At 44.5% G+C, this 64815-nt stretch overlaps 1 protein-coding gene across 1 annotated transcript; it reads right to left on the bottom strand.

Annotated features, from left to right (window-relative positions):
* Positions 1–45839: 45839 nt before the first annotated feature.
* DMRT3 (doublesex and mab-3 related transcription factor 3) lies at positions 45840–59713 on the bottom strand. Its single transcript, XM_020894755.2, has 2 exons — positions 59263–59713; positions 45840–47502 (listed from the first exon to the last, which is right to left on the bottom strand). Exons 1-2 carry the CDS (start codon positions 59711–59713, stop codon positions 46535–46537), a joined length of 1419 nt encoding a protein of 472 aa, XP_020750414.2. The 3' UTR covers positions 45840–46534.
* Positions 59714–64815: the final 5102 nt, after the last annotated feature.

Below are 64815 nucleotides of genomic sequence, written 5' to 3'. Positions count from 1 at the left end.
CTGAAGTCTCAAATATATATTATACTTGACTACACATGCATGCATGCTAAGTCACTGCAATCATGTCCAACTCTTTGCGACCCTATGCACTGTTGCCAAGACTCCTCTGATCGAGGGGATTCCCTAGGCAAGAATACTGGAGTGGGTTGCCTTACCCTCCTCCAGGGGATATTCCCAACCCAGGGATTCAACCCACATCTCTTATGCCTCCTGCCTTGGCAGGCCAGTTTTTACCACTGACCCACCTGGGAAGTTCTCAACTTCTGTAACAGACAGAAACCATCTGTGAAATGTGGGCTCTCCCTCACCCCCAAAACAGTGCCCAGACAAACACCCCTGCAGGTGCCAAATCAGGAACCAGGAATGAGGGCCATCAAAATGAAGAATCACTGATTCAGAGTCAGTGAGTCAGGGGGCTCAGACAGTCTGTTAGATCCACGATATCCAGGGACTCTTTCCACCTCTTAGTGACTGAAAGCCTTACCTGGCAAATATCTAGCCAACAAATTCTCTTTTATTTCATGTCAGAATCATAAAACACATGCATCAGTCAAATACAAGTTTTGACTCTGGATTTGGATCCACATATGTGAAAGGAGTTATGGAGGGGTACACTAACAAGCAAAAACTGTTGTCACTGCAGAGAGAGAGATCCACTTGCCCAGCGGATCCTTGAGTCAGGAAGCAGTGCTGGGCAGAGGCAAGATGGCAAATGGCTTTCAGTTCCAGAATCAACTCAGATTGCCAATGTGTGGTTGCCAAGAGCATCACACCAAGTAAAGGAGCCCAAGGCCGGGCAGCAAAGAGCAGATCTGGATTAGATGACTTCCCTGGACATGCAGACAGAACAGCACAATTTATATGACAGTTAAGTCGGACAATATCATGTTAGAGGAATATATCCTACCTTATCCCAAAAAACCAAACTCAGTATTTAGCAAGGAACCAAACTCAGTATTTAGCAAGTAAAAATCCATCGAGTCTGTACTTAAACACTGGCATATTCAGAATGAGACCTTAGACATAAAAAGCCCCATCTTTATAATGTTACTTATTAATTTACATAATGATGCTAATATTTAAAAGGAAAGATAGATTTGATAGATTTCATTTACCAGGTGGTTTATCAAGCACCTCATGGATAATGAAGTTGTATTTTAGGGTAATCCTGCAGTTGGAGCAAAGCCATCAACAATTAGCTAATTATCAAATTATCAATGTGCTGGCACTATGGTTCCTAATTGATGGTTTATTTAACTGCTGTCTGTCTCTGTTACAAGCTTTTAGCTTCTTCCTCTGATTTTTCTTGAGCCTGACAATGTGACATTGCTTTTGTCTTTTTTCCCAACGATTATGTTGACTTGTTTTATTATTCTCTTGATATGCTTACTTGTTCAACACTTAAATAAGCAAGTCCCTAAACCCCTATGCTAAGAATATGTGAAAAAGAAGCCACTATCTACCAACAACCTGATCTTTAAAAATATTTAGGCAGAGAAGGCACAATAAAAACATTGTTAAGTCATCTTTCTGCATGCAATACTCTTAAAGTTACTTTTACTTTTCCTCCTGTTGTTATGGAACAATTTCTGATATATAATTTTTTAAATATTAAAATATTCTAGGTTATGCACAGTTATTTTCTATTTCATGAAACTATTAAGTATATGTATATACCACATATATAAGTATATGTGATTTCATGATAAGTACGTATAATATCTTACATTATGCATAACTATTACTTTTGCACAATATATGTCAGGCATACTTCAATATGAAAAGATTTGTTGACTCTGGAAAGATAACAATGAAAATCTCCCATGATAATGTGTGCTCATGCAAATATCTCCTAGTTATGCTACAGAATGATAAATATATTGAGAGCTGGGATCATTTGCTCATTTTTCCAACACATTTTACCTTAAGAACTTTTCTACAAAAGAAAGCATCCTGCAAGGCCTCAACGTGAAAGTTAAATTCTGAGCCACCCTCACTGAAACAGGAGTGGGGACCCTGTGTATCTCTGCTTCTCCACTTGCCTCAGCCCAGGCCCACGTGGCAGTCTCTAAATCATGGAAACTGAGGAAAGGGAGACTTAACCAGATGCTATATTACACAAGATTTGTTTGCTGAGCATTTCAACACCAGACTACAAACCGCTTTATCATGTTTCCCTTGGATCAATCACCCCTTTATGAGAGGCCTCTAAAGCAGGAATTTTTAATATTTTATGAGGCTCCATCAGGATGGGCTTTGAACATGCTCTTCCCTTTATTTTTTTTCATAATTTATTTTCTAAGTTTACATCCAAAGTCACTTGAATGAATGAGAATAATGTCATTAGAGAATAATGACCACAAGATCTGACAAGGTGATGGATTCCTAGTATAGTAACTTCAGCATCTGTTTCTATAACTTGTTTTGACTATAAGACGCTCAGAAAGTCCTGATTCATTCAGATGCGTAGCTGTAAAGAGTAATTTTTGGAACTTTTTAATTGAGGGAGAATCTATATTTAGTGAAATGCACAGACATTAAGCATATAATCCAATGACTTCTGACAGAGGTGTACATCTATGTAACCAACACCCCAATCAAGACAGAGATGCCTCTCGGTCTGGCTGACTTTGGGGTGAGGGGATAAATGGGGATAAATGGTTTTGGCAGTGTGCAGGTAAGCCAGTTTTCAGTCAGCCAGAAAATCTCCCTTCAAGGCCTGCTTAAGAGCTGTGAACCAGGCAGGGCCCCAGATCCCAGTCTGAATGGTGGCCCAGGGTGTTAGAGAAGCAGTGTGTCCCCCGCGCCCACCCCTACCCCCCGGTCAGGCACGGTGGGACAGCCCCACGGCCTCCGGCTCTGCGAACTCAGGCGCCAAACACCAAGGGGATGGTGGGCACCGAATTTACAATGACGCACAGTAACGATGGCAGTTTTGACATGGTGGGGCAGGCCTAGCCCAGGGAGAAGGGGCCAGAGCTCCTTTTCCCAATGTGAGCTCTCCGTGGGTCAACAGCAGGATTGTTATGAGAGAGTAACCCGAGCCGGGTAATGTGTGTAGGATCTGTGGCTTTATTGTGTCCCTGCTATGTTAATTAGTATTAGGAGCATGATGGATTGGCAACACGTGTGCACTCGGAGTCTTAAACCAGCCCTGAGAGTTTAGCACTCCATTAGTTACACATCACAGAAACCCAGGGGATGTTTACTCAAAAAGAGGATCACTTACAAGAGGGAAACATGCTAATTCATTCCTGATACTGTCTGGAGAGAGGGACACCCCATCAGCCAGGGAGTGGTGTAACCCGTTTTCCAAGAGGGATGGAATGAGGGACTGGCAGGAAACTACAGAAAGCCCTGCCCTCCCCTCCACTCCTGCCTGGAAACCCTGAAATCTCAAATCCTCAGTTGTTCCTACACGAATCCCTCTGAGACAGAAGCTCACAGAAGGCTCTGTGTTGACATTTCAATTCATTACCCTGTTCCAGGGGCAGGGAGCTCTCGACCCCATCTCTCCCACACCCTCGCCAGGCCGCAGAGAGGGGAACTCCCACCCCACCCTCCTCATCAGGTTTGCCACCAGCTGGACCAGCTCTGTCTTCCCCCACCAGAGCCCAAGAGTTACCAAAAGGGCCCAGAAAGCATGTCTCAAGTCTTGGGGCTCCTCCCAAGCAGGTGATATTTTTGTTGTTTCTGCTGTTCCGTTGCTCAGTCACGTCCAGCTCTTTATGACCCCATGGACTGCAGCATGCCAGGTTTCCCTGTCCTTCACCAGTTCCTGGAGCTTGCTCAAACTCATGTCCATTGAGTCGCTGATGCCATCCAACCATCTCATCCTCTGTAATCCCCTTCTCCTCCTGCCTTCAATCTTTCCCAGCATCAGGGCCTTTTCTAATGAGTCGGCTCTTTGCACCAGGTGGCCAGAGTATTGGAGCTTCAACTTCAGCATCAGTCCTTCCAAAGAATATTCAGGGTTGTATTTCCTTTAGGATTGACTGGTGATACTACTGTACTTTTTTTTCTTTTTTCCTTTTTTTTCTTAAACACAGAGAATTTTGAGAAGATAAATGCTAATTTCCCATCTCACTCTAAGGTTCTGACATCTTAATGCCATCAAAGCAATTTTCTAGACATGAGAAAATACAGCTGTGGCTAAAATAATAGTGAATCCATGAATGGTGCTGGCTTTAAATTAGCCTTCATAATCGGTATGTAATATCTAGTAAGAATATAGACTATACATGAACACACACACACAAATACATTTGGGCAATGGTGTGATGGTAAATGTTTAACAACTGGCTGAGGGTGGGGGAAGCCCTGATTTGCACTACCTGATAGTTTCTGGGGTGTAAATATTCCCAGAATAATAAATTTTTAGCAACCCATCTGATATTACTGAAATCAGAGTTGGGAAGAGATGTTTACAACTGGTTCTTACCCAGTAGGAACAGGACCCAGCACACTGTTAGAAGCTGGGTAAATACACCTAAATAAAACTCACCCTTGTTTCTCGTTACCTGCAAAGTTTGTCCTCCTCCTCTCCATCTGTTATTATCCCCGTATTTCAGTGTGGTTGCAAAGATCTTGGGCTATTAGCATATCTGGTTCAAACCCCAGTTCTGCTGGTGTGAAATCCTCAGTGAATTCCTTTGTCTTTCCTTGTCTACAAAATTGAGACTTTTATTTTTTATTTACTAGTTATTTATTTTTGGCCATGCCTGTGGGCCTGTATAGCCAATGGGACCTTAGAGCCCTGCCAAGAATCAAACCCATGCCCCCTGCCGTGGACATGCAGAGTCTAAACCACTGGACTGTCAGAGAAGTCCAAGACTTTTTAAAATAGGTTGTACTCCAACGGGTTGTCATGTGGATTATATAACTTACTCAGCACTCCCCAAAACACTGACATTCAAACTTCAGGGTACATCAAGATCCCCTATAGGGCTCGCTATGACATAGAGAGCTAGGCTTCATCTCCAAAGCTTCCAATTCAGCTGAGGCCTCTGTCTGCATTTCTAGAAAATTCCCAGGAAGTGATGATACATGTGGTTGGTTCAGAGCTCTCACTTGGAGTACTCTAAGGGTTTCAGTACAGTGCCTAAAATCCATTAAATACTGGCTGTTGTACTGTCAATTCCAAGAGGTCAGAGCCACTGCCTCTAAAGACCATACCAGGAAGATCCTAGGCCCTTCGCACCTGAACATACTATATCAGAGGGGCTTCTTAGGATCTATGAGCAACCTTGGCTACCCTCAAGTAAGAAAGAGCAGGAGAGAATCAATTCTTCCCTTGCTGCTCCCTCCATCAGCCAGCAAGGCAACCCAACTACCTTGCGTGTCCACTGCAGGCCAGCTCAGACAGAAGATCAAGTAGGGCTAAAAGACACACGCAAGAAAGAGGCAGGAAGCAGAAACAACTGCCTCCTGAAGTCACCAGCCAAAAGCAGAAGCCCCTGAGGGCAACTGTCCTTCCATCAGGCATTCAAGCCTGCCTACTGGCTTGTTCTTCAGTAGTTGATCGTAGTGTGCCTGGACAACATAAATATTTACTGCTAAAAAACAGGGGCTGATAGAGGCCTTTCTCAGCTTCAGACAGGACTGAATCTTAAGTGAAGCCCAGAATTTCTCTTCTGTGTCACTAATCCTTCATAAAGCTCCCATTTTGGGTTTCACGCTGTACTGAGATCAACATTATGTAACTTTTTACGCTCACCTCTCATTACAATTACCATGTTCACTACATAACTAAGAGAGGAAGTACAAATGGTTTAAATCTCCATGACTTTTTAGGTCAGTTATGCCAGTTTATCAAGTTCTTTGCTAAAATACATCCCACAAGCCACATGCTGCAGTCAGGCCACGGGGCAATGATAACCTAATGCTTAAAATAACAGAAGGGAAAGCAGGAGTCGCCCCTGAGAAAGAGAATTTTACAGCCCGCCCCTTCCCATGTGAACTGCCTGGAAACCAGTTCCCCGAACCGGCACGCTGGGACAAGTGCTGTGTTTGGTTATGTAACAACTAGCACCACTTTTGCCCCGAGCCCAGCCGCTGTGGGAAACGCCAAAGTTATTGAAAACCCAGATGGGAAACCCCAGAGAGGAAGGCCCTTCAGATCTTCCATGGAACTAGTCTTCAGAAGTCTCAGTATTCTGATTTTCAGACACACCCGGAGGAGGCCTGGCCTAACATTTCTGTCTCATTGGAGGGCTGGTTTTCTTCCCTTTTGTGTAATGCATCTGCACACCAGTGCCTGCACCAACATTCCCGCTGTGCACGGGAACTCAGCCTTAAAAGCCAGCTTTGCAGGACCCAAGAAACACTGACTCCAGCCTTCCTCTTTCCCACATTCTTCACGTAGGGGGCAGTGAAGCACATTTCACTGTCATGAACTCTTCCTTCCTCCAACGCTCGAGTCAGCTGCTTTTCTCCCCACCTCTCATCTTCACAGTCTTCCCAGAGGGAGCGTTGCGGGAGGAAGAGACAGAGAGAGCCTCTGTCTGCTTACTGCTCAATCCATAGAACAAAGGCACTATGGCAAAGTGTTGGAACTATAACCGACCCTTCACGCTATGAACTAATCACACAGTGGAAAATCCCCTAAGTAAACATGGAGTGGATTTCTTTGGTGGCTCAGTGGTAAAGAACCTACCTGCAATGCAGGAGACCCGGGTTCCATCCCTGGGTCAGGAAGATCCCCTGAAGAAGAAAATGGCAACCCACTCCAGTATTCTTGCCTGGGAAATCCCATTGACAGAGGAACCTGGTGGGCTACAGTCCACGGAGTGAAAAACAGTCAGACATGACTTAGTGACTAAACAACGACAAAATATGAAGAGAGATGTAAACTAGCCAGCAATACAAGACTAGAGAAATTCTCCCACCTCATGTATAGGGTGCCTCTCTTTCCCCTCTGTTTCTAGCATTCACATTCTAATGGCTTATAAACAAAAAAAATCAAAGGAAAAGATCAACAGATTTGACTAACTGGACATTAAAACAATAGAAGGAAAAAAGGAACATGTACAGGAAGGAGAAAGAAAAGGGAAGTTTAAAAAAATGACTAGGGAAAACATTTACAGCACACAGTATAAAGGGCTAATAACTTTGTAAGATATGTGTCATTTCATTGATAATAGAACACAGTGGTGAACAGAATTCACAAAACAGTCAATTCAACCAGCAATCAAAAACAGAAGAATTAAAAAAAAGAAGAAGAAGAATAGTCACTGGAAGTCAAAAAAATGCAAAATTAAATATCAAGAAACTATATTTATCTGGTAAAATACCAAATGAAATTTTATGTTAACAACCAAAGCCAGTAAGGGTGGTGTGAAAATGGCACTCAAACATTACTGGGGGCATCAGAAATTGGCACAAATCTTGGGCAAAGAAGTTTAGAAATACATATAAAATGCCATAAAATCATTCATACCCATTGGCTCAGAAATCCCACTTCTAAAATAAGAAATAACCTAAAAGAAAGAACAAGCTATGCACACACAAATGTAATCAAGGTAACATTATTCATAATTTTTTAAAAAGGAAGCATCCTAAAAGTCCAACAACAGGGAACAGCTAAGTAAACCATGGTATGTTCATCAATTCATTTATTCAACAAGCATTTATTAATCACCCTTGATATGCTACTGAATCCTTTCCCAGTGTCAAATTCTAAGATAATCAAATAACAGGTAAGAAAGATGGAATACACATTTAGATTTTTCCTTTTAAATCAAGAATGTCAATCTTTGGTGGACCATGTATAGATGGACCATGCATAGGCATATATGTCACTCCAAAATCATCAGGGAATTAAGTGTACAGCTAGAAAGGCTATCATCAAAAAGAATACAAGTTGGCCAGAATATAAAGAAAACCAGTGTGCACTGTTACTGGGAATGTAAACTGGTGCAGCCACTATGGAAACAGTATCAAGGTTCCTCAAAAAATTAAAAGTAAAAATACTATGTGATCCAACAATTCCACTTCTGGATATTAATCTGAAGAATATGAAAACACTAAGTTGAAATGATATCTTTCTTTGAACACCCCTGTGTTCAATGCAGCATTATTCAGAATAGCCAAGGTATGGGAACAACCTAAGTGTCTGTCAACAGATGAATGGATAAAGCGCATGTGGTATATGCACACAAATGGAATATCATTCATCCATGAGAAAGGAAATTTTGCTGTTTGTGACAACATGGACGTTCATGTAACTATGCTAAGTGAAATAAGACAGAGAAAGAAAAATACTGTATGACCTCACTTAGATGCAGAACCTAACAAAGCTGAACTCATTGAAATAGAGTAGAATAGTGGTTACCATGGTGGGAAGTGAGGGGAGATGCTGATGAAAGGGTGCCAACTTTCAGTTATAAGATGAACATGTTCTGAGGACCTGATGTGCAGCATAGTGATAATACTATTATTACTCAAAAATTGCTAATACTATTATACTTGAAAGTTGCTAAAAGAGTAGATCTTAAATGTTTCCACCACAAAAAAAACATACATCTGACATGATGGAGGTATGAGCTAATGCTATGATGGTGATCATTTTGCAATATGTAAGTGTTTCAAATCAACACATTGTACTCTTTAGACTTACACAATGTTATATGTGAAGTATATCTCAATAAGGCTGGAAATAAATAAAATGAAATTTAAAACCTTTTAAATAAAATGCCTAGTGCGACTATCAAGGAAATTGATGGCAACCGTCCTTAAGGTCTACTTACCTATTTAGGGCATCTGGATGTGAGCCTTAGGAAAATCATGGGAGACAGTCATGCCAAGGGCTCCCAGTAACCCAAAATTCACAGTCCACTGCTTTAAGAACTTGAACCTAAGTGTATGGCGCCTCTGGACCTGAGCGACCACTTGCCTTCAAGAGCCCTATAAATGTTTACGTGACACCTGGGTCTTGGGGGCCGCAGAAGTGACAGGCAGAAGCAGGTGATGAAACAGCTTTGCTCCCCATTGGGACTTCTCTCCTCAAACGCGTTCCCTCCGCCCTTATTATGTGTCCGTCACGGCACTGCCAGGGCTCGGGCGGCCCCATGACTGTCCAGGAAGAAAGTCAGGGGACAGTGAGCATGGTGGGAGGGGAGCAAGCCTGTGGGCAAGGAGGCTGATCTGTCTCAGGACGCTGGGCTGCTGGGTTCCCTGGTTTGCCCAAAGAGGGCTCTTCTGCCTGCACCATTTGCCACTAGCCTCTGAGAACTGCACCCATCTCCCTGGCAGAGAGGGTTTCCCCTGGCTGTGAATCAAGGAATCAGCTAAAATGCCCTCCTCTAAAGAAGTCACTTCCCACCACTCCCTAAAAGCTAAGCTATTTTTTCAATAGAGGATAACCCTTCATTTCACAACTAGAGATAAGGCATAAAATTGTGAACTGTGGCAGAGATAACAATAAATTAAGCATTAAGTATAAGGCTTGCTATGTGCCAGATATCACTGTTTACATATGGTAACATTTAATTCCCACAACAAACCTCATGATCAATCTTGCTTTACTCACAAGGAAACTTAAGCATGGAGATAGAGAGTAACTTGTCAAGTTCACACACTAATAAGGTGCCTTTTGACCCAGTGATTCCACTTCTAGGAATAAAAATCAACCCACAGGAATGAAAAATTCTATATACAACTGTATCTGTGGTGTCATTATGTAACACGGGAAAAAGTTGGAAGCAAACTAAAACGAGTGACAAGGCGAGAAGAGCTAAGTAAGCGCATCCGTTTATTACAGGACTTGGGCACAGGCAGGCTGGCTCTGGTGCATTAACCACCACACCGCTCTGCCTCCTTAGACAGAGATTAGCCACCAAAATCTCTATATGAGGAAATGGCTGGTATACAGAGCCCTTCGTGATGGCAGTCAGTATAGAAGTAAGGGAGAAACTAATGCCTGAAGGATGGGGGATGCTGTGGTGTGGTTAGGATCAGGGCTCAGGCAACACATGGTGCTGACCTCGTGTGTCGCTCTACTGGGTGTGGGTGTCTCGTTCCTTCCCAGAACCAAACTTCACACCTCTTCCTCCTCCTCTTCTTCTTCAAAATAAAAAATAAACAGGAACTAATCTAGGTACTGACCTAATTTTTTAAGGAAATAATTGTGCCTTTATTCTCCTCCAAAACCTCAGAACCACTAAGCTAATCAAAACCAAAACAAATCTTCTATCCATTGGTTAGGGCTGGCAAAGGAACCTGTTAACAGCTTTTGGTGTGACCGTTGGTCAGAAACCTCAACACACGAAGTAAAGTAAGCCAGACAGAGAAAGGCAAATATGATGCCGCCTATTACCTATACATGGAATCTAAAAAAAAAAAAAAACACAAGTGAACTTAGCTACAAACCAGAAACAAATTCACAGACATAGAAAACTGACTTGTGCTTACCAAACAGGACAGAGGAGAGGGATAAATTAGGAGTTTGGGGCTTCCCGGTGGCTCAGATGGTAAAGAATCTGCCTGCAGTGCAGGAGACCTGGGTTTGATCCCTGGGTTGGAAAGATCCCCTGCAGAAGGGAATAGTAACCCACTCCAATATTCTTGCCTGGAGAATTCCATGGACAGAGGAGCCTGGTGGGCTACATTCCATGGAGTCCCAAAGAGTCAGACACGACTGAGCAACTAACATTTCCACTTTTGGAATTAACAGATTCTCACTACTATATATCAAATAGATATCCAACAAGGTCCTACCTTATAGCACAAGGGAACTGCACTCAATGTTCTATAATAATCTATAAGGGAAAAGAATCTGAAAAAGATGTATACACACACATATATAAAAAATATATATATATAACTGCATCACTTTGCTATTCAGCTGAAACTAACACAACATTGAAAATTGACTATACTTCAGTTTTTAAAAAAGCATCAAGCAGAGCTACTCCAGAGCCCAGCAGAGTCCCATGATTCCGGCCACTGAGCAGTGCTGGGTCTCCTCACACTCCATAGCCCCTTCAGTCCTGCCAGGGTTCAGCTGGGACACACAGCACTCGGAGGACTGACCCGCCACATGCAGTGGTCTCGGCCACATGCCCACCTAGCGCCTGCCAGGCTCACGGGAGCATGAACCTGCGTGCATGCACACACCTGCCTTCTCTGGTTGGTATCTGTCCTGCCTCCTCCACAGTTTCAGAGCTGGAAAGCCCAGCCTCCCCTGAGACTCTGCTGAGAGCTGAACAGAGACGTGTGTGAGGGCTTCCTGAGCTTCGGGTTCCATATGAATTTGGGTGTTCCCCTCATTTCAGTTCTGAAAAGATCCTCCTGGATTCCTAGATTTCACATCCGAGGATGTGGGCACAATTATCTGGCACAGAAATCAAGGGCTAGCTCAGACTAAGTACAGACGTCTCCCGGCATTCCTAGGTTTGACATTCACAGTTCCAGCTCTCTGTGAGCAGTCTTGAAGATCTGAACACATGGACATCTGTGATTCAGGCGGGGGTGGGGGGAGGTAGGGGCACAAGCTTGAATCAGCCCGATGCAAGGGGCCCAGGTTTGATCCCTAGTCAGAGAACTAGATCCTGCATGCTGCAACTAAGTTAAAGTGCCCTCAGTTATGGCATTTAAAGCCCCTGCATGCCACCGCTGAGACCCAGCACAGCCAAATAAATTAAAACAAACAAAAGAAACTCACAATTTAAACAAAATCTCTCTAAGCCTGTTTCCTTATCTGAAAGGAGGATAACGAAAGTGCCTTCCTCTTTGGGGTTCTTAGGAAGATTCAAGAAGACCTGTGTGAACTGCCTGGCAGCTAGTCAACACCTGATTAATGTTAGACAGTAGTTTTATTATTTTACTATCTGTTAGAGAATGATGGAAATTAGAAGTTTCCTGAATGCCTAAACCACTACTTTCTCCTTCACCTGCCATTGGCTTAGAGGTTATTCTCCTGGTCTAGACACATGCCTCCTGGGTCCTTCTCCTGTGGGGTCAGAGAGGGTTCCACTGGCCACCTCTCAGCCTAAGGACATAATTGGCCATCTTGGGTAACTACACTCTCTGTCGGAAGAGAAGCAAAGAGGCCCAGGGATGGCACATCTGGTCAGACTGCTCACTAATAAAAGCCAGGATGCTGAAGAAGAAAGAGACAACTTTTCAGAAATGTGATAGACCTCCTCCTGTGATGGACAAAACATCTGTTTGTTCCATCTCGTAGATTTGAGAATGCTGGTCTGAAGCTGTTTATTCTGACAGCATTAGATGGAAAGCTGCTTCCAGGCTCACACAGAGTGTCTTTTCAACCCCGAATGTAAACATTTAGCTACAAGGATGGAAGAAATACCAGGTTGCAGGGCCAAGCAATTACTTGGGGTTTCTTTAAGAGACTCCCTGGTTTGGGACTATTTGATCATACCTGATGTAGCTTGGAAAGAGTGAAAATTTTAAAATGATCTCAGAAAAAAATAATCATAACACAAATATTTGACAACAGGCTTGTAACTAAAATATATATATATAAAGAACTCTAGCAATTAAGTAATATAAAGACAAGTTAACCAATTTATAGACAAATGGGTAAAAGATTTTAACAAGACACTTCACCAAAGAAGTGTCACCAAAGAAGATATACAAATTCCTAATGAGCAAATGAAATGATGCTTAACCTGATTAGTCATGAGTGAAACACAAACAAAAACTTCAATGAAATAGCATCATACAGCTATTTAAGTAGCTAATTTTTTTTTTAATTTGACAAATACTAAGTGTTGGTGATGTGGAGTAACTGGAACTCTCATACACTGCTGGTGAGGATGAAAAATGATAACATTTTAGAAAATATTTTGGCTTTTCACAGAGTAAAACATCCACTGGTCAAGGAACCAGCAATTCTATTCCTGGGTATTTATTCAAGGGAATGAAAACATGCATGTCCACAAGATGTCTGTGTGAATGCCCGTAACAGCCTTATTCATAACAGCCAAATTGGAAATAAGCAAATGCCCGTCCACAGGCAAATGGATAGACAAAGTGTGACATCGATAAGTCCCCAACATGGAATACTGCTTAGCAGTACAAAAAAAATGAACTAATACATAGGACAGTATAGCTGGCCCTGAACACATTACACTGTGCAAACTAAGTCAGACATGAAAGATTCTATACTGTACACTTTTATTTATATGACACTCTAGAAAGAAATGGAATGTTCAGAAACAGAAGGCAGGACAGTTGGTGCATGGCGCTGGGGTTGGAGGTGATTGACCGTGAAAGGACAGAAGAAAGTCAGTGATTCTCAATCTATGTTATCTCTGTGGCTGTAGAAACATGTATGAATATTCCTTTTCAAACATTTCTTACGAATTAAAGAGAAAAAAATGTTGCTAATAAGAATTTAGTTTAAGAATTGATTGTCTTTCTATTATCCAAGGTGACATAATAATAGAGGAAAATTACATGATGCTTTGGAGAAGGAAATGGCAACCCACTCTAGTATTCTTGCCGGGAAATCCCACGGACAGAAGACAGAAGAGCCTGGCAGGCTGTTGCCCGTGGGATCACAAGAGTCAGACACAACTCAGACACAACCCACCACCACCACCATACAATGCTTATTCTTTACCAAGGCCCTTTCTGGACACCTCAGATATGCAATCTTCAGGTACACACTAGTATTTTCCTTACAGTGGAGGAAACGGAGGTGCAGAGAGGATGCCTGACTAGCGTCTCAGCTGTAAGAGGCAGAATGAGGAATCTGGATGCCAGCCGTGTGGCTCCAGGCATCTGCTTCCTTAACCACCTTGCTTTACTGCCTCGTGGAGCGGATCATGTTTCGATCCCAGAGATTTTAAGTTCCCAGAATGAAAGAGATCTCCAAGGAACAGAAGCACCCCTGATGGCAGAGAAGGGCCACCACCCAACAGGAACAAATAGGTGTTTCTGCTCCAAAGAGTTTCTGAAAGAAAATAAAAAAGAACAAAACAGGTAACTTTGCTCACTGGAAATTTTTTTTTTCCTGGGGGCAAGAGAATAGATGCAAATAACCTTTGAAAGCCCCTCCCCAGCCCTGGCCCCTGCAGGAAGTTATAAGAAAGTGTATCTGTGTGCCTGGTAAAGATGACATGTACCTGGGCCAATATATTGAGTTGCAAGCTAGCTCATCCAAGAAGGGGATTGAAAAAAAACACTCCAGAACAAACAGTAAGAAAGCAAGGGCCCACCAAGTCCCCAGGATGCAGAAAAACAGCCCACGTGAGAGAGGGGGGACTTTGCAGGTAGTCCAGCGGTAAAGATACCACTTGACAATGCAAGGGTCAGGGGTTCAATCCCGGGTCCGGGAAGATCCCACATGCTGGGGGCAACTAAGCTGAGTGCCATAACTACTGAGCCCACATGCCGAGAGCCCAGGCTCTGCAACAAGAGAAGACACTGCAATGAAAAGCCCTTGCACCACAAGCAGAAAGGAGCTCCTGCTGCCCACAGCTAGAGAAAGCCTGAGAAAAGCAATGAAGACCCAGCACAGCCAAAATAAAAATTAAAAAAAAAAAAAAAAAACACGGGGGGGTGGTGCGGTATCTGATAACTTCTTTGTATGCAGAGGGGACTGGGCAGGAAAATGAGAAAAGAAACTTGGTGCCCACTTTGCAGGAGCATACAGAGTTGCTCTTTGGCTAATCCCTAAGGGTGGAATCAAAGGAGGTTGATCTTGGTGTCAGGCATCAGTACTGATATCTAAGAAATTCACTTGACCACAGAAATCTTCCTAAAGAAGCCATGCATAAAGATGAATCAGCCCCTTCCCGAAGCAAACTAATAAGCAGGGGGACTGCCTAGGAACCTCTGTTTCCCATAAACCTTGAGTCACTCACAACTACCTGATCACCCTTAACAGTCTCCTTCCCTCCAACCTGTTTACAATCTTAGGATACTTTTTAGACATGGTCTTGCCCACATTGTGTATTTATTTCCCTTAGAATGAAAACTCCACAAAGGTGGGGATCATGCTTAAACCTCTGTGTAGTCACCTTAGCATCTACCATACATTAGTAACAGAACATATTTGATGGATTAAAAAAAGGGGGGGGGAAGAAGGAAGAAATGGAGGAGGAAGACAGGAGGGAAGAGGGAAAGGAGAGAGTGAGAAAATGAGTAAATGAACGAATGGATCCATATTTTCTTAAAATACTAATGACAGAAGTGATGTTAAGGAGCAAACTTCCCCAGCCTGCTAAGACCTCACGCTTCACTATGTTAAAATGTCCTTGATAGCTTTATGTCCTCTCAGAGGCCCTGATGCTTCAGCACCAAATGATGACTTCTGCTCCTGCATTGTTACTCTGCCATCATAACACTGGCTAATAGATAACTCCTTGGATTGTCATCAATGAATAATATTTTCCAGGTGCTGAATGTTGGATAAATACATCTGTCTTACCAGAAAGTTCAAGAGGGTTTTGTGTGTGTGTGTGTGTGTGTTTTTAATGGGAAACTATAAAACTCCAAATGGATTTGCTTCTGCTGGGTCCATCCTCCTCTACCATCCTTCTTCTGGTTTGAGTAACAAGGTCCAGATGAACTGTAACGTTAGTTCATTTCTCTCTGGGCCCTGATTTCCTATGAGAAAGGAAGGTGAATGACATTTCAAAAGAGTTTTCTGAGATTTATGTTTTTGTATCCATGGAGGTCTTTCAAGAGCCTGGCATTTTCTCATAACCTATGGAAGCTCCTTTTGTCTGCCTTTGAACCTATTTATTAGCTGGACTATATCTTCAGGCAAACTGAAAAAAGGAACAGTCTTCAACTAGAAATAGAGAGGAATTAGGAAAAGTAATAAATCATTCATGGATTTCCAAGTTAAGAAATGGTTTCACTAGAAAAAACTTTTATATATACACATGTATGTAAATGTATATGTGTGTGTGTATATATATATATATATATATATATATATACACATACACATAAAATGCATATATGACTATATATATAGGTATATATACATATGAAAAGAAAGGCCTCTATCCTTTTAGCACACTAAAATAAACCTAGTTTCCCTAGACTGTGTTACAGGGACACGAATATCCTATTTTTATGTAGTACAACCAAACTTTCAAACTTCAAGTTAAATGAAATCCTACATGAATAACCAGTACAATTCACCTGCTGGGCCCCTGTGATGCCCACAGCCCAGTGCTGGTTCTGAAGCAGATAAACATAAGGTTCTAGCCCTGCTTTGAAGAGCTTACTGTCTTCATGGAGACACTCAAGGTATGCATATAAATCTGACTGTATCAGTCCCCTGCTGAGAGCCCTAGAATGGTTTCCCATTGCACTTAGGACAGACAGTCAACACATGTAGCACATTCTGCTAAGCCTGTGGTCTTGTCTCATCTCTCTCTGCATCTTCAGCCAAGCATACTGGCTTCTTCAATTCCTCAAATGCACCAAATTCATCCTGACCCCAGGCCCTTAGCACCTGCTGTTCCCTCTTCTTAGAATCTCCTTCCTCTCACTAGGCCCCCTTCAAGTTTGTCATATAGTCAGTGTATTAGTCAAGAGTTCTCCAGACAAACAGAACCAGTAGGATGCACTTATACATAAAAGGGGGGCTTTCTTGAGCTTCCCTGGTAGCTCAGTTGGTAAAGAATCCACCTGCAATGCAGGAGACCCTGGTTCGATCCCTGGGTTGGGAAGATCTGCTGAAGAAGGGTTAGGCTACCCACTCTAGTACTCTGGCCAGGAGAATTCCATGGACTGTATAACCCATGGGGTCACAAAGAGTTGGACACGACAGAGCAACTTTCACTTTCCTGGTGGCTCAGACGGTAAGGAATCTGCCTGCAATGCAGGAGATCCAGGTTCAGTCCCTGGGCCAGGAAGATCCCCTGGAGAAGTGAATGGCAATCAACTCCAGTATTATTGCCTGGAAAATTCCATGGACAGAGGAGCCTGGCGGGCCACAGTCCATAGGGTCGCAAAGAGTCAGACACGACTGAGCAACTATTACTCTCATTTTTCATACATAAAAGGAGATTATTACTGGAATTGGCTCACATAGTTACGGAGGCCAAAGAGTCCCATGATCTGCTGTCTGTGGGCTACAGGAGCCAGAAAACCGATGGCGTAATTCAGTCTGAGTCCTCGAGTCTGAAAGCCAAGGACAGATGGCATAAGACTGAGTCCAAAAGAGAACCACCATCACCCCTGCCTAAAAGCAGGAGAAACTGGACGCCTGGGGTCAAACAGAGAGGGTGAATTCACGCTGCCTCTGCCTTTTGTTCTACTCAGGCCCTCAAGAAACTGGGTGATGCCTATCCATCTCCACAATTAACCATTTCAAATGCTAATCTCTTCCAGAAACCCTTCACAGACACACCCAGAAATTTGTTTTACCAACTCCCTGGGCATCCCTTAGCCCAGTTAAGTTGACTCTAAAATATTAACCAGAAAAGCTTTGCCCCAATTAATTCAGCTAGCCAATTAATCCCCCAATTAATGCTTTGCTATCCTATCATACCCTTTAATTTTTTCTTCATAATAGTTATCAGCTTGTAGTTTATCTGTATTTATATTTATTTTCAGATTTCCCCTGCTGGAATAAATTCCACAGTAGCTCAACTCTTTTGCTCCTTGCTAGCCCCAGCACCAGGCCTAGCACACAGTAGGTACACAATAAATATCTATTAATTAAACCAGTAACTGAATAAATATGAACCTTCACCAGGCAGTTCAAGACCAGGTAAGATGCCAAATACAGAATAATTCAGCAAAAAGTTCAGCCACATTTTCTCAACTTGTTACACATGATTTATCTGAATTTCTTATTTTTCCTTTTGGATTCTTCAGAGACATAGCAAGATGTGGTAATAGGCCCCACCATGCAGCTGACGCTTCCGGCGCAGCTCGAGGCGTCAGCACGTCAGAGAACCTGGCCGGGAAGTCTTCCCTCTGCTGGCTAAACACTCCCTCCTAGTGCTGGTTTTGCTTTCTGCTTTTTTAACGCAAGGAAAGTGTGGTGAGAAGGCGGATGAAGTCCTTCCTGACCATAAAGAGTTTTTATAAACCTTCCAGAGGAAAAGCCATTTACAGTTATAAGTGCTTGTTAAACACACAGGGCCAAGACAAAAAAAAAAAAGCAGGACCGTAGTTCTGCATATTCACTAGGTTAGCACTCATATATCTTGATACACTTCATGAACAGCCTCCAGATTCAAGGATTCAGCCCAGATTTCAGGAAGGTAGTAGCACTTTTGTCTTTATGCTTAAAGACAGAGATTAAAAACCCCCACTTTGCAGAAGGAGAAATAGAAGTGGCATGCTCATCTCTGGCTCTACCACCCTGAATGCACCTGATCTTGCCTAATCTCAGAAGCTAAGCAGTGTCGGGCCTGGTTGGTGTCTGGATGGGAGGAGTGGCATGCTCAAAGTGACACAAGAAGTACGCAAGAGTATTAAAAAGCAGGCCTCCTGGTGGATGAGCCCTGGACACCAAGGAAATCAGGCGTTCAGTTGCATTTATGATGTTCCTTTCGGGGAAAGAAGCCGTTCTGCTTTAATGACCACAGTGGCAAGAATCAGCACCCCGTCCGAACCCTCAGTGAGGGCCCAGACCTGGATGGCAAGGCTTCAAGAGAAAGGGGAACGCTGCAGGTGCTGGAGCAGAGGAGTCTCTGATTGCCAGACTGTGTGGTTCCTTAACTGGGGTGGATCTCTCTGCAGTGTCATAGCCTGACCACTGCCCACCCAGTCTTCCATGAAATTATATGTAATTCCACACCAAACTCTTCCACTCCTTCTTCTGCAGTACAGCATGAAGACAGCAAAGCCCAACATTCATGAGTGAAGTTATCTCTAATCTAATCCAGGTCCTGGGGAACAAAGAGGTAAGAACTACAAGCAACACAGGGAAATGTCCCAGAAATCAGCCGTCCATGGGTAAGCATGAGGCCGTGAAGAACTGTGGGTCCTGGGGTCACTGAAAAGAATGTGATGAAGGGACTGTTTACAAGAGTAAACAGTACTGGTGCAACTAGATATCCACAGGCAGAAGAATAAAGGTGGGCCCCTTCCTTACACCACAGGCAAACATTAACTCAGAATGGACCCGAGACCTAAATGTAGAGCACAATGTAAGAGCTAAAACTGTAAGTCTTAGGAGAAAACCTCTGTGACCTTGTATTAGGCCAGGCCTTCTTAGGTACAACACCAAAAGCACAAGCAATAAAAAGGAAGATCGATAAATTAGACTTCATCAAAATTAAAAGCTTTCATGTGGCAAACAACACCGTCAAGAACGTGGAAAGACAGTTCGCAGAATGGGAGAAGATATTTGCAAACTGTGTATCTGACAAGAGAAGGTACCCAGAATACATAAAGAGTTCTTACAACTCAATTAAGAGATGATACATTTTTTAAATAGACAAAGGCTCTGAGTAGATATCTCTTGACAAAAGATATACAAAGGACAAAACATGACATGAAAAGATGCTCAACATCATTAGTCATTAAATAAGTGAAAAGTTAGAATAATAACATTTCACATTCACTGAGATGGTTATAATTTAAAAAGGAATAACGGAAAGGAAGTGGAGATTCCTGGAGCCAAGGTCCCTGAAGGAAGAGAGGCAGGGAGAGGGGAACACGACATTCAGCTCCACATTTCCCCTCAGGCATTTTCAATACATACTTGGTGACCAAGAGGATGAGAAGTTAAACAGGGTTTCTCAAACTGGGGAGAGAATATGGGGTTTAGGAGGAAAGGCCCTGTGAGATGTCTTGGCTTTTGTTAGGACCCCTGAAAGCATCTACTCTAGAATTAAGGACAATGGAAATAAGCCAGCTCTCACAAATACAGAAATGGAGCTTCTAGTCAGCTCAGACCCAGACTGGACAAAGTAATCCACCCACAGCCCATCTGTCTGCCAGAATTAGATCACATGACTGTGGAAGTTAAAAAACAAATGAACAAACAAAAACCAGAAGAATCAACAGATAAGCTATTATTAATAGAAAAAATAAGTGAATTTAGTTAGCAGGTATCTGGATAAAAGGTTCAAGTACAAAAACCAATTGCATTTCTACGTATCACTTATAAAATATTTTTAAATGAAATATTTATTACTTGACCATTTGCAATAGCATCAAAATATCAAATGTCTGGGAATAAATCCATCAAAAGATATGTAAGACCTTTATATATAGAAAATGATAAAATATTACTGAATGTAATTAGAAAAGACTTAAATAAATGGAGGGAGACATCCTGAGCTGGAAGACTCAAGACTGTAAAGATATCAGTCCTTTCCAACATGATCTACAGATTCAATTTATTCCCAATCAAAATCCCAACATGCTTCTTTTTCCCCTGAAGAAGCTGACAAGCTAAAGCTACAATTTATATGGAAATACACATGACCATGAAAAGGCAATAAAATCTTAAAGTATAAAACTAAAGGAATTCTATGGCAAGATATCAAGACTGTAGAGCTATAGTAATTAAAACAATGTAATACTGACAGAAGGATAAACAGGATGACCAAAGGACCTAATACAGTCCGGCAACAAACCTCATATAGCAATTTGTGACGGAAGTGCAATGCAGTAAAGAAAAGATAGTCTTCCCAATAAATGGTGCTGGGTCAATCAGAAACCTGTATGAAGAAAAAACAATAATCTTGACCCTTACCTCATCCTATACACAAAAATCAATTCCAGATGAATTGCAAATCTAACTGTGGAATGTAAAACAATAAAGCTCCTGATGAATATGTAAGAGAATACCTTCATAACCTTGGAGTTCACTAAAATTAAGAACTTCAGTTATTTACACACCCAATAATAGACTTGAATTCACAACATATAAAACCTTGTACACATCAGTAAGAAAAAGACAGATAATTGTAATGAAAAAAGACTACAAACAGACACTACATAAAGGAGGATATCCAAATGGTTAATAAACATGAGAAAAAGTGCTCAGCATCATCAGTTGTCAGGAAAATACACACAAAATTACAGTGAGACAATCACCGAACACCCTCCAGAATGGTTAAAATTAGAAAGACTGACAGTACCAACTGTTAGCAAGAACATGGAACATCATGCACTGCTGGTGGAAGTGTAAATTGCTACAACGCCTCTGGAAAACTGTTTGGCAATATTAACTTAAACTGAACATATATATACTCTGCTCCAGCAACTCCTCTTCTAGGAACACATGTAACAGATAAATGCACATATGTTCACCAAAAGACATAGGTAAGAATGTTTACAGAAGCACAGTTCTAGGAGCCAACATCCAAAAATAGCTCAAAAATCCATTATCCATAGAATGGATAAACTATGGTATATTTATACAATAGAATACCAAATAGAATACAAAACAAAATAAACTGCAACAACATGGATGAACATCACCAATGTAACACTGAGGGTTACACGGGTGTAATACTGAGTGAAAGGAACCAGTCACAAAAGTTATGATTCCATTTTCATAAAGTACAAAAAAGCCAAAATGAAGCTAGTGTTAGAAGTAAGATTTGGAGCTACCTATTCTGGGGAAGCCGATGATGAGAAGGACAAAGTTTCAAGTTTCAAACCAGGTGCTGATGAGTGTGTTCATCTTGTGAAAATTCATTTTGTTATACAGTCATCTGTGCTCTTTCCTGTAGGGAAAAATCTATTTCTAAATTGTCATTGCTAGTTTTACTACATTTTCTACATTTTTTAACTACATTTTCTACATTTTACTAGTTTTGTTTGTATTTACTTTGTATAAAACTATAAGGATAGGAATATCTAGTCATGTTAGTACATATTTAATTTATATTGTAATAAAAAGTAATTTTTAAAGACAGTGGGAGGAAGATTAATATATTAGAATTATTTTTAACACTTTGGTTGAATTTTAGATATTGCTAAATGACGCAGGGTTAAACGTTCAGAAAATCTAATGTCTTAAATTTCCCTCCATCTCCCTCCCCTAACCTTCTGTTTTTGTTGTTAGTTTTATTTTGTCATCTTATAACATTTACATCCTGTTCAATAATCACAGCCTCATGGTTGTTCTATTCTTTGCTCTGGTTTGTATCAGTCACTCCACACCACCGATTTATTTTCCTTCAACTTTTTTGCTCCTGAATTCATCAAAGCATAAGACCATTCTTTAATACCTGAAATAAAAGAGACAAACCTGAAACGATTGCTGTATTAAGGTCCCTCCAGCAGACCAGACTACCGACCTCACTCACCTAGGGGTGGGGGGAAGGTAGATGACATCACTGAAGAGAGCTGTTGATTGGTTGGCACTCAGAGACTTGTTTACAGGAGCGAGTCCTTCTCTGATTGGCCATCTTTCCCAAGAGAGACCATAGCACTCACCCAATGGTGGGCATATAAAAGTCTGTTCACTGAACTGCAGTGTTATTGGTCCATTGATGGGTTTAAAACCAGGAATGTATCTCAATCTCTTCACAGTATAATGGCTCCATTTTCATGGCATTTTATCATCTCATTTTTGAGTTCTCTTTTCCCTTGGGTATTTTTTTCCTTCTAGACTGAGCTATTCATCTATCTTTATATGCTCTGTTTGGCTCATTCCTTTTCTTTCCTGTAGTATTTTATACATTTACCATGTCATTTCATCTTTTTCATGCTTAACATGGGCAACTTCATCCAGATGTTCTACATCAAACAAATGCACCTTGCAAAACAATCATGTGTTTTGTTCAGCCCACTTGGTATTTTCTACAAAATGCAAATCTATTACTAGAATTTAAAAACTAGGAGATTCCACATAAAATTTCAAAATTTAAGCTTCTTTTTTAAAAAAATCATAAAATATGACAACACAGGACTTAACATTCTCAGGAACAATCAGAGAATTTTTACTCTGGCAGTTCTTAACCTTTAGTGAACATAAGGACTATCTGGGAAGCTTATTAAAACAGTTTTTCCTGGACTCCATCCACAGAGTTTGTTTATAAGAGACTTGTATTTCTAACCAGTCCCTGGGTGATGCTAATATTGGCTGGGCCCACACTTTAAGAACCATCGCTTGAGGTGAAGCTTTTACTCCTTAGTTCCCATGGACCACACCACTCCCTATGGTCTTACACCTAAACAGCATCACTTACTTATGGCACGTATCTGGCCCCTACAGGCAATTAGATTTATAATACCGGTAGTCAATTTAATCTGAACTTTTCTTGAAAACCTGAGACCTGGTCATCCATAGTCCAACTGCTGTTGTTGACTCACAAAGTAGTGTCTGACTCTGTGACCCCAAGAACTGCAGCATGCCAAGCTTCCCTGTCTTTCTCTATCTCTTGGAGTTTGCTTGAACTCATGTCCATTGAGTCAGTGATGCCATCCAACCATCTTACCCTCTGTTGCCCCCTTCTCCCCTTGCCTTCAATCTTTCCCAGCATCAGGGTCTTTTCCAATGAGTCAACTCTTCCCAATCAGGTGGCCAAAGTATTGGAGTTTCAGCTTCAGCATCAGTTCTTCCAATGAATATTCAGGGTTTGTTTCATTTAGGTTTGACTGGTTTGATCCCCTTGCAGTCCAAGGGATTCTCAAGAGTCTTCTCCAACACCACAGTTCAAAAGCATAGATTCTTTGGCACTCAGCATTCTTTATGGTCCAACTCTTACATCTGTACATAACTACTGGAAAAACCATAGCTTTGACTAAACGGACTTTGGTTGGTAAAGTGATGTCTCTGCTTTATAATATGCTGTCTAGGTTTGTCATAGCTTTAAAGCTGCATAATGTGCATTATCCAATTTTCACAGCCTAAAGGCACACCCAGATCTTAATAAAACAGAATCTTATTTCCAAGGATGGGTACCTGTAGGGAACACTCACCAAGCTATGACAGGGTCACTGGGGAACAGCCTCTCTGTTGATTTTCTTGCCTCTGCTGAGGTCACAAGAACTCGTAATACTCTTTTAAACTTTTACTTTGGGCTGCCTATTCACTCTCCAGGGCTCTTTTCCCCTTTATATTGGTAGATAGTAGTGAGAATTCTCAGGATTTTGTCACCAGCCTCCTTTCCTTGAAGCACCATCCGCTGGAAGTTTGGGTAGGTTGGCCTTCTCTGTTCTACACCAGAATCTTCTATTTATTTTCTTGTCCACCACATTTTAAAGTTTTAAAGCCTGTCACTAGAATTTGTATCTCTTCCTTAGCTTGCTTGCTGCTACTAGAGCATTTTCACTGGGTTTTGACACTTTTTTGTGAGGTCTTCAGGAAAGAAGATTCTGTGACCCAGCTTCCTGAAACATCTTTATAGGGAAGTCCAGCTCTGGGTAACTGTATGGACCTATTTTAGATGGTCAGCCACTTTGTAAATCTGTGTCTCATCCCCAGAGAATCTAATGAAATCAGTCTAGGGTGGGCAGTGGGTATCAGTATCTTTAAAAGCTCCTGGGTTACTCTCATGTGCAGCGGAAGTTGAGAACCACTGCTATAGCTCAGTGCTTTTCAAATTTTAAAGTGCGCACCAATTACTGAGGGTCTCCTTAAAATCCAGAGTCTGAATCAGAAGGTCTGGGATGTCACAGCAGAGTCTGCACTACTAGTGAGTTCTCAATGTTGTTGCTGGTGGAGGTCTTTGGACCACTCCTTGCAGTGGGCGTCTGGAATTATTTTAGCTAATAATCTTGCCTGGACACTCGTGGCCTCTCACGTCCTCAGACACACAGTGCCCTCATCCATCCTCCTGGCGTGCAGACATCATGCCTGAAGCAACATACGGTCATGTAGACAGTCTGTTCCTTTTGGAAAGTGTTCCAGACTTGTGCGACAGTGAGTTCTAATTACAGAGACTGTAAATTCTCAAATACTTAAGATTTGAAGAAGGACATATAAGAAACAGTGAGAGGTGTCCTCTTAAATCCTACCTCAGAACAGGCTTAAGCGGCTTTTACCCAGGTACTTGGCATCTGTCATCCCTTCTCCCAAGAAAATATAGGGCCGCACAAGTAGACAGAGCTTTGAGAGGCACAGGCGTAAAGGAGAGCCAGAGGAGCAGTGAGCAAGGCGCCATCATCTCCAGAGCCGACGGAGCTGAGGCAGCGGGCCGCACTTCATGAAGTGTGAAAGCCAAGGAGACAGAAACAGGGATTCTTGGGGATGCTCCTGGTAGAGCCGAGAGCGAAGGAAAAACCTGGGCTAGGTGCCAAACTGTGTTAGCGGAACTCCACCACCAGATGGCGGCATTGGCTCAAGGAACATAACGTGTCAGTAACGGAGCAATAGGAATTTTGTCCAGCCCTACTCTAGGGAACAATCCTTAGACAGGGGGGTTGAAAATGATGGGAGTAAAACAAAAACAAACAGAACTGCTAGAAGCTGCTTTTCATCTGGCCAGGAAACTCTGCATCCAGAACAATCTAGCCATGTCTAAAGGGCACCCCTAAGGTCAGGGCATCTGGTCCAATCACTTCACGGCAAATAGAGGGGGGAAAACCCTGAACGTGTATTGGAAGGACTGACGCTGAAGCTCCAATACTTTGGCCACCTGATGCGAAGAGTTGACTCATTGGAAAAGACTCTGATGCTGGGAAAGATTGAGGGCAGGAGGAGTAGGGAGCAACACAAGATGAGATGGTTGGAAGGCAAAACCAACTCAACGGACATGAGTTTAAGCCAACTCCAGGAGACAGTGATGGACAGGGAAGCCTGCCGCGCTGCAGTCCATGGGGTCACAGAGTCGGACACAGCTGAGTGCCTGAACAACACCAACAGGGGCAGCCAGCTCACTCTTTAATGGGAGAGAAAGATCCCCAGAGAACTGTGTGCCCTCTGGATGAGTGACCATGAAATCTTTTTCTACAAACAGTAGTACAATCCTTTTACAAAGTGAAAAAAAAGAAAAAAAAAACCTCTTCCTTTTTACGTTTTTAAACTGTTTTTCAAAGTTATTATGCATTGAGGGCTTGTGCAAAGGGAAATGTGTCTAGTGCTTTAAGTACACCTTTCACTTATTTTTGCAGCAATCCTGTGGTCTTATTACTATTATCCCCAGTTTACAGGCAGGAAAACTGAGGGCTGGAGCTATTAAAGAAGCTTGTCCGAATGATGAAGCCAGGACTTGTAATAAATTTGATCTGTCCCCAAATCCTGTGAACTTTACCATTGTGTTATATTAATTTTCAATCAATATTCATTCACAAAAGCACATGTCCACACAATGGTTTTTCTTAGTCTGGTGTTCTTGACTTGCAGCAAAAAACGTTGTTCATGATACAGTATGAGAGGCGAATAATAGGTACCCTAGGTGCCAATAACAGGAGCACCTTACCTGTTCTTGAGTAGTAAAAATTCCCTGCCACATCCTTATCTCCATTTCTCCTTCCAAGTACTGCTTTATAGCATGAAATGTCCTCAGCTGCTTCTATCACCTCCAAACTCAGCCTTCTCACAACTACCTAGGAGTGACCTACAATCAACAACTAAGCTCCCTCTGCCTCCTTTCCAGGCCTGTTTCTCCTCACCAACTCCCACATCAACTTATTTTTCTTCAGTAAACTAATCTGTGAAATGGAAAGCAAGCTCATTGCATTAATTCTCACTAAAGTGTATATGACTGAAGTCATTGTGGTATACTATCTAAACAAGAAGTGTTTGGCCTTAAGTCTAAAAGAATATTCAGAGATGGTATTTCAGACTATATGCTTGCTTGTATCGCAATACTTTGCCTACTCAAGCAGACCAACTCTGAGAAAACCAAAGGCAGAGTGAAAGGATAAGATCAGTGGTTAAAAAGAATCAATTATTAATCAGGAAATTACATACACACTTGGTGCTGAATATTCTATGATAATGAGAAAAGCTAAGAAGAAAGCTCTCTCCTAGGTTTGCTTCATGATCTGAATATGATATGGTCCTCGTCACTTATTTTCCAAAGTGGAAAAGGATAGACTACTTAAGAAGCAAAGAGATCTGTGAAAAACCACTGGCCATTTTAAGAGTGGTATAAACTATCCCAGGGTGACCACAATAGCCTTGGTTTTCTTTATATTAAAAAAAAAAAAATCAAGGGACTTCCCTGGCAGTCTAGCAGTCTACTTTGCCTTCTAATGCAAGGGATACAGGATAAATTCTTGGTTGGGAAGCTAAGGGTTCACAAGAAGTGTAGCCAAAATACCAAAACATAAACAACAGAAGCAATATTGTAAGAAATTCAACAAAGACTTTGAAAATGGTCCACGTCAAAAAAATTAATCTAGCTAATACATGTGAAATGAATGACAAGACTTGAAAACCTTTGTTTTTCAACCCCTAATGAAATAACTAAGAGAAGCTAAAGGCAAAGGAGAAAAAGAAAGATATACCCATTTGAATGCAGAGTTCCAAAGAATAGCAAGGAGAGATTAAAAAAAAAAAAAAAAAGGCTTCCTCAGTGATCAATGCAAAGAAAGAGGAAAACAATAGAATGGGAAAGACTAAAGATTTCTTCAAGAAAATAAGAGATACAAAGGGAACATTTCTGGCAAAGATGGGCACAATAAAGGACAGAAATGGTACAGACCTAACAGAAAAGCAGAAAATATTAAGAAGAGGTGAAAAGAATACACAGAAGAACTATACAAAAAAGATATCAATGACCCAGATAACCACGATGGTGTGAACACTCACCCAGAGCCAGACATCCTGGAATGTGAAGTCAAGTGGACCTTAGGAAGCATCACTACGAACAAAGCTAGTGGAAGTGATGGAATTCCAGTTGAGCCATTTCAAATCCTAAAAGATGATGCTGTGAAAGTGCTGTACTCAATATGCCAGCAAACTTGGAAAACTCAGCAGTGGCCACAGGACAAGAAAAGGTCAGTTTTCATTCCAATCCCAAAGTAAGTCAATGCCAAAGCATGTTCAAACTATTGCACAATTGCACTCATCTCACACAGTAGCAAAGTAACGCTCAAAATGCTCCATGCCAGGCTTCACCAGTACATGAACCATGAACTTCCAGGTGTTCAAGCTGGATTTAGAAAAGCTAGAGGAACCAGAGATCAGATTGCCAATATCCACTGGATCATCAAAAAAGCAAGAGTTTCCGAAAAACATCTACTTCTGCCTTATCGACTACACCAAAGCCTTTCACTGTATGGATCACAACAAATTGTGAAAAATTCTTCAAGAGATGGGAATACAGGACCACCTGAACTGCCTCCTGAGAAATCTATATGCAGGTCAAGAAGCAACAGTTAGAACTGGACATGGAACAACAGAATGTTTCCAAATTGGGAAAGGAGTATATCGAGGTTGTATATTGTCACCCTGCTTATTTAACTTATATGCAGAGTACATCATGTGAAATGCTGGGCTGGATGAAGCACAAGCTGGAATCAAGATTGCCAGGAGAAATATCAATAACCTCAGATATGCAGATGACACCACCCTTATGGCAGAAAGCAAAGAAGGACTAAAGAGCCTCTTGATGAAAGTGAAAGAGGAGAGTGAAAAAGCTGGCTTGAAACTCAACATTCAAAAAACAAAGATCATGGCATGCAGTCCCATCACTTCATGGGAAATAGATGGGGAAACAGTGGAAACAGTGACAGACTTTATTTGGGGGGGCTCCAAAATCACTGGAGATGGTGACTGCAGCCATGAAATTAAAAGACACTTGCTCCTTGGAAGAAAAGCTATGACCAAACTAGACAGCATATTAAAAAGCAGAGATATTACTTTGCCAACAAAGGTCTGTCTAGTCAAAGCTATGGTTTTTCCAGTAGTCATGTATGGATGTGAGAGTTGGACTATAAAGAAAGCTGAGGCCAAAGAATTGATGCTTTTGAATTTTGGTGTTGGAGAAGACTCTTGAGAGTCCCTTGGACAACAAGAAGATCCAACCAGTCCATCATCCTAAAGGAAATCAGTCCTGAATATTCTTTGGAAGGCCTGATGCTGAAGCTGAAACTCCAATACTTTGGCCACCTGATGCGAAGAGCTGACTCATTGGAAAAGACCCTGATGCTGGGAAAGATTGAAGGTGGGAGGAGAAGAGGACAACAGAGGATGAGATAGTTGGATGGCTTCACCAACTCAATGGGCATGAGTTTGAGTAAGCTCTGGGAGTTGGTGATGGACAGGGAAGCCTGGTGTTCTGCAGTCCATGGGGTCGAAAAGATTCGGACACGACTGAGTAACTGAACTGAACTGAACTGAGTGAAATAACTGACTCAGGCAACAGAGTCAGTAGATGAAACCACTGTGTGAAATGCTGAAAGGGGAAGATTGAGGGGGACATTTGCAATGCAAAGGCCTGGCTGACGTCACGTCACTCGACCCCACTGATTTTGCTTAGTGAGATGAAAGACCCACCTTGTTGACTTCTAAAATGGTCCAAGAAGAGGAGCCTTTTCCTGTGGATTCTCACCCAAATATCTGAATCCATATCAAACAAGCTTCTAGAAGTCCGTTCCACTCTCCAGGAAGTACAGGGGATTTCAAGAACAAATTAAATGATCCCCAAAAGAAACAAATATGCATATTTATAGAATGGATGGCATTCTGCTGAAAAAGGCTTGACAGCGCACTGTCTTCTCACAAAGGGACAGAAGACCTGCTGTGAAACAGAGAATCTTTAAGGAACGTAAGAACCAATCACAGTATGTGGACCCTGATCAAACAAACCAATGGCAAAAGAACAGAGAGATGGGAGACAATTGGGAAATTTTTACAAGATGTAGGTATTTGATGATACCAAGAAATGGCTGTTAACTTTGTCAGATATGGTAATGACATTACACTGATGTATGAAAACACTTAACTTTATAGATATGTTTACTTTAGTATATGGGTAAAATGACATTCAGTTCAGTTCAGTTCAGTTCATTTCAGTCGCTCAGTCATGTCTGACTCTTCACGACCCCGCGAATCGCAGCACACCAGGCCTCCCTGTCCATCACCAACTCCTGGAGCTTACTCAAACTCATGTCCATCAAGTCGGTGATGCCATCCAGCCATCTCATCCTCTGTCGTCCTCTTCTCCTCCTGCCCTCAATCCCTCCCAGCATCAGGGTTTTTTCCAATGAATTAGCTCTTCTCATCAGGTGGCCAAAGTATTGGAGTTTCAGCTTCAGCATCAGTCCTTCCAATGAGCACCCAGGACTGATCTGCTTTAGGATGGACTGGTTGGATCTCCTTGCAGTCCAAGGGACTCTCAAGAGTCTTCTCCAACACCACAGTTCAAAAGCATTCATTTTTCTGCGCTCAGCTTTCTTCACAGTCCAACTCTCACATCCATACATGACCATTAGAAAAACCATAGCCTTGACCAGACGGACTTTTGTTGGCAAAGTAATGTCTCTGTTTTTTAATATGCTAGGTAGGTTGGTCATAACTTTCCTTCCAAGGAGTAAGCATCTTTTAATTTTATGGCTGCAATCACCATCTGCAGTGATTTTGGAGCCCAAAAAAATAAAAGTCTGACACTGTTTCCACTGTTTCCCCATCTATTTGCCATGAAGTGATGAGACCAGATGCCGTGATCTTAGTTTTCTGAATGTTAAGCTTTAAGTCAATTTTTTCACTCTCCTCTTTCACTTTCATCAAGAGGCTGTTTAGTTCCTCTTCACTTTCTGCCATAAGGGTAGTGTCATCTGCATATCTGAGATTATTGAGATTTCTCCCGGCAATCTTGATTCTAGCTTGTGCTTCATCTAGTCCAGCATTTCTCATGATGTACTCTGCATATAAGTTAAATAAATAGGGTGACAATATACAACCTTTATGACACTATTTGTCTTAAAATCTGAATCAAAAGGAAGAGGAAATGGGATCTATGAATCAAGCATTACATAATCTTCAACGGCTTAATCATGGTGATGCAGATATTGGGGTTCACTTTACTGTTCTCTATATGGGTATTTTTGTTTCATAATAAAAAGTATTTTTTAATAATCAGAAAGTAAAAGGCCATGCCCACTTCCATGATATTGGATGAGACAAAACAAAATTCACTAAGTCAATGAGGTCAAAGCTGAAAGCTTTGATGGGACATAACCCGAGCTGACAATAGAGCTCCATCAGTGTTAAGCCAGGACCCAAATGTTCCCCTGATCAAACGGCATCACATTCTATTTATCCATCTCAGGACAGATGGAACCAACAGCCTGGTTAGAATTGGTTTCTGCACCTCCCAGCACTTCAGTGGAATGCACAGCAAGCAACTTCCTCCCTAAGACATTCACCCATGAGTCTGGGTGGTTGGCAGCAACAGGGTCTTCCAGCTTTGAGCTGAGGTCAGGGACCTGCTCAAAGCCAACGGTCCCCCCAGAACTCTAAGGAAGAAATGCTCATTGATACAGATGGCTCTAAAACATAAAAGCTGCTCAGTCTCCTTCATAATAAGAGAATGTAGACTAAACACACTGAGATGTCCAGGCTGTGGAAAATCAGACAATTGAAAACACACTTGCCAAAGACAGTGGAAAACAGACATTCTCAGACTTCAGTAGTGGGAGTATACACCAGAACAATATTTACAGAGGGACAATTTACAGCACCTAGAAAAATTACAAATACATATGCTCTTTGGCCCAGGAGTTCCTCTTCAATGAATTTATCCAACTGACACTTGCTTCTACCCAATCTATATTTGTCTAAGGTTCTTCATTGCCACATTGAAGGAGACTGTTAAATTAATGGGCTTCCCTGATAGTTCAGTTGGTAAATAATCCGCCTGCAATGCAGGAGACCCCAGTTCGATTCCTGGGTCAGGAATATCTACTGGAGAAGGGATAGATTACCCACTCTAGTATTACCACAGTATTCCTAGACTTCCCTTGTGGCTCAGCTGGTAAAGAATCCGCCTGCAATGCAGGAGACCTGGGTTCAATCCCAGGGTTGGGAAGATCCCCTGGAGAAGGGAAAGACTACCCACTCCAGTATTCTGGCCTGGAGAATTCCATGGTCTGTTTAGTCCCTGGGGTCACAAAGAGTTGGACAGGACTGAGCGACTTTCACTTTCACTCTCACTTTCCGGGCTCTGTGCTGGCAAGAGGGACCAAGTCCAAATATCGTCCTGTGATAACAGAGGTTGGTAGAGCGGATATCAGTGACCCTGTTTTAGGGACAAGGGCTCGCTGCGTAGACAGCATAGGTGGCAGCCGACCGTGGAGCTGGATGGAGAATTTTCTCTTGACTCTTAAACTCTGTAGATGTATGACCTGTTCAGAAAGTAAAGATAAAAATAATTTCCAACAACAGAAAAAGAGTCAGTTGAAAAAACGAGCTTATAGAGAAACAGTAGTTATTCAGATTGAGGGCTGAGCGGGGCCAGAGCACCAGAGAGTTGGAAAATATGCCTGCTGAAATGTGGGCTACAGGGCAGCATAGAGAACAAAACCCAGTTCCAGCCCCCTCTAGGGATGACGAATAATCCATTTGAAATCAAATTAAAGCTAGGTCATGCTAGCTGGTCAAAGTAATGCCAGCTTAATCTTGTGCTCAGAATGAAGTCTCCAGACACAAAGGTCTGTAAAGTCCTGAGAAGAGGGCTCTGGAAGCTAGCTGGACCTGCCCAAACCCCAGAGCCTGGCGATCAGAAGGTCAGCAAAGGCAAAGCCCCCAGGGTCCAAACTCTGCAATGCAGCCTTCAGGAAGCTCCTCCTGCCCCAGCTAGCTGAGTGCTCCCAGCAAGCAGCTCCGGGGACTGCAGGCCTGCTGCTGGGTAAACGCACATACAGAGAAGGAACCACTGAGACCGCAGTGCGTGGAATCCAGGTCATTTTCACTTTTCAAGGATGTCAGTTCAAATACAGGCAGTGCCTGTTTTTTAAATCTGCAAAACATGTACCAGTAATAAAAATAAATAAATAAATAGAAATAGGAAAAGTATCTATCTGGGAGGGCTGTTGTAAAAATAAACTAGTCAGCACATGCATACAGTTAAGTCAAAGGTTTAACTATCATAATTAGTAAGAAAAAGATGGGACTTGGAGACATAAAAGATCAGAATATCTGTAGTGTCTGATCTGTTTGATGCCTGTCGGTCACCATCCAGGGCGAGCAGGTGTACCTACCCCACACCCTCCAACCACACTGAAGGAGAGGATGTGGGACCTGGGGGCTGGAAGAGGGCCATGGATCACCCCAAATCCCTGTGGTCTTCCATTTTACCTCACTATATGCATTTCTCTGCTCCTTCCCAGGTGTACAGAAAACCATAATTTCCAGCTCTTTGCCCTCAAGTGGGGCCATGAGGCTGGATCCTGCCAATGACATGTGAGCAGAGGAGGCCCCCCCTCAAATCCCATTAGCTATCTCTTCTCCCATCATAAAAGCCATTGTTGAGATGGCGGAGCCACAGGAGAGGTGGAAACTGAATCCGTGTGTCCGAACCCACAGAGCTGCCAAAGCGCTAGCACAACTGTGGGCTTGATCTACAGGTTAAGCCAATAACATTTTGGAGTTTGCTCGTTACTTCAGCATGGCTTAGACTGAGCTGACTGATCTGGCCCCCGACCCCCAGGGGCTCTAAAGATAGCCTGGGGCAGCTGAATGTATTTTCAGTCAGGTTACATGAGCTGACAGAATGTTTTCAGCTTTTTGAGGGAATTTGATCAATGAGGTGTGGTGACATTGGTTAGCTTTCAGGCTGGCCAGAATTCAGGCTGTTTGTAGTATGTGTCATTTGCTTGGGTAAACAAGATCTTTCAAGATGTTAGGTCTACAGTGACATGAGGTTGATAAAACACAACTTTTGGTACCAAAACAAAAAGTAAGAAAATATAGATTTTCTTCCCTTCAATTTTAGAAATAAAAACAGACTCAGAGGGAGTCTTGAGAACTAGCCTCTTGTCACCTAAGCCCTTCCAAGGAGCCAGGTCCCAGGTGAGAACAGAGGGTAGGAGATAAGGAGACCCCACATTTAATATCCTCCTGGTCAGGGTTAGCGGAGGTCCAGGGGTCACTCTGGACTTTCAGGACCAAACAAAATGCCTCCCCACTCAGCAGCAAGACTTAGGAAACTAAATGCTCTGGATAAGTCTGTCCTAAACCCAGCCACAGGGACCAGGCTCAAACGAGTGAGCCCAGGGCAGGCATCCAGGTAGACCTGGTGGTAAAGAACCCACCTGCCAATGCAGGAGACATAAGAGGCCCAGGTTCAACCCCTGGGTCAGGAAGATCCCCTGGAGAAGGGATGGCAACACACTCTAGTCTCCTGGAGAATCCCACGGACAGAGGAGCCTGGCAGGCTACAGTCCATGGGGTCGTAAAGAGGAGGAAGTGACTTAGTACACGAGGTTAGTACCCTAACCCTAACCAACCACCCACTTCCATGCAGTACTGCTAGATCTCCCACTTCTTCTAGAATAGCCCCAAGACCTTGTCATATGTGAGTCATCTCATTTTTTTTGTTTGTTTGTTTTCTCCCAATTTTTAAGTGATGGCAATCATGGGAAATGAAATGAAAATAAAACCTCCATACTGACCTAACAAAATACCTCTGTGGGCTGGATGAGGTCTTCAGCCCAATATAAAACCTCAGCTCTCCCATTTGCTTGACTGCAGGGGTGTGACCACAGCCACGGCCACAGAAGCACTGTTCTCCTGGTAGAATTGCCAAATTTAACAAATAAAAGCACAGGACACCAGGTTAAACTGGACTTCAGATAAACAATGAGTAATTTTTTAGTACAAGTCTGTATAGGCAATATTATATTGAAGGATACTTATACATACTTTACAAACACACAGACACACACACACATGTATATGTATATATATATACATATACATGTGTGTGTGTATATATATATATATAAAACCAGATGCTGACACAAATATTTCCTGGGACATACAGTAAAAAAATTCAATATCTGAAATTCAAGTTTAACTCATGTATTGTGTCTGGTTCCTGACTAAGACAATCAGTGAATTCTTCATGCTTCAGCTTCAGTTAGCCAGGAAATCTGGAAAACTGTGTTTGAAGCCATCTAGGCTCATAGCAAGTCACCAAAGCTTTGTAATGTGAACAGCTGCCTGCAGCAATGCAGGAAGGAGTGAACTTAATCCCGCCACACAGAGGCACTCCATGGGCAGGCAAGGCCCCGCGCCACTGGAAGTGGCTGGCAGGTCAGGCACCCGCAAGCTGGCTCCCCGCTCCCTAGAGGCAGGCCTCAGGCCACAGTGGGAATACACATGTTACTCTCCCCCTCTCTTTGAGCCACTGAAGGCCTGGCCCTCTGCCCATGGTTGACTTTCTGCAGACTGCCCTGCATCCATAGCCCATGGCTGTCTCTGCCCTGAGGACTGCAGCCGGATGCTCAGCATCCTAGAACCCAAGTTCGCTCACCCTACCTTCGCCGTAGGTCCTGGTGGGGCCTGGTGGCGTGTGGAGCTCTGCTGGGGTTGCTCCCAGTCTTCTCCTGACCTCTGTGAGTGGGAGGCCTGTCCAGAGTCCACAGTCTTGTGGACTTCACTGTCTGACACTGTTTACCACCAGAAGGGAAACTTTTCCTCTATGGAAACTTATGCTCTTATGTTTAGTAAAATGTATGCATATGTGTTAGTCACTCAATCGTGTCCGATTCTCTGAGACCCCATGGACTGCAGCCCTCCAGGTTCCTCTGTCCATGGGATTCTCCAGGCAAGAATACTGGAGTCGGTTGCCATTTCCTTCTCCAGGGGATCTTCCCGACCCAGGGATTGAACCTGGGTCTCCTGTATTGCAGGCAGATTTTTTACCATCTGAGCCAGCAGGAAAGCCCTTAGTAACTGGGGACCTGCTAATTAACAAAGACAGATTAATAGGAGAAAAGGTACTCAATTTTCATTAATATTTACATGTAGGTGGGTTCCCAGAAAAGAAGTCAAACTCAAAGAAGTAGTCAGACTCAGGGGCAAGGAAAGGTTTGAGATTCAAAAGGTGATAAATTGAGACTTCCCTGGTGGTTCAGTGGGGAAGAATCTGCTTTGCAATGCAGGGATGCAGGTTCAGTCCCTGGTCGGGGAATTAAGATCTCTTATGCCATGGAGCAACTAAGCCCTTGCACCAGAAGTACTGAGTCTGAGCACTCAGGAGCCCTGAGATCTGGAGCCTGGAGCCACAACAGGAGAGTCCATGTGCTACAAGGAAAGATCACACAAGATGCAACAAAGATTCCATGTGCAAGACTGGACACAGCCAATATGCCTTTCTTGTTTAGCCAAAGGATTAATTATGAACAAGAAACAGGGAAAATGCTGACTTCATCCGCTTTATCCCCACTGACCTCCAGGGGGCAGCAGAGACAGGAAGACCATTCATTAAGGCCGGCAGTGCATCACCCTCTGTCCGACCGTACGGACTGGTTCACTGATGGAAAAGGGAGGACAGGGAGGTTTCTGCTTGTCTGAATGCCCAGGTTCTGCAGCCATGGCTGCATTTGCCACTTCTCGTGGAGGCATCTCTGGACCTCGGAGAATACCAGCGGGCTGGGCAAAGAAAGACAGAGGGCCTCTAAAACACCCTGTGAACTCTAAGCCCACAGAATGGACCCAAACTCCTGCGACTGAAACCCGCATCCACCACTTCTAGGTAGTGTCCTTGGGCAGTTACTTCTTTACTTCCTTATCTATCAAAGGTGAACAGTAACACTAGCCGCCTTATATGGCTGCTGAGAGATGAGATGAGTTCATAGTTGTTAATCCTGTAGAAGACTGGCTAGCACAGAGTAAGTGCTTTATTAATGACTGCTCCCGAGTCACACATAACTCCAAACCATTTCTGGAAAACGCTAGATTCTCGCTAGTACTGATTTTTTAAAGTTTTCATGTGGGTTGGTCCCAGGCAGACCTTTTAAAAATTATTAATAACATCTAACAGGTGCTTTGAATTGTTAATTTGAATAAGTCATTGTTGGATTAACAAGACTTAGACAAGGGTATAAACACAAATATACAGAACATGTTTCTGACAGATACATACTGGGTCCTTTGGCAAATCAAATAGTTTATTTAATACAGAGTTATATATGTGTCATGACCTGGTAACTTAACGGTAAAGAATCCCGCTTGCCAATGCAAGAGCCACAGGTTCGATCCCTGGGTCAGGAAGATCCCCTGGAGGAGGGCATGGCAACCCATTCCAGTATTCTTGCCTAAAGAATCCCATGGGTAGAAAAGCCTGGTGGGCTTCAGTCGTTGGGGTCGCGAAAGAGTCAGACACGACTTAGTGACTAAACAACGCCAACAACAGAGATACACAACTGCCAATTTTGAAAACTATATAATAAAATATTGTTAATACTAAAACCACTTAGATATAATGCTTCTTGAAGGTTCAGGGTCTGCTGTGAATTGGAGATGTTTGGTAGATTGGTCACAAGGACCACAGCCTTGTCTAACTCAATGAAACTATGAGCCATGCCATGTAGGGCCACCCAAGACGGACAGGTCATGGTGGAGAGTTCTGACAAAATGTGGTCCACTGGAGAAGGGAATGGGAAACCACTTCAGTATTCTTGCCTGGAGAACCCCATGAACAGTATGAAAAGGCAAAAAGATAGGAAAATGAAAGATGAGCTCCCCAAATTGGTAGGTGCCCAATATGCTACTGGAGAACAGTGGAGAAATAACTCCAGAAAGAATGAAGATCTCTATGACCCAGATAACCACGATGGGGTGATCACTCACCTAGAGCCAGACATCCTGGAATATGAAGTCAAGTGGGCCTTAGAAAGCATCACTATGAACAAAGCTAGTGGAGGTGATGGGATTCCAGCTGAGCCATTTCAAATCCTAAAAGATGATGCTGTGAAAGTGCTGCACTCAATATGCCAGCAAATTTGGAAAACTCAGCAGTGGCCACAGGACAAGAAAAGGTCAGTTTTCATTCCAATCCCAAAGAAAGGCAATGCCAAAGAATGTTCAAACTACCACACAGTTGCACTCATCTCACACAGTAGCAAAGTAATGCTCAAAATTCTCCATGCCAGGCTTCAACAGTACGTGAACCATGAATTTCCAGGTGTTCAAGCTGGATTTAGAAAAGCCAGAGGAACCAGAGATCAAATTGCCAATATCCGCTGGATCTCCAAAACAGCAAGAGAGTTCCAGAAAAACACCTACTTCTGCTTTATTGACTACGCCAAAGCCTTTGACTGTGTGGATCACAACAAATTGTGGGAAATTCTTCAAGAGATGGGAATACCAGACCACCTGACCTGCCTCCTGAGAAATCTGTATGCAGGTCAAGTAGCAACAGTTAGAACTGCACATGGAATAAGACTGGTTCCAGATTGGGAAAGGAGTACGTCGAGGCTATGTATTGTCACTCTGCTTATTTAACTTATATGCAGAGTACATCATGTGAAATTCTGGGCTGGATGAAGCACAAGCTGGAATCAAGATTGCTGGGAGAAATATCAATAATCTCAGATATGCAGATGACACCACCCTTATGGCAGAAAGCAAAGGACTAAGGAGCCTCTTGATGAAAGTGAAAGAAGAGAATGAAAAAGCTGGCTTGAAACTCAACATTCAGAAAACAAAGATCATGGCATCTGGTCCCATCACTTCATGGCAAATAGATAGGGCGACAATGGAAACGGTGACAGACTTTATTTTTTTGGGCTCCAAAATCACTGGAGATGGTGACTGCAGCTATGAAATTAAAAGACACTTGCTCCTTGGAAGAAAAGCTATGACCAAACTAGACAGCATATTAAAAAGCAGAGACATTACTTTGCTAACAAAGGTTCGTCTAGTCAAAGCTATGGTTTTTTTCAGTAGTCATGTGGGATGTGAGAGTTGGACTATAAAGAAAGCTGAGGCCAAAGAATTGATGCTTTTGAACTTTAGTGCTGGAGAAGAATCTTTTTGAGAGTCCTTTGGATTGCAAGGACATCCAACCAATCAATCCTAAGGGAAATCAGTCCTGAATACTCTTTGGAAGGCCTGATGCTGAAGCTGAAACTCCAATACTTTGGCCACCTGATGCAAAGAACTGACTCCTTGGAAAAGACACTGATGCTGGGAAAGACTGAAGGCAGGAGGAGAAGGGGACAACGGAGGATGAGATGGTTGGATGGCATCACTGACTCAATAGGCATGAGTCTGAGTAAGCTCTGGGAGTTGGTGATGGACAGGGAAGCCTGGGGTCTGCAGTCCATGGGGTTGCAAAGAGTCAGACACGACTGAGTGACTGAACTAAACTGGTAGGCTGGTTCACAGTACTCTCTTGGAGATAGGAAATTGCACATACCAAGGTCTGCTGCAGGACTTTTCATTCATTCATCAGTTCCATTTTCCATACACTGTTGTCCACTCAAGCAGCCCCAAATGACATCAATCTACTTGGCTGCTGGTGGCCCAAGCTGGTTTTAGAGTAGGGAAAGTCCTCAGAAACATACTGAAGTCAGAAAGGCCTCGTGGCCTGAGATAACAAATGCAATCCGTAGGTGTTCAACAAAGTCTAGTTTTCCTGCCTCCCTTTCCGACACCTCCCTGCATGCCTCATCTCAACTCCAGTGAGTGAGGTTTTTGTGGGATTTTTTTTTTTTTTTACATTCTAAAAACTACTTCCTATTTTTTCAAGGGGACAGGTTAAGGGGGAGATGAAGATGACAAAGACTTTTTTTTTAATTTATTTTACATTGGAGTATAGCCAATTAACAATGTGATAAATTTCAGGTGGACAGCAAAGGGACTCAGCAATATGTATAGACGTATCCCTTCTCCCCCAAACTTCCCTTCCATCTAGGCTGCCACATAACACTGAACAGAGTGCCCTGTGCCGTACAGTAGGTCCTTGTTGGTTGGGATGGCAAAGACATCAACGGCTTTCATAGCTACTTCTTTGTATACTCTGATACTCACAGCCCGTTCACTCTTTTTCCTTCTCCCTATCTTTCCCCAGAGTCCCTGCTACCCTTAGTACACCTCCATGCAGAGGTGAACAAGACACCTCCCAAAACAGCACCCTTCCTGGTCTGGCAAATTAGGAAAGAATACTCAGTCTGGATCTGAGCCCCAACACACCCTCTTGGTTGAGGCTCTTGGTGCAAAACACAAAATATACAACCATCACCGCGGCCGGTGTCACCCAGTACTCCTAAGGGAAGGGCCTGTGAGGAAGGCCAGGGCCTGCACGGAGATGCAGCGTCTGCTGGTGCAAACAGCCACGCCCATCACCAAAGCCACTGAGACTGAAAAAGAGCTGGGACTTGCCCTTTTCTACAGAAACCACCACATATCTGGCTCACCATGTTTGGCTGGGAGAGAGAGATCCTGTCTTTCCTCAAAAGAACCTTCCATAGATCTTTGGCATCTTTCACTTAAATCACAGGTCAAGTATGAGGCCCCTGTGGCTCAGCTGGTAAAGAATCTGCCTGTAATGTGGGAGACCGGGGTTTGATCCCTGGGTTGGGAAGATCCCCTGGAGAAGGGAATGGCTACCCACTCCAGTGTTCTTGCCTGGAGAATCCCATGAAGAGAGAGGCCTGGAGAGCTACAGTCCATGGGGTCACAAAGAGTCAGACACGAAGGAGCAACTAAGATGTTCACTTTTTCTTCATATCTAAAATCACCGAGCAGTGACTCAGGTCTTCTGGAGGGATAATTTCTCTGAACAACTGCTAAGTTTACTTTTTTAAAAAATATTTTCCCAAGGTCTTTATTGAATTTGTTACGATATCGCTTCTATTTTATGTTTTTGTTTTTTGGCCACAAGGCATGTGGGATCTTAGCTCCCCGATGAGGGATCGAACCCGAAATCCCCGCATTGAGAGGTGAAATGTTAACCACTGGACCATGAGGCGAGTCCCCCTAAATTTACTTTTGGTTGAGTCCAGTAGCTTTGCCTGTGGGATATAGGGAACTCTTGACATAGCCTGAAACCACAGCAAACTCTCAGAAACCAATTAGTAAATAAACTGCATTGTCATTTAAGAAAAAAATCCACTACCCTGCTATTCACCTTTCACACTGAGATAGTAAATGATACTGTGGGAACAATGGAGCGTATCACCGAGAAGAACATCAGCAAAAGGCAAAATTGCCTCTCGCAAGACTCCTCTGCCCTCTAAGATTGGAATTTGGGGAGGATGCATTCGGAAATGATTTTTTCCCCAGTAATGACAACACTCAGTACCACATAAGAAATGAAATTGAAGCATTGATCTTATTCTTCAAATACAGGATAGCTTCAATATTAAAATTAACATATAAATTTAGCATCCATCTTATTTTCAACTCACTTCTGCTGAGTAAATGCACATACAAAGAATGAATCACTGAAACAGTATGCAATGAAATCAAGTTCATTTTTCAAGTATGTCAGTTCAAATGCAGTCAGTGTCTGTTTTCTGGGCACCCAACAAATGTTCCCAAGATGTCCCCCTCTGATCACCTCCCACCAATCCAGCCACAGGGCAACCTGGGGACCTTGGAAGAAGAGTCCCTGAAGAACAGACCCCATAAAATATGACTGATACATTGCATACCCTGTCCTCTGGTCCTGATCTTTTTATAAAGTTTAAATGTTCCTGGGCTCTTAGAAGCCGGCCAGTAAACTGTTAAGAGCCAAGACCAGAGGTCCAGAATTACCGCTCCCTTGCCCTGGTACTTGCCGCCTTCTCGGGTTGCTCTGCTCTCTATCTCAGCCACATTCATGCCCCTGGCTAACAAATGCCTTGCTTCTCAAGACATTTGTGAAACTACTTTCATTTTTCCCATCATCAAGTATTGAGATAATATAGATAGAATAGAAATGCTTCTACATTTCATTGCGTAGTCCCTACAATATGGCCCAGATGTGATAGCAACTTTAAAACAGGTTTGGGAATAAGCAATAGATATACATTTACAATGAACTTCTATTTATACATATTATTTCTGGAGATTCCACTGTGGAATTATGAAAGTATACTGCAAATTACTATATTAGTTTTTTTTTCTGCAGTAGGACAGGCATGTTCGTGAGTCTATTTCGTTTACTATAAGTCTTATTCACTTCTTCACTGAAAAAAATTAAGAGCAAAATCTCTTTTGAAAAATTTAATGCTTTATACTCAAATTATATTATCACCTGTAACTAATGTTAACCATGGACAGAAGAATAAAATCAAGCGAAATGTTGCTTCTAAAAAGTTCAAAAAATAAATAAAAATAAGAAACAGGAAAATAAAAAAAGCACTGGTATTTCACCACAGTGAGATATCACCTCATACCTGTTAAAATGGCTATTACCAAAAAGACAGGAGATAAGTGCTGGTGAGGATACGGAGAAAAGGGAGCCCTCATGCACTTTCAAAAACTTAAAATAGATCACATTACGATCCAACAATTCCATTTCTGGGAATCTATCTGAAGGAAATGAAAACACTATCTCAGAGATAATCTGCACTTTATGTACGTAGCACTATTATTCACAAGATATGAAAACAACCTGTCTCCGTCCATGGATGAATTGATAAAGAAAATGTTACATCCTAAGTGAAATAAGCCAGTCACAAAAAGACAAGTACTATATGATTTTACTTGCACATGGAATCTAAAAAAAGCCACTCATAGAAATAGGGGGCTCCCCAGTTTGCACCAGTGAGAAAGAATTCGCCTGCCAATGCAGGAGACTAGGGTTTGATTGCTGAATTGGGAAGATCCCCTGGAGTAGGAAGTGGCAGCCCACTCCAGTATCCTTGCCCAGAAAACTCCATGGACAGAGGAGCATGGTGGGCTCTAGTCCATGGGGATGCGGTGTCAGATACAACGAAGAAACTGAGCACACACACACAGAAATAAGAGAGTAAACCTGTGGCTGCCAGGGGCTGAGGGGTGAGCGAAACAGGAGATGCTGATCTAAGTGTACAAACTTCCAATTATAAGATGACTACGTTCTGGGGATCTGATGTACGGCATGGTAATTACGGTAAACAATACTGTATCGTATACTTGAAGGTTGCCAAGGGAACAGATTTTAAATATTCTCACCACAAAAAAGTCATTAAGTGAGGGATGTGTTCACTGATCTTATTATGGTAATCATTTTGCAACATACATGTATGTCAAATCATCACACTGTACAACTTAAATGATGCTAGGGGAAGGTTTATGAATATCTATTAGAACTCAAAGTTCCAGGACAAAACCTATTTCTAGGTGTCACTATTAAGCCAGGAATCATGGAACAACTTAAAAATTGGCAAAACTCCCCTTAGGGGAAAGGGTAGCATGTTTATGCTAATATCTGGTCCTTTACTAATGGAAATTTCCAGAAAGAGGCATTTCTGATCCCAAAGGTGCACTCAATCTAATCATTAACACTGACCCTGAAGCTAACTTGAACTATCTCTAGGGTATAAGCTAAAGAAGACTGCATGCATACACAGTGTTTACTCTTGTATAGGAAAGTAGGGAGGAGGGGAAGGGGGGTTTCAAAATCCCCACCATCAGAGTTTACATCCCTCAGCTCTTTTGCTATTACTTGACACAGATCTAAGGAAGGAACGCAAGGATGTGATGCAGAGTGAGGTGGTTCTCAAATCTCAGTGAATTTAAGAATTACCTGGAGAGGATGGTAAAAATGCAGGAGCTCAGGCTACAGGGGTTGTGAACTCAACAAGTAGAGCCCAGGAATCTAAACTAGAAATCAAGCACTGGGTGCCTGGACCACACTCCGAGACAAACTGTGCAGGACACCACGACAACTCACCCACCCTCACATCACAGGTGAACAAAGCATTTACCCTAAGACTAGCAGGTCCTCATTAGCAGGGGAGAGAGGCAGTGTGGTCAATATGAGTTAACTCTCTATAAGCCTGGCCTGATTCAACCACAAGCGTACAGCCAAGTACCCAGATATTTTGTCTGTGTGATGATGGGATTTAACTAGGAGTTGAATGATGCTGTTTTTCACTTTTCATCCAGATGTTGATTTTCCTGTGAAGGAGTAACTGAGTCCCCATGAGCAGAAGAGTGTTCATTTCCTTTGATTCTACACGCCACCATGGCAGGATGGTCTCAGAACTGAGCTGGAACCGAAAAGGTTTTGCCACTTTTACTAGAGGAGCCTTAGTTGTCAGAACTGCAGGAGAAGCAAAAGTGAACGCAGGAAGCAGAGCACAGGATCTTTACCATCGATTTCTCCCTCTGACCCCCGACTACACTTACCGCACCAAAGTAAGTTATTTCTTGCTTCCGAAGAGTATGCTGAGGATCAAACATACCTGCAGTAGCCCAGGAATGAGCTGCCTTATAGGAAATTCCATATTGCTGGCCATTGGAAAAAGAAGGCAAGGACTCTGATAATCTGTGGGCAAAATCAAACTGTCAGGATATGGTATCTTAAGCCAAGTTTTCCTCAACCCAGGTCATTCAACCTGAAAATGTGACAGGTTTTATAGTTCTATCACCTCATATGGGATCTGTAATCACTCTTACTTGTTAGATAAATGTAGATAAACTTTTGAGATGAAGATACCTCTGAAAATCCAATTGTGTTAGGTAGGCTCTGACATTAGCCCATCACTACCATAAAAAATTCCTGGACACATGTTTTTAGAATCAGGGGTTACATTATTCTCCTCTCTAGCCCTTTCTTCATTTATATAAATACTAATATTTAAATATAACCTTAACCTGGAGGGGTAGGATGGGAAGGGGGGAGGGAGGCTCAAGAGGAAGGGGACACACACACACACACTCACAAAAAACTGACTGGTGTTGTGTACAGCCTAAACTAACACAATATCATAAGCCAATAATCCTCCAAATAAAAATATATATATAACCTTAACAACAAATCACACTTACTTCGAAACACCCTGGTATGAACTCATGTCAATTAAATACATATTAGTCCAACTAATATAAGGAGTTTTTCTCAATGACTTCTCATTCCCAGGGTGCCCAATAGAAATAAAAACAAGATTTTGTTTTAAGTATCTTTTTTTCTCCTGAGACCCATGCAAGGATGGTGGGCAGGTGACCTTAGCTCCTGTTCCTCATTGAGGAAGCACCTCGGGCCAAGAGGATTTGCTCTTCTCCCTCCCAGACTGAAGATCCCTTCAAGACTTTTTCTTGTGCTGGGAGCTCTCTCTCTCTCTGCACCCTTTCAGGTAGGGGCTTTCATTTATTTTCTTATTTTCTTTCCCTTCCACATTCACAAGTTTCTTGTCTAACCTGGGCAGTCACCTTTCTTCTCCAGCACTCTGAAGAAAGGAAACAGTAAGAAAGTGGCTGGTGTGGGCACCACTGTGCATGACTGTTTAAAAACCACTTATGAAAGTACCTGACCAGGTACAGCACCACCCAAGTGTTTTTTAAATGAAGGGGGGAAGTCCTGGTTTCCAACGCTTTGTTGTGGTTATCTGCCAAACCGGAATGGCATCTTCTCTGGTGAGATGAGGGAATTCACTTCTATAATCCTGGCTGCAAATAGGAGTATAGCCTGAACCTAAGAGGAGTAACTACTCTCCTTTACTGAGTACTTTCTCTACATCAGGTACCATGCTAAGCACTTTGCTTACTTTCCACACTGTAGATTGTTTCATTTTTACTTTGTTTTTAATGAGATTCTCCATTATATAATCCCTGCTATCTTGGACTCGTGGGCAGATAACTTGGACAATAGCATACAAAGAGCATCCTCTTACACAGAGTAGGCACTCAGTAAGAATCTGTTGAAGAAACCAATGGATGGAGGAACTGAATTAACTCTCTTCTTGAACAATCAATTCTGTCTTTCTGAATGCGGCCTCAAAGCTTTGCCATTCATATTTCTCAAGCAGCGTCATGTTTAACTGAAACCTTGATCCATGCACTAGTAAGTAGCTTTTTTATCAAGTTTCTATTTTTAGAGATCCTCTTTTCATAGGCAGAAATGACATAAACCAAGATCATCTCCTTAGTTTATTTTTTTCTAGAGTCCTTAGCATGCTACATTAACCTGACAAAGCTTAATCTTGTGTTCATTTCACAATATATTTCATGCAGTTCACAGCTGTGATTGGGTTTACATTGACATTACACATGTTTTGATTCAGCCATGTGAAAAGAATAATTCTTAATGGAGTCTGTCTCTGAAAACTGTCCAAGCTTAAATAAGCATGTGAGCAGTTCACTCAATATTAAGTGCAGTCTCTCTTGAAAATGCAAGAAGGATTTTTAGCATAGGAATATGAGGCCCCCGTTTATAGTCCGTCTGCAACCAACCCACGTCTTTAGGTTTCATTATCCTGAGGAATCCTCTTTTACAGAATTGCTTTCAAGTACACTACGTTACTGAAGATTCCAGGCTGAGTCTAGGGGTGGGGCCGACCTTCGGCTCTATGTCCCCACATACATCTTCCAGGGGCCCAGGGCTTTCCCCAGACCATTCTCAGCATCAGACTCTCTTTGACAACCAACATTCAGCACTAAAGCCACAGAGCAAAGCTATTTGGCATTTTCCAGTGAAGTGCAAGAAATTAAATAAGTTATGTGCTTTATCGCTAAGGTCTAGAATCAAGCAGGGTCACTCTGTCACACGGCAGGAGAAGGTGTGCACGGGTCGTGGCCTCTCCGCAGGGGAGGGGCGCAGGGTTCCAACGCGCAGAGGACGTCACCTGGTCACCCCCCCCGGGCGGCGCCTTAAGATGACGTGTTGAGTACGCGCGAGTCCGAGGAGTCAGACCTCTCGTCATAGTCGTCCTCGGTGTAAATGGGCTGCTTTGCCACCATGGGACACCCGTCATCGGGGAGAGCGATCCGAGGGTCTTCGGGGGCGCGGGCGGGCAGGACGGGCGAGCTCCTGAAGACGCTGGTGGAGTTGGTGGGGAAGGGGCTGACGTACTGGGACCGCAGCTGGTACTGCTGCTGCAGCGTCATGGTGTTCCACAGGGTCACGTCGTTGGGCAAAAAGGGGCTCGACTGGTTTCTGGCCAGAGTATTCCTCAGCATCAGAGGGTACCGGGGCGGCTGGGGAAACGGGTGCTGCAGGGGCACGGCCAGGGGGTTGGGGACCACGTTGGTGGAGTCGGCAGAAAACCTCAGCGTGTCGGGGACTCTGAAGGCCGACCCCACGGACCACTTGGACGAGGAGAGGGGGTAGGAGCTCAAGGTGTGCTCGAAGAGGTGCCCGTTGGAGGGCAGCACCAGGCCCTCGGGCTCCCCGGCAGAAGTCCGCTCGGCGGCCGAGGAGGACGAGCGGCTGGAGAGCAGGACCTCCACAGCGCTCACCAGGTCACCCCCACAGCCCTTGAGGATCAACTCCAGCACCGCGGGCTTCTGGTGGGGGAATATCTTTTTCAACACTTCTAGGGGCGGTCTGTTGGCTTTCAAGCTGAAGGGCAGAGACACGGTCCCCGAGGGGCCCTCAATCAGGAGGTGGCTCTGCTCCCCGGGGTACTTGGGGCTGTCGGGCCGGCTCTCTGAGCTGGCCCCGTTCTTCTGGACCGTGAACCCCCCTTCGTCCACTGACACGATCTCGGGGCTCTCAGGTGTGAAGCAGCCCTTACTTTTGGCCACGTCTGGGGAGCTCCTCTGGTCTGTGTCTTTGTCGCTGAAAGTCTCAGCATTGTCAGCGGTGCTGCCGTCCCCAAGTCGTTCTTCTGTCAAATCTGAAAAGCAGAGAACAGCTGGTTGAATCCTCTCCTGGTGTGCAAAGAACACGTGCTCAGGAGAGGGCCCTACCTGCCCTTTTTGCAAGGGGAACTGCTTCTCTGTGGGGTATAACATACTGCAAGCTGGAATATTACCCAAACTAGCAAATGGCAAAAAATGAACAAACCCTGTAAGTAAGGATCTAGACACCAGAGTGATTTCTCAGAATGGGCTGTGCAGGAAAGCTTGCCTTCAACACAAGACAGTGAGGAAAGAACCACAACCAAAAACAATGTGGCTATCTAGCAGTAACAGTCTAAATGCGGATCAGACTGGGGATAAACACCATCCAGAGACGAACAGAAAAATGAACTTGGGCTTGTTTTCTAGCTCCTCTTCTCCAAATAAGGGGGCTAGCGCCACCAAAGGACATCAACAGCTGCAATAGCTGATGCATGACCCACACACCCAAGGGAAATTTTAATATTTTAAAACCATATCCCTAGGCAAATTCTGTGTTATATGTGAACACACACACACATATATATGTGTTGTATGTTATAAGTCATCGGTATGTTTCATCAGGACAGCAGAATAACAAGTCAATATGATTACCAGAGTGAAAGAAGCCTCCATACATGGAAACCTTTCTTAAAAGGCCACTTGAGATCCCAGAAGACTTGGTTGCCTATAACCCGCACCAGCTGTGAAACCTGGTGTGGGACAGGATGCAGAGGGAGAAACAGATGCCTGGAGAAGGCTTATGAAACTGCGGGGAGGAAGACCTACCAACAACAGTGCGTCCATAACTCCAGGACCTGCAGTGCAAGAAGACCCACCAATGAAACTGTGTGTCCATAACTCCAGGACCTGGGGTGTAAGAAGTGTACAGGATGGACTTCAAGATACCTTCCTGAACTATATTTAAAAAAAAAAAAGAGAGAAACAAAGCTTCCCAAATAAAGCAGAGCTTTGCTGTGAAGTAAACCAGTTGTAAATTTAACATTTTGGTATAAGACATCGCTCACCCCCTGACGAGGGCTAGTATGACTGTGCTAAAGAGGCAGAAAGGAAGGAAGAAGTAAGAAAGACTGGTTTGGTTGCAGAAGTAAGTTCTAAGAGACCTTTAGAATAAAGAAGCATATTCTTTATTAAGTTACATACAAGTGGATTTTTTATCTTTCTTAAAACACATACTGGCTGTGTCTACTCAGAGCCAATGTAACTGATCTGAAGATGGAAATTATTAATGACCCAATTGTCAGGTTGTAAACAACCGGTTGGCCTGTGCTTTCCACTGCCCCTGCCTGAATAGCCTAATTGTCGCCTCCTCTCTGGGCACACCTGATGATGTGTAGAGAGCCAGCTGGTGAAATTTCATCAAAGCAGCATCTAAAATCCATCTCCTCCTATTTGTTGTTGTTTATTTTAAAAGCCTTAAACAAAGACCCTTTTGTGAGCTTTTTTCTAATATGAGATGTACCTTAATTATAATTGAAAGACAAAACTTCGATTCTTTACAAACCAATAAATATGTCCTAAGCATAAATAAATACTTCAAAAAAAATATCCTTAAACTATATCGGTGAAACTTTCAACTGTAAATCTGATACAAATTCATACCTATCCCAAATTTGCATTTAAACTGCTTCTTTTTCCAATACAAAATATCAGGTGTCAGTGTGGGGACCATCTTCAGTCAACAGGAATGAAGCCATTTTTGCTTTCTGTAACAATTCTGGGATATGCACAAGAGACCTTTTTGCAAGAGAAATATGACATATCCTCTTCAGCAGAATCCTAGGATTGGTGACCCAATTTTCATCTCCTGGGTTAATGTGGTAGTTGTCTTTGATCCCATGGAGAAAAACAGCAACAGAAAAGCTTCCACAGGTTCATATCGTAAGCAGGTAGACCTGTCTAAAATTTCCTGACCCATGACCCTATACCTACCTCTTGGTGTTACTCTATCATTAAACACTTGACAATGAGCAGACAGTGACAGTATGTTAACTCAGCACTGAACTCGGTGCACAATTGGATCTTGGCCTCTGCTCACTGGAGCTTAGGAAAACAAGTCAAATACTCTCCCAAGGGAAATATGGACATAAAGTAAGGCTTTAAACACTGTGCTTCTCTAAACAGTTTTCTTATTTAACTTTCATTATCTATTATTATCAGCATCAAGTACTTTTATCACTGTACCCTGCAAGACACCGAGGGAAGAAAACATCGGCAGATATAAGACTGGCCCCTAACTTGTGGAATTTATTACCAAGTTGGGGAGCTGAGATGCATGTGTGGGGAGAAAGCAAACACAGCCAGGGAAAAATTGCTAAGTGGCAAATATGCACACACAGAACATAAATGTTCACAGCAGCATTATCCACAAGAGACAAAGGTTGGAAGAAACCCAGCATCCATCAATGATGGATGAACAGATAAACAAAATGTGGTCTATGGATACAATCAAATATTATTCAGCTTCAAAAAGGAATGAAATTCTCACATATGCTACAATATGGATGAATCACGAATATATGCTAAGTAAAATAAGGCAGACACAAAAGGAAAACCGTTCTATGATACCATTTATGTAACATACCTAGAACAGGCAAACTCATAGGGACAGAAAGGAAAATAGTATTGTCAGGGACTGGAGGAGGAAGTAACAGAGATATATTGTCTAAATGGTATTGAGTTTCAGTTAGGGATGATAAAAAGTTCCAAAAATGTAAAGTTGTGAGGGCTGCACAACATTATGAATGTGTTTAATGTCACTATATTGCATCCCTAAAATGGGTTAAAATAGTAAAATTTATGTTATCTGTATTTTACTACAATGAAAAAGTGAAAGAAATATGATGCACAGCATTACAGCAATATAAGGGATGGTGGGATTGTTTTAAAGCAAGAAACAGCTGGCTCTTCTAGAAAAGAAAGGGTAACAACAAATTTTTTTAAAAAGCTCTAATTTTGATATTTCAATATTTTCAAAAGCATACTTTCAAAAGCAGTGTGTGAACCTAACTTCCCATTTTAAAAGGTAATTTTCCCCCCACCGTGGATCAGTTGCAGACACTAAAGACATTTGGGAAAATGTCTCTCGGTCTATCATCAAGTTCATTCTTCCACAGAATGCTTCAGACTACAGAAGAAGTGACTCAACGGGCAAGTTTACCCAAAGGAGAACTAAGGAATAATGTTCTGGCTAATCTGCCATATCTGCCATTAAGAAAATGTAGTAGTTTTTTCAAGACGGTAAAGGATGTACTATTCCAAACAACTGGATACTGGATGGCAGGATTATAAATCAGACAATACAAAATTTTATTTCTGAACCTATTTTCCTGATCTGCAGAACAGGCCACAGTAGAATCACCTCTGGTCGGCAGCTTGTCCACCAGTCATGAGCCACTGGGCGGCATAAAGTCTCTTCTGCGTTTTCTTGTGCCACCTTTTGTACCTGCCACTGTGACATCCCCAGTGCAGCAAGCGCTTGTGGTCACTTCTCAGAGAGTGATGTTGGATTGTACTGATTTGTCCACACTCTCTCTCTGCAGATTTCTGGGCTGATCTGCCTCTCTAAGGGTTGTGCAGGCTATGGCCAAAAAGTGAGAAAATCTAACATGAAGTCACAGGAATCAAATTTACAAATTCAGAACATTCCAACCAACCAAGTTCAGCCCAGTTTACACCATATCCAGTGGGAAGATAGAAGCTGTTGAAGGAAGCAGTGAGTGGAACACACCTATGCCCTCCACACACCTGAGCACCATGTAAAGTCCTGCTAAGAGGCACTGGGTAAACAATCCCAGTCAACATCCAGGGATGCTGGGGTTTCAAAACTGGGCAAGGGAAGACTAGGCTCTCACCTTATACCAAGAATAATCCTTACCCAGCAATAATGCCTCCAGGGCAGAATATATGATCCCTGCAAATTCATGGTATCAAGTGTTGGTGGTATTGTTATACCTAAACTACAAGTATTATATATTATTCTGTCATAAATACAGACTTTCACAAGTAATTATAGAGGGTGAATCTTGGGCCCAGTGATAAAGTGTAATTTAATAACAGGTGTTTCTTTATATCTCTAGATTTTTTTTTTCCAAATGAACTTTATAAAATGCTCCTGTTGGTTTAAAATACAAAGACTTTTCAAGATATAGAAATGTGAAACTGCCAAGTAGCAAAATGAAAAATGAAATGCTCTCCAAATGTTTTAACCTCTTTCTTCTTGAAACTGACACCCTAATTCCTAGAACATTAAAGAGTAAGAATATATTTCAATTGATAATATTTTTACTCCTAATATACAGGCGCCAAAAACTGCTAGACTAAAAGTAGAAAGAAATCACTCATCTGCTATTGCAAACCGGTTATTGAAAGTGATACAATTTGCTATTTCTAAAGCTAAACATCTAGACATTTAAAAATCTTCTAGATGTTCACACTTCAATTTCATATTTTTCATGATGCAGAAACACTCACAGCTATCCCTGAAATAAGCTCTTCACAAGGGTAAAGATGTTTTTTGAAAGTAGATACTCAATTAAGAAGGAAATTTTTTCTCTGGAAAACAGTGCTACCAACTTCAACCAACTTCCAAAATATATCTGTGCCATAAGAAGCTACAAGACTTTAAGGACAGAAAATGAACACTGACACAAAAATGACTTCCAATCTAAAATTACAGTTTGCAAATTTTAACTTTCTTTAGTGGATTTTTTTTCAAATGAAAATGCAGCTTTAAAAAAAAAAAACCCATGTATTTATTTCAGAGATTTTGAGAAAATCTACCACACATACTACGAAACAGACACTGTGCTCAAGACACAGAAAAAGGAAAAACCCTCCTCACTGAGATGTAGGGGGTTTTAACCCATTCTATCCAATGATATCTACAAAAACAAAATACAGCATCCATTCAAAATTAAAAACAAAAGCACTGGCATAGGGAGTGTTGCTTGCCAGTGCAAAAGTCACTGGATTTAATTTTTTTTCTGTTTGAAATCATGTCACACATTTTGAAACATGGGATTGTGACATCCTCATCTGTTCACTTGAGCTTTGAGGAACACACCTCTAAATAACTGTTTACTGATGGGTTGTTTTCAAAGCACACATATCTCACAACAATGGCAGGGAAGAAGTCCTGGCTGGATGGGGCTTTCAAAAAAGACCACTGCCCAATCAGAAGTCAAACAGGAGACACGCTTTTTACATTTTCTGTTACCTTGCACTAGAAGTGCTTAACCATAAAAAACCCAATGGATAAAAAGCCTAGCATACAGCAGGGGATGAATGTCAGTCTAAAATCTTTCCTCTTCTTCCTGAGGTGGGGGGAAAACCTATGAAAAGTAAATAGCCATGCTTTTTAAAATCATTGACAACACTGACTTAATAACATAGAAGAAATCAAGATGATTCCTGGGGACCAATACTCTGGCAGACATTGATATAGAAAGGGCTGGACTTAAGGAAGGATGGTTTGCAACTGTGGACTTTGTAAATGCTGCAAAAACTTAGTTCTGACCTCTTTCTTGACTCTGAAAGGAATATTTTTCAAGAAGCAGGAGGGAAATTATCTATAAATATACAAGTATGTTTGGTACTTATAAAAATGCAGCTAGCTACTCATTTAGTTGTCTATTTAACAAGTTTTAAATCTTTGACCATGTGCCCTTGCACTGTGCTAGGTGATTATACAGAGATGATCAAAGCGTTTACCTTGTGACCACTGAGAGGCTTACTGTTTACTAATGAACATTTTGCAAAATTTCCAAGTTACCTATGCAATGAGTCATATTTACACTGAAACACAGCAGGTAACCCAAAGGCCAGCAGCTGGGCAGACTGCTGTATTCATGGGAGGGACTGTTGTTGTAAACAGTCATGTAATAGCTACAAGTGGAACATACACTGAACTAAAACAAGTAATAATTACAGGGTGGTGGGGCAGAACACTGATCTCAGCTTTGTAAAATTTATGTCTGCCTAGTCGCTGGCATCAAAAGAGATTAGAGATGTGTGATTTGAATGTTAAGTTTTCCATAATATTGTTATTCAGTAGTTAATTGTGCTGATTTTCTTACAGTTATTTAACTGTATAAGATATAAAAAATTAAAAATAAAGCCTGCCTAGTTATGGTTTAGTTTCCCCTCAGTTTCTTCAGAGGACAGTGCTTTGCAGGGCTCAAACAGAGGGTGACTCCCTAAAGCCACATGGGACTCTTGGACGCTGTGTGACATGACCCCAAGGTGATGGGCCCGCAGTGGCCAGCGTTCCACTACTCGGGCCTCAACCCCTTCCAGGAGCGTCCATGCAAACCCCAATGCAAGGCCCAACCTGCCATCAGAGCCATACGCCAGGAGACACGGTCCAGGACCTGCGTGACCAAGGCTGAGGGGCTGCGACAGGTTCAAAAGCCAATGGAAGGAGAAAAGGAAGCGAGAAAGGGGAGGCAGGCAGGCAAGCAGGTTTTCACTGGATTCTGTGCAACATTTCCCAGAAAGGGGCTCGGAGTCCTCCAGGCACGTTGATTTATGAAGACTTACTCCCTTTCCCTCTGTAAAGCTGTTAGCTGAAAGTGCTGACTGGCTGCAGTGAAGAATTTCTCATCAATGCTCTTTGATTGTATTTTGCAAACAAAATGCCTGTTGCTTGGTAACATTTCACTTGAGCCTGACCTTCCCCGAAAGCTATTGCTATCAGATTCGATTTACACTGTCCTCCTGTGATTACTGTAATCTTTTAAACTCGGGAGTTCATCCATCAGGGAAAAGAAAAGTTGGTTGTGTAAGTCGAGAACAGGACTATCCGCCAGATTTATAACCCAGAGGGGTGTGCTGTGTGGGGGGAGAGGCTCTGTCCTGGAAGGCAGGGAAACTCTGGTTCTGAGATGTGGAAATGCCCCCGGGGTCCCTCCTCCCGGTGCTCTGACCCACAAGATGGACACCAGCGCCTCTCTGAGCCTCTGGGGGGCAGTTTGGGCTCCCCGGGAAGAAAGGGGCCGGGAGACGAGCCAGAGCTACGCCCACCCCGAGGGCCCCCCGGGGGGCAATGGGGCTTGGTCCGCCTCCCAGGCTGGAGCTGCCAGATAAAATCGTCCGCAGGATGCCCAGTGGAATCTGCACTTAGGAAAAACAACAAAGAATGTTTTAGTAGAAGTTTGCCCTGTGCAGTATTTGACGTCCTATTTTTGTGTGTGTTTCTTTGTAGGCTTTTTGCTAAATCTGGCACTCTACGGAAGCAGGGAGGCGGCAGGGAGGGAGCGGGGAGCGGGAGAGCCGAGAGGCGAGGCGAAGCTGAGTCGGGAGGGCCAGGCGGCCGCTGGTGAGCCCTGCCAGCGGGGCTGAAAGGAGCTGGGGAAGGAGGCAGCCTCGGCTGCGGTGCCCCGGACAGGGACAAGGTCCGAGGGGGAGAGGTCCAGGGCAGCCACAGGCACGCGGCTGCCACGGCCCGAGGGGGCTGCCGTCTGTCCCAGCGCCAGCCCCGGGGTCCCCCACCAGTCACCCGCACGTGCCGAGCTCAGCGCACCGGCGGGAGAGACCGGAGCTGAGAGCTGCCCCGAGCAGCCACGGGTCAGGCTCGGAAGAGACCAATCAGCCTCGCGTCTTCCTTTTCCTTTGGTTGGTTTTTATTACTTAAAACAAAACCCCTCGCCCCAAATCAAAACATATGAAGTAACCAGACCCTGTTTTAAGTTCGTAGGTACGCTTCATGAAAGACTGTGAGGTCTCCCACCACTTCTGTGCTTCCAGTCCCTGGTCACTGAGAATTTCCCACCCTGGCCTCTGCCCACACTCAGGATCCATGCAGGTGTGTTTGTGTGTCTTTTTTTTTTTTTAATTAAAAGTAAAATTTAAAATTAGGAAGCTGACAAGACAGGACCTAATCAAGTTGGGACTGAAAAGCCGAGAGTAAGCTCCAAGATGTGAGGAAGTGCTGGCCAGGAGGTAAGATAAAATAAAGGCACTTTTCTGAAATCTCCCAACTTCCCTCCCTACAGGTCTCTTGTTCCACTTCTTTTCAGGAGAAATAAACAGGAAAGAAGACCCTACTTTCTTAACCCTGCTCTTTCACTCCTAATCAAATGTGATGCTTTCGATTTCTTTACCTTCAAGAAATTTTAAAATTTGCTCACACATTTCTTTCGATGGCAGATGTAAACCTAGCATGAGTCAATAGTCACAGACCTGTCCTCTCTCAGCCCAAGGAGACCCAGGACACTCTTCAGGAAGAAGAGGAGAACGCGGGGGGGAGGGAGCCACACACAGGAATGTAACTTTAGCTTCCCACCTTGGTCGTGACCCTTAACTTTCCTGAGCTCTGGAGCCCAGTCCAGAGAGGCAGGCTTGGCTGGTTGAAGCTGCTGACTCAGATACACTAAGAGCTGAAAGATGTTCAAGCTTCCCAAGATATTTTCATGACGGGAAGGAGGAGGGGAGTGAGAAGGACGAAGAGGGAATGGGAGAGAAACGAATCAACAGGATAGATTTAAAGAAGCTTAGACTAGAATTTTAGGTTCCATCAAAATCTACTAACTCCAGGTCAGCTGTAGATGACAGTCAAGCAGCAGGGGAAATGTACTCTCAAAAAGGAAAAAAAAAAAAAAGGTCTAATCCATTGCTAAAAGTAATAATCTGAGAATATGAAATTTCTTCTTAAAACCACTGCCACTTTTAAAAGGATGTTAAACATGATACACCATTAGATAATATAATTCCTGTTCCTTTAAAGAATCTGAAGCATAATTTGGGAAATAAATTTCTTCCAGCTACAAAGCTGGGTTTTGGTATTAATGTTGCTCGCAGTACAAGGTGTTTTTTCTCCAGCAGTTGCCCAACAAACATTCCCTTCTCCAGGGCATGAGCTTTTTTCTTAAGGATCTCTGGAGAGGGGGAAAGATACCGTGTGTTTCTGCACCTGCATTTGTAGCCAATAAAAAAAGCCAATGTCTCCACAGCTGTGTACTTGAACAAAATCTCCATAATCCCACAGAAACAAATCTCTATAAATCACCAGCAGATATTCATAGGATCCTAATGGTCTGCGGGGACTTCTCTGGTAACTCAGCAGTAAAGAATCCACCTGCATGCAGTGCAGGAAACATGGGTCAGATCCCTGGGTCCGGAAGATCCCCTGGAGAAGGAAACGGCGACCCACTCCAGTATTCTTGCCTGGAAAATTCCATGGACAGAGGAGTCTGGCAGGCTACAGTCCATGGGATCACAAGAGTCAGACAGGACTTAGTGGCTAAACCACCACCACCCACCAGTGGTCTGTGAACTTACTGTACATGTGGGCCTATGATTCAAATAGTGCTTCACTTCCCTAAGTGTGAGCTACTTGCCCAGGACCACATCTAACAGGCTTCTCAATGTGCATGCTATGTTACATACAAATACCTCCAAAAAACAACTGCAAAAAAATACGTACAGCAACCAGTAGTCCCATCCAGGCAGTTTTCCCTAATTTAAATCCCAAACGGGCTTTCTCTGTATAAAGCATCGCATAGAACTGATGCACTTGTACACCTGCCTTCCTAATGGAAAACAACTATCTAGTCCTTTCCTGCCCTCTCTCATCATCATCAGATTGGTGACTGGCTTTTTTGTTGGTGTTAAATGGAACTATGCGATCGAACCAACTGAAAGAAAACAAAAGTGACATAAATAATATGTGCAAGGTACACAGCAGGACCAGCTGGAGACTGAGCTGCTGGGCCCTGACAGTCTAGTCCACCAAAGTCATCACTCCAACCTCTTGTGTCAAATCCTATTTTCCTTTGCAATTACATGTTTTCGGTTTGAAAGGCTCAGGCTCTCCTGGAACACTTGGTTCCCGGTGAAAGAGAGGGAGTGCAAAAAACCCAGGCTTGTACCTTTCTCCAGCTGCAGCTGCTGCTCCGCCTTCCTGCCTGTCCTCACTCCCCACCTCTCAGGGCTGTTTTCGGTTTGGAAGCTTTAGAAAAGGTGAACTTTGGCCATCCCAGAGAACAGGTGTGAAGAGCACAGGGTGTGAAAACAACCCCCTCTGGGACAGGGACCCCAGAACCCAATGCACTATTATGGGGGTGCTGCCTGCACTATCACAAATGCTGCCTGAGTGTTGGGGGAAATAGAGCCGGAGGAACTGGAAATGGGAAGGTTCAGAAAAGTCACTGGCATGGATCAGCTTTGAGAACTGAGACAAAACTCACCTAGTCACCTGCCCTAATTTAACAGAAAAACAAAAAGAAGCTTCTCTCCCCTCTCCTGTGACTCCCCTACGGCAAACCTATAAAACATGGAGAGATCACACTGACAAGAGTCACCTGGAAGTGAGCAGACATACTCAGAAAAAGGCTTATATCCTACCTCGGATTAAACAGTCACAAAATCCACGTTCAGTGAACCCACTTCTGTCCTTGAAACACCCAGTTCTGCTCTTCACATGAGATGTTCTCAGAGGTCGGGTGTGCAGAGCCTACCTGAGGAGCAGGGCAGCAGAACTGAGCCTGCAGGGCCGCCTGCCAGCTCATCCCCAAAACGGCATGTCCCCGGCTCCACCCAGCAGTCCAGCGCTCCAGAAAGCCTCTCTCCAGAAACCAGAAGTATTGCATTGGGGTGGGAGGGGCGCAATTAGGGGTAGGCAGAAGCTCTCCCATTAGTTCCACCCACAGAGCGGCTTTGGTCCTTCCAGAGCCTTCCACTTCTGAGTCCCAGCATACCTCTCAACCCTCTCCCTGAGAAGATGGGGATTCTTTCCTGTGCACGTCTGCCCCAGAGAAAGGGAAACACCAAACACCTGTCCACTGAATTCCAAGAGGTTAAAACCCAAAAGAGCGCTTGGGCTGGGCAGGACAGTCGCAAGCTAGTAAGTCTCCAGGAGGAAAGGCTCCAGTGGGGTGTGCAAGGTTTTGGTGGCCTGAAGGAGAGAATCGGATAGAAAGGTGGGTAGGGGGATCTATGCAGCTCGAGGACTCAGGGGAGACCCCTGCTCTCTAGAACACAGCAGAGAAAGAGGGGGAGGAAGAGAGGAGGCGGCCCAGGCCCCCCGAGAACTGGCGAAAGGGCTCTCCAGGCAAGGCCTTCCTCACTGTAGGTCAGGTTTTGTCTTTCTTGAAAAGCACAGACTGCAAAGGTCTGCCTGCGAAATGGTGTTACAGGACCTGAACTTCTGCAAAAGGAATTGGCTGGCTCTGGGTGCACCAGATTGAGTCCCCGCTAAAAGTTTTGGGAGTCTTTCTAGTCCCTTTCTACTATCGCTTCTAAACAGGGTTTCCTTCAACAAACTGCAAACGGCTGGAGGCCACAGCAGACTACTAGAAAGGCTTCAGGTTCGCTCCAGTTACCGGTGCCGAGAAAGAGAAAATCGCCCAGAGGAGGCCAAACCGTGGGCCTGGGCTCCTTCTCTGCCCTTCCAGATGCGAGGCCTCTCAAGCCCACAGTCGGAAAGCCTGGCGGTGTGTGCGCCCGCGTGGATTTTAATCTGGTCCTGTTTCGACCTCTTTATCCACCTGTCCCCTTAAACTTAGAGAAGGCACTTGGCGAGCCCGAGGCGCCTTTCCCGAGGGCACCTGGGTTCTACCTCCTACCTCGCCGGGTCCACACTGAACGCCGCTTCTGACAGGGAGTAAGGACCGGCTTGGCTGGAGTTGGGGGCGAAGGCCGCGCCCAGCCCACTCCCGCCACACTCGCCTTCGGGCCTACCGGCCAAAGCCTCCAGAGCTGCTTCCAAGTGTTTCCGCCCAGGCGCCAGCACGGCCCGGCCCCGCCGCGACTCTTACCTGGCTTGGCGAGCGGCGCCTGCAGCGCCCCGGGCGGGGGCTCGGAGGCCCAGCGCAGCGCGGCGGCCGCAGCCAGCTCGGCAGCTGGGCGCGACGGCGGCTGAGACGGCTGCGAGGTCGGCGGAGGCTGCGGGGCGGCGGCCGCGTCTCCCGGCGGCGGGGGTCCCGGCAGGGCGCGCAGCGAGTCGGGGATGAGGCTCTCGAGGCTCTCGTTGGCCTGCTGCCTGCGCAGCGCCACCTGCGCCGCCATGACCCGCTGCCGCTCGATGATGAGGATGCACTTCTCGCAGGTGCAGTCTTTGAAGCGGCAGTAGCGCTTGTGGCCCTTGAGCCAGGACAGCACGCCGTGGTTGCGGCAGCGCGCGCACTTCGGCGTGCGCTGCAGGGGCGCCCGCGGCGGCTGCGACACCGGGCCGCCCATGTACAGGTAGGGGGAGCCGTAGCCGTTCATGCCCCGGGCCCCCGACAGAGCTGGCAAGCTGGTGGCGGGAGCCGGTACGGGGCCGCTGGACGGCGGGGCCGAGAGGCCCTCTCCAAAGTGGCCTCCGGGCGGCGCAGTCCTCGGCCCCGCAGTCCAGGCGGCCTCGAGCGCTTCGGAGTGGCTGGAGGGGCCGCGGCCGTCTTTACGGCTCCCGGCGGTTCTTCCCCAATCCCGAGTCGGCCGAGTCTCCGCCCGCCGCTCCTTTGGCCGGCACGTCCTCCCCGGCCGAGGCGCGGCGGCGGTGCCGGGAGCCGGCGAGAGCTCTAGCTAAGGTCTGAGGCGGCTCGTCTGCGGCTCCCGCGCGCACAGCGGCCGGCACGTCCTCCGCCGCCCTCCCCCTCCTCCCTCCCCCGCCACCCCCACCTTCGGGGTCCGGGCCTCCTGGCACTCTCCACCCCACTCCACTCCACGCCTCCTTCCTTTCTGCCCGCGCCCCTCGAGTCCCTTGCTTCGCTCTCCTTGCTACCTGCCGCCGGGCCACTCTCACGGGGGCGCTCACGGCCCCCTCCTCCAGGCTCCCCGCGCCTCCCCTGCCTGCACCGGAGGGACTGCAGCACTCGGGACGCGGCAGCGCCCGAGGGGCGGGGAAGGGAGGACCGGCGCGGAGGAGAGCCAGGGTGCCTCTGGGTGAGGCGGGTGGCAGCTCCCCTTCAACTCTCTTCCCCCCTCCCTCCAGGCCCGGTTTGGCGGCACTCGGCCCAAGGCGGCTTTCATTCCCACACTGGGCCACAGACACACGGCTCGGGGAGAACCGGAACCTATCTGAGCGCTGCGGGTGCACTAGGGTCCCGGCGCGAGAAGAGGTTTTAAGTTGGGGGGAGCCAGGCCCTGCGGCCACAGGCTGGAGGAGTTGGGGGTAGGGCATTGGAACTGGTTCGAGAAATGGGGGCTTTCTTGATTTCTTTTTGCAACATTTTTTTTTCCTTTTGCCTCTGCAGAAGAAAATGCTTTTGAAAACGTTTTGGTCCAAAGACGACGACCCGTTTTGCAGGCTCCTCCCTCTGTGGCGCAGTTTACTTTTCTACACCTCCACGTTGGAATAAAAAATAAAGTCTCTGTCCTGAAAAGCCGGCAAGTGCTCTTTTGGAGTTTGTGTTTAAGCACTGGGTCTAAACTTTCAGAGCGCAACTGGAGGGGCCACGCTAGCGCCCCCAAAGTTACCGCAAATGATCTGCCCTCTACCCAACGGCCTTTGAGAGATCAAACGGAGGTCTCGCATCACCCCATTCAAATGCCCACGGACTCAGCAATCTAGTTTTGAATGAGGGATGGGCCATCCCCCACCCCAGTGTCTTTTGGGTACGGGTGGGAGAGGACCTTTGCACAAGATGACAGCATAAAACTTTGTTTAAAGTGATACTTGTGTGTATGGGTTTGGCCTACAGCAGAATACCTCCACAAATGCACAGAGATGCTCCCCTGATGCGAGAAAACAACAATAAAAAGCAGTGGTTCCTGCGGCTCAGGGTAGCACAATGGCTCAGGGCGAAGAGGGGAGATAGCAATCCTGGAGCCGTCAGTTGGCAGGCTTCAGAGAGCGCACCCTTAATTCATCTCTTGGCGGTCTGCACGAATCCAATGCGAATCCGGAGCGTACACCAGTCAGCTAAAACGGTCAACTGGTCGGCGCCTCTCAGCTTTACTCTGCACTGCTCTGGAAGCAAACAAGCAACCCGAAAACGTCCGTGTGTGTGTGCTGTGAATTCAAGTATCACCAGGCGTTCCAGCAGCCAACCCTCCGCCTAAAAGGGCGATTCTGGGAGGGAGTAGGTTAAAAAGCGAACCTGATTGTGTACCTTTCCCTTGAGGCCCTTGGCCGCCCCCCACCCTCCCCATTTCAGACCTGTGGATCTTGTGGGGCGCAGAAAGGAACCCCCAGCAAGAGACTGCTAACCTTGGGAGGCTTGCCTCCAAAACTGCTTAGAGCACAGACCCCTTAGTCTTACTCCTAACCCCCACCACGTCATTAATGTCTCCTCCCAGACTTCCAGAAAACACGCCTTAAGGCTCTAGAACTGGGAGGAACTTCCAGAAATTCTCAGGACTGGAGGCCTGGGTTGGCCGCAGTGCCGCGGCCCAGAGGCTCAGAAGTGGGGAGTTCACGGCGAGAGACACACAGAAGGCCTAGAATGACACTGAATCTGGGAGCTTTTGCACTGAAATCTCTAAATCTCTTAGGAATGCAGAGACCACAAACTTTTCAAAGCCAGATTTCTCCCAGATTTCCTTCAAATAAATTGTCAGCAAAACCAGGAGTATAAGAAACCTGAGAGTAACGATTTTTTTTTTAAAGGAAAGCATCAGAGCGCAACACCAGGTTTGGGGGACATTTCCACAAGGCGACCCACTCTCTCTCAGTCACCTAGTCACCCTACCCCTTTGCCACTCAAACAGTCTTGCATTATTTGGTCCCCGGGGCCCCGTTTCACTCCAGTGCACATCGGGGACTGAGACCTAAATACTCATTTGATATAGTGCAATAATCCTTTTCTCATATTTGATGGGAATGTTTTCCATATCCCAGTATTTGACAACATCTCCCTATAGGGACAGGTTTGTATTTATGTTGGTAAAATGTCCCCTGCCTCAAAGTCTATTGTAACCCAACACCTGACAACCCCGAGTCCCATTTCTGTTTGCAGAAAGGGTTTATTCAAGCACATAATGGGATCCCAGCAGAAAGCCTTTCAGAACAAGGGGCTATGGTAAACTTCACCACATGAACTCCGTTTCCAGGGCTATTAAGCTTTTAATTGGAAAATAGCAGAGGAAATTTCAAGGTGACTATAACGTGTTAGTAGTTAGTGTGGAGAAGAAAAGCCGGAGCGGGGATGAATGTAGAAAGCATATGGTCCGAATCACATTTAGGAGGAGCGGCCTGCCGCTTAGTAGAAGTAAGTCCCGGCGGCTTATATACTTATGGGAAAAATCATCAAAGAAATTGGAAAGGGAGCAGGGAGGGTTACAAGTGAGTGTAACCTCGCTAGACTGGATCCACTCAGTCCTGCTCTGGGTGGGTGTGGGTGTGCTCGCGCACGTGTTTAAACCACATTAACTGGGTAAAGCTGTGTGTGTGTGTGTGTGTGTGTGTGTGTGTGTGTGTGTGTGCGCGCGCGCGCGCGCGCATGTGTTCAAACCACAATTAACTGGGTAACGCTGTGATAGGTATTAAAGGGTCAAAGGCTGTAAGACAAGTGTGCATGTGTGGTTCTTTCTCTTGGCGCACACACAATCTCACGATGTGTGTGTATCTAAAAGTTAAGAAAGCAGGTGCCGGTGCTCAGAAACTGAAGATGTCCTGACGGGAAGCTGCCCCTCACCGCAAGGAACACTTAATCAAAAGGACAGTTTCATATTGTGCCGGATGTATAAATACATCAGGAAATTTTCTGCTTTGCTGGATTCTCATGGAGAGGGAGGTCAAGGTTCTTATACTGCTGTTTTAAACCTCGACCACGGTGACACTGAAGGCTGGCGCATTTGGAAAGCCTTTTTATGTTTTTATTTTTTTAGAAAGCCCTTTTAAAGCATGAAAACGAACTCCCTCTCCCCACGCGAGAATTTTTCAGCTCTCGCCCTGTCCATGCCTCTCAGCATCCCTCATTGGCCAGCTTCACATTGAAAGGGGGGAACAAATGTCCAGTGAGGCATTTGTTTCTAGAGGGGAAACCAGCAATCGACTTCTTGGGGTGACACTGATGCCCTGGTCTGCCACATTTGGGAGAGACTCCTATACACCCCATGGATCCCCGAAGTCACCCTCTGGGGCTCAAGACAGAGGGTAGAGACCGTGCGACCATCGAGTGATTGAACCTGCGCCTGACGGGCGGGGGACGCAGCTAAGCAGAAGGAAGATCCTGGACAGTCTCGTCCCACACCATTTTGGCATCAGGCTGCCTGAGGATCTCGGCGGCCGAAGCTTTTCGGAGCAAACGGGACCTAAAACGGCTTGCAACCCCGCCAGCCCCGTACAGACGAGGCTGCCTGGTCCTTCGTATTCTAGAACCCTGGAAACCCGCAACTGCTCACGCCAAGGTCGCGCCTGCCCCCACCATCTAAGGCGGCCGTAGGTAGGGGTGTCGCTCCCGCACTGCAGCATCTGAGGCGCGGCGACACCCGCCGAGTGCTCCCCCCGGGCCAAGGCCGCGGAGCCCGAAGGCGCCCGGAGCTCCTGGGCAGAGTCGCACACTCCTCGCCGGCAGCAGGAGGGCGCGTGGGGACCCGGGGGCGGTCAGATCCCTACACCGTTTTAGAAGAGGATCGCCTCAGCGGCCTGATGACCCTGTTTGCTTTCTGTGCCAAAGGAAAAGGAAAGCATGTACCCTCCGACATGAAACGAGAGCAGCCCGGACTTTAACACAGTTTTAAGACAATCTTTCCTCTGCGACTCCAAAAACCAAAAAGGGTGGAGGAAATAATTTTTTAAGTAAGTTAGAGGAAACTTAAGAAACAGGAGTTTCTTTTCCCCGGAGTATTTGCTTTCGGGGCGCTAGTGCAGTGCCCCAGGATAAGCCCCCTTTCCAGAACTCTCTGCCGACTCCTCTGCAGTCCCAGAAGAAAGCTCTGCTGGGTGAGGCGGAGAGAGGTGAGGACTTCAGCGTTGAAGTCCCTTCTCGATGGGAGCGGCACAATAATAAACAGGGAGAAACGGCCGGCGCTGCCCTCATGTCAGGGAAAGCTGGGTACGAACGCCAGGCACCGAGACCAGACCGTGAGAACAACCACGCTGCAAGGTCGAGGCGCGGTGCGGGAACCGAAAGGCACCCCACCCCAAGAACCTAGGCCCAGACTGGTTCACCTAGCCCCCACCAAAGCCTCCAGGGCGGGGCGACTTCCGGAGCACGCGGGCCCCACCCACCTAACGCCCCGCCCACTCTCCCGGAACCCTCTCGCGCCGTCTGGGCCGCAGCTTTCAACTGCTGCAAAGTTTGCAGGCCGTTTGGCCAGGAGTAGGGGAAGGCACTTAACGAACACTTGACTGAGTGAAGGCCTCGCTTTTCCCGGGGCGGGCGGGGAAGGAGTCTTTAAAAGACGAGAATAAGATTCATTGGCGACTGAGCTTACGCGTGTCT

The sequence above is a fragment of the Odocoileus virginianus genome, chromosome 18 (assembly GCF_023699985.2).
Source record: "Odocoileus virginianus isolate 20LAN1187 ecotype Illinois chromosome 18, Ovbor_1.2, whole genome shotgun sequence".
NCBI classification, from domain to species: Eukaryota; Metazoa; Chordata; class Mammalia; order Artiodactyla; family Cervidae; genus Odocoileus; species Odocoileus virginianus.
The sequence above is the reverse complement of the archived record's forward strand: the minus strand, read 5'-3'. Positions and strand labels throughout refer to the sequence as shown.

Coding starts and splice junctions, on each gene's coding strand:
- DMRT3 (XM_020894755.2), bottom strand. CDS start 59,713: ATGAACGGCTACGGCTCCCCCTACCTGTACATGGGCGGCCCGGTGTCG. Junction 47,503..59,262: donor GGCGCCGCTCGCCAAGCCAG/GTAAGAGTCGCG, acceptor TCTGCTTTTCAG/ATTTGACAGAAGAACGACTT.